Source organism: Anabrus simplex, chromosome 7 (genome assembly GCF_040414725.1).
Source record: "Anabrus simplex isolate iqAnaSimp1 chromosome 7, ASM4041472v1, whole genome shotgun sequence".
In the NCBI taxonomy this organism is placed as follows: domain Eukaryota; kingdom Metazoa; phylum Arthropoda; class Insecta; order Orthoptera; family Tettigoniidae; genus Anabrus; species Anabrus simplex.
In genome coordinates this window covers 248,542,572-248,601,450 of record NC_090271.1, presented here as the reverse complement: position 1 = coordinate 248,601,450, position 58,879 = coordinate 248,542,572, and the positions used below count along the sequence as shown (strand labels likewise).

At 42.8% G+C, this 58,879-nt stretch overlaps 6 non-coding genes across 6 annotated transcripts; all 6 read right to left on the bottom strand.

Annotated features, from left to right (window-relative positions):
* Positions 1-9,437: 9,437 nt before the first annotated feature.
* TRNAV-CAC (transfer RNA valine (anticodon CAC)) lies at positions 9,438-9,510 on the bottom strand. The gene has a single exon. It is a non-coding gene; the product is annotated as a tRNA-Val (tRNA).
* Positions 9,511-14,613: 5,103 nt separating this feature from the next.
* On the bottom strand, positions 14,614-14,686 carry TRNAV-CAC (transfer RNA valine (anticodon CAC)). Its single transcript has one exon. It is a non-coding gene; the product is annotated as a tRNA-Val (tRNA).
* A 6,808-nt stretch (positions 14,687-21,494) lies between these two features.
* On the bottom strand, positions 21,495-21,567 carry TRNAV-CAC (transfer RNA valine (anticodon CAC)). The gene has a single exon. It is a non-coding gene; the product is annotated as a tRNA-Val (tRNA).
* Positions 21,568-46,870: 25,303 nt separating this feature from the next.
* On the bottom strand, positions 46,871-46,943 carry TRNAV-CAC (transfer RNA valine (anticodon CAC)). The gene has a single exon. It is a non-coding gene; the product is annotated as a tRNA-Val (tRNA).
* Positions 46,944-48,861: 1,918 nt separating this feature from the next.
* Positions 48,862-48,934, bottom strand: TRNAV-UAC (transfer RNA valine (anticodon UAC)). Its single transcript has one exon. It is a non-coding gene; the product is annotated as a tRNA-Val (tRNA).
* A 3,235-nt stretch (positions 48,935-52,169) lies between these two features.
* On the bottom strand, positions 52,170-52,242 carry TRNAV-CAC (transfer RNA valine (anticodon CAC)). Its single transcript has one exon. It is a non-coding gene; the product is annotated as a tRNA-Val (tRNA).
* Positions 52,243-58,879: the final 6,637 nt, after the last annotated feature.

Here is a 58,879-nt window from a genome sequence, read left to right as displayed (position 1 = left end):
GTTTCACCTGGGACAGGTGAACCCTAAATATCCTCTCGGTGGCTGGATTACTTAGCAATAAGGTAACCGGCGTAAGAAAATCGAGAATGATACAAGGCCCATGAAATCTGGGGGCAAGCTTGCCCGCGGGAACAAAATTTTTGACCATAACCTGGTCACCTACCTTCAAGGTGGTGGGTCTCCGTCCACGATCATACCTTTCCCTAACCTTTTCATGAGATACTTTAAGATTAGCTTTAGCCTTCTTCCAAAGATCTTTAATGTTGTCCGGATCTATTGTCTCGGGCAGAATGTCATTCAGAGACCAGAGGTTAGAGAGCGGCGTGTTGGGAACGAACTTAAACATCAAAGAAGCTGGAGTAAATTTGTGAGATTCATGAACCGCCGAATTCAAAGCAAAAGCTAACCAATGCAGGGACGTGTCCCACCTAGAATGATCTTCATGATGATAGGCAATAAGTGCGGACCTGAGATTACGGTTAACCCGTTCAGCCAGAGATGGTTGAGGGTAATAAGCAGATGTAGTTACATGAGAGATGGACAAGTCAAAACAGAATTTACGAAACAGATTTGATGTAAAAGCTTTAGCATTATCAGATACAATGTATTGACACGGACCAAAAGAAGCAAAAATAGAATTTAAGCAAGTAATGGTTGACTGAGCGGTAGCCAGCTTAGTCGGAAATAACCAGGAAAATCTTGTAAAACCATCTACACACACAAAGATGAATTTGTTGGCATTGCCCTTTGACTGGGGGAAGGGTCCCACATAATCAATATACAGGCGTTCCATGGGGCGCGACGCTTGATGAGAAGACAAAAGGCCTACTTTAGTGGACATGGTGGGTTTACTGATCAAACAAGATTTACAAGCTTTTACAAGTTCCCGAATTTCACCGTCCATACCTTTCCAAATGAACATTTCACGAATTTTTTCACGAGTTTTAAAGATTCCAAGATGCCCCCCCAATGGGGTCTCATGATAGTATTTGAAGATCATAGGTACAAGAACCGCTGGAACAACAACTTTCATCAACTTATCATGCCTCGAAGGGCAACATAGAACACCATTCCTTAGAACATAAGGGACAGCATGTTCCCCAGAAGAAAGGGTTTCCATTATCGGAGCCAGCGTCGGATCTTCACGTTGGTATTTCTCAATATCCCTAAAAAGCATGGGAGCATCTGTTAAGATGGCATTAACACCAGATAGTATGGACTCGGAAGGTGATGAACTGTCGACCGGTTCGTGGGTCTCTACGTCGTTATGAAACATACGGCTGAGTCCATCGGCAACAACATTTTCAGTACCTCTGATATGCCGTACATCGAATTGGAAGGCAGAAATACGGATGGCCCAACGGGCTATACGACCTGTACGACGCGGCCTACCTAAGACCCAGCTTAAGGCTTGATTATCTGTCTCCAGATCGAATTTGACGTGTTCCAGATAGAGACGGAACTTTTCTAAGGCGAATAAGACTGCCAAACCTTCAAGCTCATATATGGAGTACTTTGCTTCTTGAGCTGACAATGTCCTAGACGCATAGGCGATGAGTCGCCTCCCTAGTTCAGTCTCTTGAAGAAGAACTGCAGCTACTGCTGACGACGATGCGTCGGTTTGGACGATGAATTTCTTCGAGAAATCAGGCATAGCAAGTACAGGGGCATTACAGAGAGCTAATTTCAGATCTTCAAAAGCGGCTTGTTGAGAAGGTCCCCACTCAAATTTGATGCCTTTCCTACGAAGAAGGTTTAAGGACGCCGCTCTATTAGCAAAATTAGGAATGAACTTCCTGAAGAAATTCACCATACCAATGAACCTGGCGATACCTTTGATGTCCTTGGGAGGTTTAAAATCACGGATGGCCTGTGTTCTAGAATGATCGACTGCTACTCCATCGGGTGACACAATATGCCCTAGGAATGACATAGAGGGCTTAGCAAAGGCAACCTTGGACAACTTAACAGTTAACCCAGCCTTACGAAGGCGATCGAGAACTTCTCGCAGATGATCCAGATGTTCTTCAAAGGTCTCTGAAAATACGACGACATCATCTAAGTAGTGATATAAGTACTCAAATTTGATGTCGGAAAAGACCCTATCTAGTAGCCTAGTGAGCACAGCTGCCCCCGTGGGGAGCCCGAAAGGCACGCGGTTGTATTCGTATAAATTCCAGTCCGTGGCAAACGCTGTAAGATGTTTAGACTCTTCGGCAAGGGGAATTTGATTATAGGCCTGATTTAAGTCCAAGATGGTGAAGAACTTGGCCTTACGAAACCATGAAAAACAAGAATGAAGGTCGGGAAGGGGCACAGATTGTAACACCACCTTCCGATTGAGAGCCCTGTAATCAATGACAGGCCTGAAACCTCCTTGAGGTTTCGGTACTAGAAAAATAGGCGAAGAATACGCAGACTTAGAGGGCCTAATAATACCGTCCTTCAACATCTGATCGATGATTTCTTTCAGAGCCTTCATTTTAGGTGGAGATAGCCTATACGGTGGAAAGCGAACAGGAATCGAATCCGTGACCTCAATTTTGTATTCAATAAGGTCAGTAACACCAAGAGTATCAGAGAACACCTCGGGAAACGACTGACACAATTTCCGAATACTATCAGCCTGCTCCTCAGGTAGATGTCTAAGGTCTAACAACATCTCATCCTGGGTAGGCGAAATAGATGAACATGATACAGAATTACACTTTAACAAGGGAATGCTACAATTGGACGCAAATTTGAATGTGCACGACCTACTCTGGAGATCGAGCACAAGACCAGTGTGAGAAATGAAGTCCGCTCCCAATATGATGGGGCAAGACAAACGCTTGGCCACAAACAATTTGATCTTCCATGTAAATTTAAAAACACGAATTTTGACATGTAAGGAACCTAGAATTTCTAATGGAGATGAATTAGCCGAAACATATTTAACAGGAGATGAGTCATAGTCAGGGAGTTTACAAACAGATTTCAATTTAGAATACCAATCAGCCGAAATAATGGAACAAACACTGCCTGAATCTAAGAGAGCTGTTATAGGCTCATTATTTAACTCAATCTTAAGAAAAGGAACAGGTGCGGGGGTATCCGCCGCAATCCTAAGACACTCTTTAGGGCATTCAAAAGATGAATTTGAAGGCTGGTCGTTCTCTGCATTTACAACCTGTTTACTAGGGGCTAAGTCTCGGGAAGATGGATTAGTCGGCTCAGCCGACGCCACTAGTCACTTTTTATTATTGGAATAGCTGGAATTTGCACCAGAAGTTGGGCAGGAGGGGGTGCTATTTGAGTTTGGGCAATTCTTGGCGATATGTGAGAAGGCCCCACACTTAAAACAGCCTTGTGATGACCCTGCTCCATTCCTTGTCCCACTTGACTTGATCAGAGGACACTTATTCCGCAGATGTTCAGGCGACCCGCAAGCATAACATTTACGGGGATTGACTGGTCGGCGAGGTGGAGGCCGAGTGTTACTAAAGGAAGGCGGGGGTTCTTTCGCGACACGCAAAGAATCGGCGTATCTAACTCCTTCCGCTGAGACGGCCAATGCTTCAAGTTCAGAGAAGGTTTGCGGACACGCCGCGAAACACAAATATGACCTGTAGGATGGCGAAATACCTTCTACAATAGCCTGCACAATCTGATCTTCAGGAAAGTGCAGGGCAAACACCCTAGTGTAGAATTTGATATCTTGAATGAAATCAGCCAAGTTTTCATCCAAGCGCTGTACACGGTAATAGTACTTCTGAATCAGGGAGGACCTGGCCCTAGCCGGGATGAAGTTAGCTAGCAAATGGGCATGGAAATCCTCAATAGATGATTGCTCGGCAATGGCTCTTACGATTTTATCAGAGAGAATACCAATAGCATACGGATAGATAATTTGCAAAATTTGACATGGCGAAAGAGAAAAAACCAGAGCATGATCCTGAAATTCCACTAGAAATCTTAAAAATGAAATTACATCACTGGTGGTGTTGACGGAAAACTTAGAGATACCTCTAAGCAACATTGCCAATGGATGAGGCAAGCTACTGAACCCAGGTGACATAGTCGTTAAAGGTTTCAATGGCAAAGAAGTTAATTCAGAGCGGATGTTACCCAATGACGCACGGCGTTCAGATTCGTTGTTCGATGGGGCAGAGATAGTTTGAGCAGCAACGGTTATCCTATTGACTTCTCCCTGAGGAGGCTCTTCATCACTACCTACGTTCACTGTGGCGGGTTGATCAGTTTTGGGAGGAACTTCGCCGGTTAGCATTTGAGTGACCTTATTAGACAATTCAGAAATAGTTTCAAGGAGCGTATTAGCTTCCTTCCTCTGAACGTCATTCACCTTTAGAGACAACAGATCATTAACTCTATTTGCAAAGTGATACAGCCTGCCTTGCACACGCTTAATTTGATTAGGAGACGGATCGTTTTCATCAAAAAAGCTGACTACAGATGCTAGCCCAGTAATATTCTCGACGATCGTGGAAAGAGAGTCATCAATTTCTTTCTCTCCCAAATTGGGGATGGAAATGGGCAAATCAAGGGACTCTCTAAGCTTGTTGGTGTCGATTGCAACCGTGCCTCCAGATTGCACATTTCTGATAGTTAACTCGTATATCAACTCCTCTTTGCGCAAATAGTTAAGGAGGAGAACATCGCGAGGGCCGGGCATGATGACAGAACAATTTTGAAAAACTCAAAAAATTCCAGCAACTGAGACAATTGTTAGAGTTCGAATCAAAGCAATGTTTAGCCGTCAAAAGGGGCTAAATTGAGACCCATTCAACCACGCTCTGCTACCACTTGTTACGGATATATCCGTGGTAGGTAGAGGTGAAAGAAGGTGCGGGTGTGAATGGGTTTCAAGCTACGAAATTATAGTGCATGTAAAATTAATTTAAAATTTAACAAGGTTATATTTTCTTTTCAAAAACAAAGCAATAACAGACATGGCAGGTACAATGTAGCAAAACAAGGGGAGTTACAATATTTACAGGTTTTGGGCTTCACGCCCTGACTTCAGCGATCAGCTCAGTTTTACCACAAACACAAGTTTTAACAGAGGGGCAGAAAACCCCATTCATCCCTAGGAGCCCCTGGCTCCGAATTACACAGAAAAGCCTCCACGAGGCATATGACACTCCATTTTCAAAAGAGCGATCCGCTCTTAAAATTTAAGCCTCTCAAAGGCCACACCAAACTCTACCTTCAAGCTGTCCTTTAAGGACGTATTCACAGGGGTAAAATACCCAACCTACAGAGGTCTATTACATGAAAAGAAGGTTGATTACATGACCTCTAAAATAACAATTTGAGAGGAGGCGATCTTGCACTCCTAATACACTTTGTTTTTTTTTTTAAAACCTAATCTGGCTCTGGGCCGCTAACGCAAGGGCTAATCCCATACTACAGAGGTGACTTAGAGAAGAACACTTTACATTACATAAACGAAGAATAGTTTGAGAAAATAAGTTCACCTCAAAACAAATATGAGTGGGAGCTCGAGAGGGTTAGCACTCTCTATCCCAATATGTAGCCTTACAAGAAAAAGATGAAAAGAGTAATTACATTTTAGGAAAAGGTTACATGATGGAAATGCTTCGAACCCGCCGCGAGTGTTAAACTGCCGACCTAGCGAGAAAAGAAGTTATTAATAGGCCATTACCTGATGTAGAACGGCTGAAGAAGAAAGAGGCGCTTCCCGCCTCCTGCTATGTACTTAATACACTGAAAGATGGAACAGAAGTGGCCCGGAGACCCCAAAATCAGCAGTTTATAACCTCTCGCGGAAGATTCTAGGCGTTAGGGGAAATAAAACACCCTCCCTCAAAGTTTTTATTGGCTAGGGAAAAGAAACCCCTACATAGAGGAAAAAGAAACACATTATTGGTGGAAAATTAATTAAAGAAATTCGGGATTGGCTAGATCCAAAATAAGGGGAAAAAGAGGGGTATACAGCCAACTTAAACCATGACAGAAAGAAATTTAACAAAGAACAAACTCTTGAAATAAAAATTTCTCCAACAAAATAGTTCTTTGATTTCGCACTAGGTCGCACTATTGTTGATCTTCAGTAGTGTCCTCTAGAAGAGAAAGTTCACACTTCTTACTTCAAGCGAAACAAAAACACATCAAAAGTGACACAGTTCAAAAACTCAAAATTTTCCACGTGGTGACATCTTCTGAGAAAGTAGAGAATTAATAGAATAGATAAAGTTCAACCTTCCTCCAGAAGAGGAGTTTCAACTGGCGCAACTTTTAAATAAACAGAGTAGAGGTGTACCGCCCGGTACAGTAACTATCGTCTTAGTTATATTCAATCCCGTGCCACAACCGCACTATGGCATACTGCATCATCATACGTGATCTTATATATATAGCAAAGGTAATTGCTTTGTTACTGTACAATACACTTTCGTAATTCCATTATATCACTTGCATTTAGGTAACTTAATATATTCTCAAAAAATAACTTTCCAGCTTTCACAAAAATACGTATACTTGTTTGATTAAAAATCGTCACTGTAAAGGTTACTTGCATATAACACTGGCTTAATATAATAAACACCGACCCGCGCGGTTAGCAACTTCAAGGCAGAATGAGCTTCCCATATCCAAAAAACTGCTGCGTTCACCAAACTTCCGGTATTAGTAATATCATCGGGGATTTCACTGATGTGATGACGCCATGGCTCAGCCGCTTGCTCGGCAAAGCGCTGAATCAATAGAAATATTTTAATTACATAATTAGTTCAGAATGAAGTACTGTAACTGTCTACAGGTAGATTTTTAACGTCTAACTTGCTTCTATTTCATACAAAAAAACATGGAGTATGGCTTTATAACAGATTGCCTAATAAAATCAAGAGTAGTACAGCACTGTAAATCTCGAAGTTGGTAGGACTGGCTTCATTTGTTCTGTATATTCCTATCATTCCGCAACTTCGCTTCCAGGGCTGTGATTGGTCTCTTTTGAATCGGCCGCTCACAAACACTCTCGTAAATTCCCCGACTGAATCATACGGAGTACCCCAGACGTTCGCTCTTGCTATGAAAGATACGAAGTTATTTCTCAAGCCACGCGCTGCCGAGATACTGCATTACGCAACTTCTATATTGCACCATGACTCCTTCTTGTATTAAATGCACAATATTACACCATATTATCTAATTACTATTTGGGGCATATATGATATGGCACAGTACCATCCCGGCATTTGCCTGGAGGAGAAGTGGGAAACAACGGAAAACCACTTGCAGGATGGATGAGGTGGGAATCCAACCCACCTCTACTCAGTTGACTTCCCGAGGCTGAGTAGACACCGTTCCAGCCTTCGTACCACTTTTCAAATTTCGAGCTGAGCCGGGAATCGAACCCGGGCCTCGGAGGTTAGCAGCTAATCACACTAACCGCTACACCACAGAGGCGGACCAGATCCATCTCTAAGGATTGCGTTTAAGGTTTGTTGTAGAGGAAGACATCTTCTCCTTCTTTATATGTGTAGCCTCCAGGGTCAGTTTTTCCCTCGATTTCGGCGAGGGATTCCACCTCTACCGCCTCAAGTGCAGTGTCCTGGAGCTTCAGACCCTGGGACGGTGATACAACTGTGGAGGATGACCAGTACGTCACCCAGGCAGCCTCACCTGCATTGCTAAACAGGGGCCTCACGGGGGATGGGAAGATTGGAAGGGATAGGAAAAGAAAAAGCAGTGGCCTTGATTAGGTACCATCCCGGCATTCCCCTAGAGGAGAAGTGAGAAAGCACAGAAAACCACTTCGAGGATGGCTGAGGTGGTATTCGAACTCCCTCTACTCAGTTGACCTTCCGAGGCTGAGTGGATTCCATTCCAATACTTGTCCACATTTCAAATGTCGTAGCAGAGCGGGGAATCAACCCCGGGCCTCGAGGGGTGGCAGGTAATCACACTAAGCACTTCACCACAGAGGCATACAATGAAAAACCTTTATTTATTTATTTATTTATTTATTTATTTATTTATTTATTTATTTATTTATTTATTTATTTATTATCCTTTTACCCTGCAGGGTTGCTCTTTTCTTTTCCTCGGACTCTGCCATGAACCTCACCTCTACCAACTCGTAGGCAGTATCCTGGAGCGTGAGACTTTGGATCGAAGATTCATCTGGAGGGGAGGGCCAGTACGACGTCTAGGCGGCCGCATGTGCAATGCTAAACAGGTGCCTTGTGCGGGGATAGGAAATTTCAAGGGAGAGGGAAGGAAGTAGCAGTGGCCTTAAGTGAAGTACCATCCCGGCATTCGCCTGGAGGAGAAGTGAGAATTCATAGAGAACCACTTCGAGGACGCTGTGGTGGGAATCGAACTCCCTCTACTCAGTTAACATAATGGGGCTTAGTGGACCCTTTTCCACTCTCTATAACACTTTTCAAATTTCGTGTCAGAGCCGTTTGTTTTTTGCTGGTGTGATTATTGTTTTAAGACGAAGTACATCAGCCTCGTAATGTTAGATTTAGTGGAGCGTAAAATAACTCCTGCGGGACTTAATCACGAACATCAGCGTCTCCGAAAATCATAAAAGTAGTTAGTGGGGCGCAAAGCCAATAACACTATTTTTAAACCATGAACAGCATGTATCATTATTTGTTCATGGTAACGTCAGGAATGCTGTAATGACATGATTACATTCTGTGGTTTATGAGCATTTGTTTACCAAAAACCAGGAAAAAATATACCCCAAACCCTAACATATGGAAGTAACGTAATACATAGTGACTACACAAATGTCCGCCTCTGTGGTGTAGTGGTTAGCGTGATTAGCTGCCACCCCCGGAGGTCCGGGTTCGATTCCCGGCTCTGCCACGAAAAAGTGGTACGAGGGCTGGAACGGGGTCCACTCAGCCTCGGGAGGTCAACTGAGTAGAGGTGGGTTCGATTCCCACCTCAGCCATCCTGGAAGTGGTTTTCCGTGGTTTCCCACTTCTCCTCCAGGCGAATGCCGGGATGGTACCTAACTTAAGGCCACGGCCGCTTCCTTCCCTCTTCCTTGCCTATCCCTTCCAATCTTCCCATCCCTCCACAAGGCCCCTGTTCAGCATAGCAGGTGAGGCCGCCTGGGCGAGGTACTGGTCATACTCCTCAGTTGTATCCCCGACCAAGAGTCTGAAGCTCCAGGACACTGCCCTTGAGGCGGTAGAGGTGGGATCCCTCGCTAAGTCCGAGTGAAAAACCGAACCTGGAGGGTAAACAGATGATGATGATGATGATGACTACACAAATAACTAAAAAACATAATTTTACCGTCTATTAGTTAGCAAGGTTGTCTGTAAATACGCTTCCACCGAGATGAACCAGAGAAGAAACGTATTGGGAATAGGAGCGCTCTCCTATTACAAATTCATCATTCATATCGAGAATTGAAACAAGCATTTCTTCATGAGGAAGTTGAAAACATTTTGTGTTTCCGCCCGGGATCGAACCGGGGACCTGGCGCGTGTGAGGCGCACGTGATAACCACTACACTACGGAAACGTACGGGATGTGCTTCCTAGTAAAAGAAACTTGTCTCTCGCAAGCCCGGCTGGCTGCCTCCCAAGTTCTTCATCTTGCTTGTGTGAAACCGGGTTCTCATCCATCACCGCCTCACACTCGACTTATACTAAAATGAATGAAACTGTTTAAGATTACGCTTCTGACTACAGCACAGGAAAACAGGCCCGACCTCTAAGGATTGCATTTAAGAATTTCCTTAGGGAAATACACTGTATTATAATAAATACTAATAAGATGAATGTTCGCATCTGTGGTGTAGCGGTTGGCATGATTAGCTGCCACCCCCACAGGCCAGGGTCCGATTCCCGGCTCTACCACGAAATTTGGAAAGTGGTACGAGGGCTGGAACGGAGTTCACGCAGCCTCGGGAGGTCAGTTGATCAGAGAGGGTTCAAATCCCGTGGTTTCCCACTTCTCCTGCAGGAAAATGCAGTGATAGTACCAAATTTAAGGCCAGGGCCGCTTCCTCCCCTTCTCCTTATCTCTCCCTTCCAATCTTCATATCCTCCCCACAAGAACCTTGTTTAGCATAGCAGGTGAGGCTACCTGGGTGAGGCACTGTTCCTCCTTCCCACTTGTATCCCTTCCCAATATATCATGCTCCTGTATACTACCGTAAAGGCGGCAGAGGTGGGATCCCTCGCTTAGTTCGAGGGAAAACATAACCCTTAGCGTAAACGGATTGAGAAGAAAAAAGAAACCCTACAAACAACTAAAGAAACTATAACTTATACTGTATATGAATGATGATTTTCTATACGCCGCATCGACACAGATACGTCTTATGGCGGCGATAGGATAGGAAAGAGCTAGGAGATGGAATGAAGAGTGAGTAGAATTAATTAAAGTACTGCCTAATCATTTGCTTAATTTGAAAATTGGGAAACCAGAAGAAGCCATCTTCAGGACTGCCGGCTGTGGCATTCCAACCCACTATCTCCCGAATGCAAGCTCACAGTTGTGCGACCCTAACAGCACGGTCAACGTGCTCGGTAGTGTTGATGTTGAACAATGTCACGTTAAATTTGTAATACCGTACAATGATTAATGATGGCTAGGGTTTTTCTAATGTTACATTTCATCATTATTAAAGAATTACACTTTCACTTACTGAATAAAAAGTGCTCAAAAATTTTCTTTAAATGATATAATACCATAAGCAGCATATTGAATTAATTATTTATGCTAATATCCGGAATGCCCTAATGACATAAATGCATTCAGTGCATTTGATGAATTGTTTAAGTTATATACTAAAAAAAGGAAAAATATATTCCAAGACCCTAAAACATGGAAGTATGTAACACATAGTGCTTTTACAAGTAATAATAATTGTTAACGTGTTTTGGTGGATCAGCAGAGGTGAAAGAAGGCGCGGGCTGGAATGGGTCTAACTACAAGTCCGAAAGATGAATTAGAAATTTAAATAAAGGTTATATTTTCAATAGACTACAAGATTTAACATATGTTTACATAGAATTTGAAAACTTAACATGTCAATCAGGTACAAGACCAGAAAAGCAAGGATTTAGGGACAAATTAATGATCTGGGGTTCAAGCCCCACCTTTTACAATCTCTGAGCTCTCAGCTCACAACCACAAAATACCGAAGGGCAGAAACCCCCTAATTACATGGAGCACTTGCTCCGGCCTAGTAATATCAAGCCTCCTAGAGGCACCTTTCAAAATACCAGAAAGAGCTGACCGCTCTCAATCTTTCAAGCCTATCAAAGGCAACAACCATCATTACTATCAACTGCCCTCAAGGCACACCTATCCAGAAACAGGGGTATCTAGTACCCAATCTACTGGGCCTTCGTGAAAAAGGAACATATTAATTAAATGGCCCCCAAAAAATCAATATGAAGGGAGGCGTGTACTTGCACTCCTACATGAAAGCTTGTTAAAACCTAAGTGGCGTTAAGCCGACACACAGGGGCTATTCCCATACTATAGAGGTGACTCGTATAAGAAAAATTTTAACACATTAATGAAGAGAAGAAAATCGGTTATGAAAACGTAGTCACCTCAAATTCAAATTGAAGGGGAGCTCGAGAGGATAAAGCACACTCTATCCACGATTTACAGTTAAAGTAATAGGAAAATGTTTATATAAGCCGGCACTAAGTTACATTTTTAAACAGAGAGGATACTTTGAAAAGCTTTCGAACCTTCCCCGGGGGTTAAACTGCTGAGAAAAAAGGAATAAGGATGTTAAAAGTCCATTACCTTCGCTGAAGAGCTGCTGCTCGAAGGAAGAGGCGCAACCCGCCCCCTGCTATACTTCCATACACTACGCTAGATGTTGTTGAAGTGGCGGAGAGCCCGAAAAATCAGCAGTTTTTATACCCTAGTGGAAGATTCGAGACCTTTCATTAATAATTAAGACACACCCACAGACGTTTATTGGTTGTCTAAAAGTTACAGATCCAAAATTGAGGAAGGAGGACACGATTGGTCCAAAATTAATTAAAGAAATTCGGGATTGGCTAAGTTCAAAACTGGCGGAAAGAAAGATTTATATTGCCAACCTACAAATGAAAGAAGGAAATTTAGTTACCGGTATAGGAAAACTTATGAGTATAAAATATCTTCAAGAAAAGTTCCATCACTTCGTACCAGGGTGCATGATAATAGTTTTTGGTAGAGTCATCTGTGAGAGAATGTCCACACTTCTTGATAATTAGTAAACAAAAACAATTCGAAATTAACACAGTGACATCTTCAGATTCAGTTTTAAAATTCAGAGTTTCAGCTGTAGAGGCGTACTTTAAGGCGGAATATTCAAATGTGCGGCGTATAGGTGTACCAACCGGTACAATAATAATAATAAACACTCCTTAACTTCCTCCCTTTATTAGTTAGCAAGCTTGTCTGTAACTATACTTCCACCCAGATGCACCAGAGACGAAACATGTTGCGAATATGAGGGCTCACCTCTTTCAAATTCACCATTTATCTCGAGAATTGAAACAAGCAGGTTTCCACAAGAAAGCCAAAAATTACTTTGTTTCCGCCCAGGATCGAACCTGGGACCTTTCGCGTCTAAGGCGTACATGATAACTACTACACTACGGAAACCTATGTTAGCACTTTTACAGTAAATGGCGGAACTTGGTGTCTCTCAAGCCTGAATGCCTTCCTAGTTCTTCATCTAGGTTGCGTGATACCACGTGCTCAGCGATAACCTGAGAGCTGCGTTCCACTTACACTTAAATGAAAGCGATTCTTAAAGCTTACATAGCGAGTAGAGAACAGGAAAGACAGTTCCGTCTCTTCTTCTCGTTCTTCTTCTAAATCTGTTTACACTCCAGGGTTGGTTTTTCCCTCGGACTCAGAGAGGGATCCCACCTCTTTCGCCTCAAGGACAATGTCCTGGAGCGTGATACTTTGGGTCGAAGGTTCAACCGGAGGGGAGGGCCAGTACGTCGTCCAGGCGGCCTCATGTGCTGTGCTGAACAGGCGCCTTGTGCGGGAATAGGAAGATTTCAAGGGAGAGGGAAGGAACTAGCAGTGGCCTTAAATGAAGTACAATCCCGGCAAAAGCCTGGAGGAGAAGTGAGAAATCATAGAGTACCACTTCGAGGACGGCTGTGGTGGGAATCGAACTCCCTCTACTCAGTTAACATAACGAGGCTGAGTGGGCCGCTTTCCACTCTTTATAACACTTTTCAAATTTCGTGTCAGAGCCGTTTGTTCTTTGGTGGTGTGATTATTGTTTTGAGACGAAGTAAGACCGGACGACAATCCTCTATTAACACTTATCAAAGGGGGAAAACGGAAGTGATCTGGCACTTCGGAAAAGGAAGACATCGGCCAAAGAAAGACAAGGATCACGAAGAGGGTGAAAGTGAAAGACACCCTAGGCTTCGCAAACTAACCTAACACCGTTGGGTTTGGAAAATAATAAAAGAGTTGAGCAGGGATGTCGGATAGTCTAAAGGAAAGTGACATAAATGGCATAAGCAAGTGGAAGAAATGGCAGGACTCAACCAAGTGTCCCATGACCGCCAATGCACTCTCCCTAGTTTCGAACGCCACTTATGACAATAAAGTGATACCATCTGTTTTATTCTACCGCCCCCACCCACTTGGGAGGTAGAACCGGGAATCGAACGCTAAACTCCGGGTGTGCCAGCTACTGATAGATTTTTTTATGTTGCTCAATTACGTCAGCCTCTTCCTGGTAGACAGTCGGGAAGGAATTATTTTGCGTGCCTATCGACACTTAAAGAAAATAATTATATATTTGAGATACTCTGTATGGAACGAATGCGCCACAAACAAAATTCTTTATGATAGAAGCTTCCAAATACCTTTTAGGGAGAGTAGTCCAGTTTCTCCTTCTGAAGCCACAGGGAACATCCAATAATAGTGATGACATTGAAAAATTTCACGTTATTGTGTTAATACCATATAATGATAAATTATGATTATGATGTTTAAATATGTTATATTACACAACTATTAAGGAATTTTACTTTCATTTCCTGAATAAATGAGTTGTCAGAAATTTCTTTTAAATATTGGAAAGCCGCGCTGAGTGGCTCAGAATGTTGAGGTGCTCGCCTTCAGACCCCATCTTGGCATGTTCGATCCTGGCTCAAAAACATCAGCCTCGCAATGTTAGATTTAGTGGAGCGTAAAAGAACTCCTGCGGGACTTAATCACGCACATCAGCGTCTCCAAAAGTCACAAAAGTAGTTAGTGGGACGCAAAGCCAATAACACTATTTTCTTAATGTTGGAAAACCATGAACACCATGTATAATTATTTGTTCATGGTAACGTCGGGAATGCTGCAATGACATGATTACATTCTGTGTTTTATGAGCATTTGTTTACCAAAAACCAGGAAAAAATATACCCCAGACCCTAACATATGGAAGTAACGAAACACATAGTGAATACACAAATAACTAAAATACATAATTTTTCCGTCCATTAGTTATGTAAATAAGCCTACACCGAGATGTACCAGAGAAAACTTATTGGGAATAGGAGCGGTCTCCTATTTCAAATTCATCATTCATATTGAGAATTGAAACAAACATTTTTTCATAAGGAAGTTAAAAACATATTGTGTTTCCGCCCGGGATCGAACCGGGGACCTTGCGCGTGTGAGGCGCACGTGATAACCACTACACTACGGAAACGAAAGGGTTATGCTTGCCAGTAAAATAAACTTGTCTCTCGCAAGCCCGACTGGCTGCCTCCCAAGTTCTTCATCTTTCTTGCGTGAAACCGGGTTCTCATCCATCACCGCCTCACATTCGACTTATACTAAAATGAATGAAACTGTTTAAGATTACGCTTCTGACTACAGCACAGGAAAACAGGCCCGACCTCTAAGGATTGTACTTAAGAATTTCCTTAGAGAAATACGCTGTGTTATAATAAAGATACTAAAAAGATGAATGTTCGCATCTGTGGTGTAGTGGTTGGCATGATTAGCTGCCACCCCCAGACGCCCGGGTCCCATTCCCGGCTCTGCCACGAAATTTGAAAAGTGGTACGAGGGCTGGAACGGAGTTCACGCAGCCTCGGGACGTCAGTTGATCAGAGAGGGTTCAATTCCCGTGGTTTCCGACTTCTCCTCCAGGAAAATGCCGTGATAGTACCAAATTTAAGGCCAGGGGCGCTTCCTTCCCTCCTCCTTATCTATCCCTTCCAATCTTCACATCCCCCGTCCGACTCGTTGGCTGAACGGTCAGCGTAATGGCCTTCGATGCAGAGGGTCCCGGGTACGATTCCCGGCCGGGTCGGGGATTTTAACCTTAATTGGTTAATTCCAATGGCACGTGGGCTGGGTGTATGTGTTGTCTTCATCATCATTTCATCCTCATCACGACGCGCAGGTCACCTACGGGTGTCAAATAGAAAGACCTACACCTGGCAAGCTGAACACGTCCTGGGATATCCCGGCACTAAAAGCCATACGATATTTCATTTTTTCACATCCGCTCACAAGGACCTTATTCAGCATAGCAGGTGAGACTGCCTGGGTGAGGCACTGCTCCTCCTTCCCACTTGTATCCCTTTCCAATATCTGTATACTGCCGTAAACCAGTAGAGGTGGGATCCCTCGCTTAGTCCGAGGGAAAACCTAACTCTTAGCGTAAACGGATTGAGAAGAAAAAGAAACCCTACAGACAACTAAAGGAACTATAACTTATATATGTTCATTTTGAAATATAAGAAATGAATCGCCACAAAAAGATTACTTTTAGTAGAAACTTCCAAATACATTTTAGAGAGAGAATTCTGTTGCTGTTTCTGAAACAACTGGGAAAACGTAATAATAGTGATGATGTATTTCTATACTTCGCATCGCCACTTATACGTCTCATGGCAGCGATAGGATAGGAAAGAGCTAGGAGATTGAATGAAGAGTGCGTGAATTTAATTAAAGTACTGCCCCATCATTTGCCTAATTTGAAAATGGGAAACAACAGGAAGCCATCTTCAAGACTGCCGGCAGTGAGATTCGAAACCAGTATCTCCCGAATGCAAGCTCACAGCGGCTCGACCCTAACAGCATGGTCAACGTGCTCGGTAGTGTTCATGTTAAACAATGTCACGTTAAATTTATAATACCGTGCAATGATTAATCATGGCTAGGGTTTTCCTAATGTTACATTTCATCATTATTAAAGAATTACACTTTCACTTATTGAATAAAGAGTGCTCAAAATTTTTCTTTAAATGATATAATACCATGAGCAGCATATTGAATATCATTATTTATGCTAATATCCGGAATGCTGTAATGGTATAAGTGCATTCAATGCATTTGATAAATTGCTTAAGCTATCTACTAAAAAAAGGAAAAATATATTCCAGACCCTAAAACATGGAAGTATGTAACACATAGTGCTTTTACAAATAATAATAATAAAAACTCCTTAATTTCCTCCCTTTATTAGTTAGCAAGCTTGTCTCTAACTATACTTCAACCCAGATGCACCAGAGACGAAATATGTTGCGAATAGGAGTGCTCACCTCATTCAAATTCACCATTTATCTCGAGAATTGAAACAAGCAGGTTTCCACAAAAAGCCAAAAATTGCTTTGTTTCCACTCGGGATTGAACCGGGGACCTTGGGCTTGTAAGGCGCACGTGATAACCACTACACTACGGAATCAAAAGTTGGCCCTCTTACAGTAAATGGCGGAACTTGGTGTCTCTCAAGCCGGAATGCCTTCCTAGTTGCTTCAAATATGTTGCGTGATACCGAGTGCTCAGCGATAACCTGACAGCTGCGTTCCACCTACACCTAAATGAAAGCGATTCTTAAAGGTTACATAGTGAGTAGAGCACAGGAAAGACAGATCCATCCCTTCTCCTTGTTCTTCTTCTCCTTAATCTGTTTACGCTCCAGGGTTAGTTTTTCCCTCGGACTCAGTGAGGGATCCCACCTCTTTCGCCTCAAGGCAATGTCCTGGAGCGCGAGGCTTTGGGTCGAAGGTTCAACCGGAGGGGAGGGCCAGTACGTCGTCCAGGCGGCCTCATGTGCTGTGCTGAACAGGCGCCTTGTGCGGGGATAGGAAGATTTCAACTTGTTTTACAGGACACGAGAGCGGAAAAGCGGCCCGCACTCTACAGAAGAAAAGTATTAATGTATATATGATAGGATAAGTGTATATATGTGTATATAGTTAGAGAGACAAGTGTGTGCCACCAACACCGCAAAGAAGGGCCGTCATCAAGGGAGAAAGAAGATGCCCCTTACAATAAGTAAGGCTTGGCACTACTCCCCTTCTCCTTAAAAGGAGACTTGGCACCAGGGACTGCTGGCTGCTGGACCAAGGGACTAACCTGTGGCCCAAAGTCTAGAGGCCAGCGGACCCGAGCCGCACCAGGCAGTGACAAGAAGGACTGACTCCCCATAATAATTGACAAAAGCTAGGTAAATGGTTATGATTGCATGTCACATACTCCTAACTAACAAAACCTCTGGATTTTTCCAGCCCACATCCTTGCATGTGCTATCAAAAGATGTCAGGTTTTACATGTAGGCTCCTTCTATTTTCTGCCTATGTGGTTTTTCCCTGACCCTTCAATACCATACCTTAACACCATCCTACAAATACAAAATCGCCTGGTAACGTGTTTAACGTGGAAACAGGCAGATAGTCCTTGTATCACTTCCCACTCTCCCTGCTATCTCTTTCTACTTAGAACTAATAGCATGTCGGAGGCAATTTAGATTGTGTCGATTGCCACGCCGGGGGAGCGGCCTACGGAGGCCCCCCCGTAAAAAAAAAATCAAGGGTTTGGCAAGGGAGAAGGAAGGAAGTAGCAGTGGCCTTAAGTGAAGTACCATCCCGGCATTCGCCTGGAGGAGAAGTGAGAAATCATAGAGAACCACTTCGAGGACGGCTGTGGTGGGAATCGAACTCCCTTTACTCAGTTAACATAACGAGGCTGAGTGGGCCGCTTTCCACTCCTTATAACACTTTTCAAATTTCGTGGCAGAGCCGTTTGTTTTTGGTAGCGTGATTATTGTTTTAAGACGAAGTACGACCGGACGACAATCCTCTATTAACACTTATCAAAGGGGGAAAACGGAAGTGATCTGGCACTTCGGAAAAGGAATACATCGGCCAAAGAAAGACAAGGATCACGAAGGGGGTGAAAGTGAAAGACACCCTAGGCTTCGCAACCTAACCTAACACCGTTGCGTTTGGAAAATAATAAAGGAGTTTGCGAAGGGATGTCGGATAGTCTAAAGGAAAGTGGAAGAAATGGCAGGACTCAGCTAAGTGTCCCATGACCGCCAATGCACTCTCCCTAGTTACGAACCCCTCTTATGACAATAAAGTGATACCCTGGGTTTTATTCTACCGCCCCACCCACTTCGGAGGCAGAACTGGGAATTGAACACAATAATCCGGGTGTGCCAGCTACTGACAGATTTTTATGGTGCTCAACTTCGTCAGCCTCTTCCTGGTAGACAGTCGGGAAGGAATTATTTTGCGTGCCAGTAAATCCTATCGACACTTAAAGAAAATAATTGTATATTTGTAGATACTGTATATGGAACGAATGCGCCACGAACAAAATTCTTTATGATAGAAGCTTCCAAATACCTTTTAAAGAGAGTAGTCCAGTTTCTGCTTATGAAGCAACAGGGAACACGCAATAATAGTGACGATATTGAAAATGTCACGTTATTGTGTTAATACAATATAATAATAAATTATGACTACGATGTTTAAATATGTTATATTGCACCAATATTAAGGATTTTTACTTTCATTTACTAAATAAATGAGTGATCAAAAATTTACTTTAAATATTTGAAAGCCGCGCTGAGTGGTTCAGAATGTTGAGGTACTGGCCTTCTGACCCCAGCTTGGCATGTTGGATCCTGGCTGAAATACGTCAGCTTCGTAATGTTAGATTTAGTGGAGCGTAAAAGAACTCTTGCGGGACTTAATCACCCAGATTGGCATGTTGGATCCTGGCTCAAATACGTCAGCTTCGTAATGTTAGATTTAGTGGAGCGTAAAAGAACTCTTGCGGGACTTAATCACGCACATCAGCGTCTCCAATAATCATAAAAGTAGTTAGTGGGACGCAAAGCCAATAACACTATTTTTAAAAATGTTGGAAAGCCATGAACAGCATGTGTAACGCTAGCCTGCAAAATAAAACATTTTTGTGCGGTAAAAACGAAACAAGGTGAGTTTTGTGAATTTCTTAACGCATAATTCGAGAAAAATATTAGTTTTGGCGAATCACGTCTGGTTTGGTGGCAATTTTACAAAATGATATTTTGTTCTTACGTAAAATTGTTGATACTTAGTATTGATTAAATTTGATGTATTAATGTAAATTTCAGCTTGCAAAACGTAATCATATTTTTCATGCATTGAATACACATAAATGCTGCTTTGTAAGCAAGTAGATAGTATGTATTATATTTTTAATGTATATTGACATTCGTGAAACTGAAGCATAAAGCGCCTCTTTAGTTTCGACTGTACAGTTACTTTTAAATTAATATAACCGTACCCTGAATAAAAATTACATGATTAAACATAAATAATTTTGTTACTTACATTATGTGCAGGTTAGATTTACACCTCTGTCTTTTCCCGTTTTCCGTGGAATTTCCGGGTTTTTGAAGTTCTTGAATGATCTCTAGAAGGGTCGTCCCGTGTAATCAACCAACAGTAATCGGCCATCATATTCACATCCCAACGTCCTTGATAGCGTCGTTTTGCATCTTTGAGATCCTGGTGAAACCTTTCACCTTGTTCTTCACTGATAGCTCCTAAATTTAGAGGGAAATAATCGAGATGTGAAGCTAAGAAATGAAGCTTAAGGCTCATATTACAACCGAGTTCTTTAACTTTACTAACATTTTCCTTACAATTTCTTTGTATTGAGGGTCCTTAATGTTGCCAAGGAATTTAGTCATTACATCTTTGAATGCGTTCCATGCCTCTTTCTCAATTCTAGTCATCGTGTCTGTGAAAATTTTATCCATCTGTTTATGAATCTGTGGTCCATCAAATACGCCTTCTTTGATTTTTGCATCTAATAATGAGGGAAATTTAGTGGATAAATATTGGAAGCATAGGCTACTTTTATGTAATGCCTCGACATACAGTTTCGTCAATCCAAATTTGATGTGCAAGGGTGGAAGTAGAATTTTTTCAAGGTCAATAAGACTTACATTCAAGATACTTTTGGATTCTGGTTGTAGTTGTTTCCTTTCTGTCCAATTCACTGTATCCCAATGTTTACCCCGTGCCCTGCTATCCCATTCGCATAGAAAACAGATAAATTTCGTATAACCTTTTTGTTGTCCCAGCAACAATCCAATGATCTTCAAATCACCGCAAATTTTACACCCATGCTCATGATATTTAATTTTTTCAAGCACCAAATTTAAGGTCTCGTATGTTTCAGACATTTTTGTGGAGTGTGCAAGTGGACGGATGCCAGACCATTTGTATTATGAAGCAAAACAGCCTTAAAACTTATTTTGGAAGAGTCAATAAAAACACGCCAGTTACTCGGATCATACTATTTCTCTCCCAATCGACGTAGAAGATTTGAAACATCCGTACAAAATACAAGTTCATCTTCTTGAATATAATACTTTCGGACTGTTATCTTTGAAAGGAAACTGCTTTATCATTCCATCATAAACATTGCATAAGGCCTGGGGCTTTTAACACGTCGGATTATTCAAGTCGTCTAAGATGAAAGACAAACTCTCAACTGTCTTATCTTCAATCCTACATACATTTAGAGAGCAAAAACCTATAATAAAATGCAAACAATCATCATCATCAACTGTTTACCCTCCAGGTTCGGTTTTTCCCTCGGACTCAGTGAGAGATCCCACCTCTACCGCCGCAAGGGCAGTGTCCCGGAGCTTCAGACACTTGGGCCAGGGAGACAACTGGGGAGAATGACCAGTACCTCGCCCAGGCGGTCTCACCTGCTATGCGGAACAGGGGCCTTGTGGAGGGATGGGAAGATTGGAAGGGATAGGCAAGGAAGAGGGAAGGAAGCGGCCGTGGCCTTAAGTTAGGTACCATCCCGGCATTCGCCTGGAGGAGAAGTGGGAAACCACGGAAAACCACTTCGAGGATGGCTGAGGTTGACTCAGTTGACCTCCCGAGGGTGAGTGGATCCCGTTCCAGCCCTCGTACCACTTTTCAAATTTCGTGGCAGAGCCGGGAATCGAACCCGGGCCTCCGGGGGTGGCAGCTAATCACGCTAACCACTACACCACAGAGGCGGATTGTGACTACACAAATAACTAAAAAAACATATTTTTTCAGTCTATTAGTTAGCAAGTTTGTCTGTAAATACCCTTCCACCGAGGTGTACCAAAGAAGAAACGTATTGGGAACAGGAGCGCTTTCCTATTTCAAATTCATCATTCACATCAAGAATATAATCAACAATTTTCTCATAAGGAAGAAAAGGACATATTGTGTTTCCGCCCGGGATCGAACCGGGGACCTTGCGCGTGTGAGGCGCACGTGATAACCACTACACTACGGAAACGGACGGGGTATGCTTGCCAGTAACATAAACTTCTCTCGCAAGCTCGGCTGGCTGCCTCCCAAGATCTTCATCCAGCTTGTGTGAAAACGGGTGCTCATCCATCACCGCCTCACACTCGATTTATACTAAAATGAATGAAACTGTTTAAGATTACGCTTCTGACTACAGCACAGGAAAACAGGCCCGACCTCTAAAGGTTGCATTTCATCATCATCATCATCATCATCATCATCATCTGTTTACCCTCCAGGTTCGGTTTTTCCCTCGGACTTAGCGAGGGATCCCACCTACCCCGCCTCAAGGGCAATGTCCTGGAGCTTCAGACTCTTGGTCGTGGGATACAACAGGGGAGTATGACCAGTACCTCGCCCAGGTCACCGACCTGCTATGCTGAACAGAGAAAGATTGCATTTAAGAATTGTTTTAGCGAAATACACTGTATTATAGTGAAGAAACTAATAAGATGAATGTTCGCATCTGTGATGTAGTGGTTGGCATGATTAGCTGCCACCCCCCAGAAGCCCGGGTCCGATTCCCGGCTCTGCCACGAAATTTGAAAAGTGGTACGAGGGCTGGAACGGAGTTCACGCAGCCTCGGGAGGTCAGTTAATCAGAGAGGGTTCAATTCCCGTGGTTTCCGCTGTCTCCTCCAGGAAATTGCCGTGATAGTACCAAATTTAAGGCTAGGGCCGCTTCCTTCCCTCCTCCTTATCTATCCCTTCCAATCTTCACATCCCCCCACAAGAACCTTGTTCAGCATAGCAGGTGAGGCTACCTGGGTGAGGCACTGTTATTCCTTCCCACTTGTATCCCTTCCCAATATCTCATGCTCCTGTATACTGCCGTACAGGCGGTAGAGGTGGGATCCCTGGCTTAGTTCGAGGGAAAACCTAACTCTTAGCGTAAACGGATTGAGAAGAAAAAGAAACGCTACAGACAACTAAAGAAACTATAGGCCCAAACTTATATATGTTTATTTTGAGATATAAGAAATGAATTGCCACAAAAAGATTTTTTTAGTAGAAACATCCAAAAACATTTTAGAGAGAGAATTCTGTTGCTGTTTCTGAAACAACTAGGAACACGTAATAATAGTGATGATGTTTTTCTATAATTCGCATAGCCACAGATACGTCTTATGGCGGCGATAGGATAGGAAAGAGCTAGGAGATGGAAGGAAGAGTGCGTGAAATTAATTAAAGTAGTGCCCCATTATTTGCCTAATTTGCAAATTGGGAAACCAGAGGAAGCCATCTTCAGGACTGCCGGCAGTGAGATTCCAAACCACTATCTCCCGAATGCAAGCTCACAGCGGCTCGACCCTAACAGCATGGTCAACGTGCTCGGTAGTGTTGATGTTGAACAATGTCACGTTAAATTTATAATACCGTACAATGATTAATGATGGCTAGGGATTTCTAATGTTACATTTCATCATTATTTAAGAATTACACTTTCACTTATTGAATAAAGAGTGCTCAAAATTTTTCTTTAAATGATATAATACCATGAGCAGCATATTGAATTCATTATTTATGCTAATATCCGGAATGCCGTAATGACATAAATGCATTCAATGCATTTGATGAATTGTTTAAGTTATATACTAAAAAAAAGGAAACATATATTCCAGACCCTAAAACATGGAAGTATGTAACACATAGTGCTTTTACAAATAATAATAATAAAAACTCCTTAATTTCCTCCCTTTATTAGTTAGCAAGCTCGTCTGTAACTATACTTCCACCCAGATGCACCAGAGACGAAATATGTTGCGAATAGGAGTGCTCACCTCTTTCAAATTCGCCATTTATCTCGAGAATTGAAACAAGCAGGTTTTCACAAAAAGCCAAAAGTTGCTTTGTTTCCACGTGGGATCGAAACGGGGACCTTGCGCGTGTAAGGCGCACGTGATAACCACTACACTACGGAATCCAAAGTTGGCCCTCTTACAGTAAATGGCGGAACTTGGTGTCTCTCAAGCCGGAATGCCTTGCTAGTTGCTTCAAATATGTTGCGTGATACCGAGTGCTCAGCGATAACCTGACAGCTGCGTTCCACTTACACCTAAATGAAAGCGATTCTTAAAGATTACATAGTGAGTAGAGCACAGGAAAGACAGATCCATCCCTTCTCCTTGTTCTTCTTCTCCTTAATCTGTTTACGCTCCAGGGTTAGTTTTTCCCTCGGACTCAGTGAGGGACCCCACCTCTTTCGCCTCAAGGCAATGTCCTGGAGCGTGAGACTTTGGGTCGAAGGTTCAACCGGAGGGGAGGGCCAGTACGTCGTCCAGGCGGCCTCATGTGCTGTGCTGAACAGGCGCCTTGTGCGGGAATAGGATGATTTCAACTTGTTTTACAGGACACGAGAGCGGAAAAGCGGCCCGCACTCTACAGAAGAAAAGTATTAATGTATATATGATAGGATAAGTGTATATATGTGTATATAGTTAGAGAGACAAGTGTGTGCCACCAACACCGCAAAGAAGGGCCGTCATCAAGAGAGAAAGAAGATGCCCCTTACAATAAGTAAGTCTTGGCACTACTCCCCTTCTCCTTAAAAGGAGACTTGGCACCAGGGACTGCTGGCTGCAGGACCAAGGGACTAACCTGTGGCCCAAAGTCTAGACGCCAGCGGACCCGAGCCGCACCAGGCAGTGACAAGAAGGACTGACTCCCCATAATAATTGACAAAAGCTAGGTAAATGGTTATGATTGCATGACACATACTCCTAACTAACAAAACCTCTGGATTTTTCCAGCACACATCCTTGCATGTGCTATCAAAAGATGTCAGGTTTTACATGTAGGCTCCTTCTATTTTCTGCCTATGTGGTTTTTCCCTGACCCTTCAATACCATACCTTAACACCATCCTACCAATACAAAATCGCCTGGTAACGTGTTTAACATGGAAACAGGCAGATAGTCCTCGTATCACTTCCCACTCTCCCCGCTATCTCTTTCTACTTAGAACTAATAGCATGTCGGAGGCAATTTAGATTGTGTCGATTGCCACGCCGGGGGAGCGGCCTACGGAGGCCCCCCGTAAAAAAAAATCAAGGGTTAGGCAAGGGAGAAGGAAGGAAGTAGCAGTGGCCTTAAGTGAAGTACCATCCCGGCATTCGCCTGGAGGAGAAGTGAGAAATCATAGAGAACCACTTCGAGGACGGCTGTGGTGGGAATCGTACTCCCTTTACTCAGTTAACATAACGAGGATGAGTGGCCCGCTTTCCACTCCTTATAACACTTTTCAAATTTCGTGGCAGAGCCGTTTGCTTTTGGTAGCGTGATTATTGTTTTAAGTCCGCCTTCGTGGTGTAGTGGTTAGCGTGCTTAGCTGCCACCCCCGGAGGTCCGGGTTCGATTCCCGGCTCTGCCACGAAATTTGAAAAGTGGTACGAGGGCTGGAACGGGGTCCACTCAGCCTCGGGAGGTCAACTGAGTAGAGGTGGGTTCGATTCCCACCTCAGCCATCCTGGAAGTGGTTTTCCGTGGTTTCCCACTTCTCCTCCAGGCGAATGCCGGGATGGTACCTAACATAAGGCCACGGCCGCTTCCTTCCCTCTTCCTTGCCTATCCCTTCCAATCTTCCCATCCCTCCACAAGGCCCCTGTTCAGCATAGCAGGTGAGGCCGCCTGGGCGAGGTACTGGTCATACTCCCCAGTTGTATCCCCGACCAAGAGTCTGAAGCTCCAGGACACTGCCCTTGAGGCGGTAGAGGTGGGATCCCTCGCTGTGTCCGAGGGAAAAGCCGACCCTGGAGGGTAAACAGATGATGATGATGATGAGTTAACGGGACAAGAAATTCCTAACGGAATTAAATATAAGACAATATACTCACTATTAACTGCGTTCCTGGAGACTGTTATGAAGTCACGTTCAGCCAATTTTCACATTACTACAGAGATTTGAATAAAAACACAAACCAAATCTGCCAATGCAAAAAACGGCTTTTTTTTTTTGCTATTTGCTTTACGTCGCACCGACACAGATATGTCTTATGGTGACTATGGGACAGGAAAGGCCTAGGAATGGGAAGGAAGCGGGCGTGGCCTTAATTAAGGTACAGCCCCAGCATTTGCCTGGTGTGAAAATGGGAAACCACGGAAAACCATCTTCAGGGCTGCCGACATGGGGTTCGAACCCACTATCTCCCGATTACTGGATACTGGCCGCACTTAAGCGACTGCAGCTATCGAGTTCGGTAAAGCGGCCTTTCAGCCCTGTCAAGTTTTGTGTCTATTTACAAATATATACAGTGAGTACAATGTATGCAGCAGCTAATGCGTTGTCCGATGATGCAAATCAGTAACTTTTTTGTCCCTCTTAATCCATTTTAATTATCTTGAAGACGTTCCTCAAAAACTTTTCAATGTCTCGTGACTTCTCCAATTTTTTCAATGGCTCTTTCTATTGTGTTGTTCATTACAATGTACTTGTTTCTCCACTTTAGACATTCTAAATTTAGGTCAATCCTCATAATTATCGTGGCAGAATATTCTGCTTCTTTCTTTAGTGTCATAATTAGGTGTTTTATTCGAGGGTGTGGTTTGCCTACGATTGCATTCAAGCGAAGGTTCCATCCTTCCACAGCGTTGTTGGTACGATGCCGCCTTCCGGTACAATTCCATGCATCAATTGGGAAATGAGGGTTTTCTAACCACTGGTCAATGAAATAGTCAGAAACCTTATTGAGTTTCTCATGTGCTACAGCAACACTGTGGATGTGTAGCCAGCCTTCCTCCACATCTGTCGTCTTTAAAAAGGCCAGAGCAGCGCACATTCTCACGGAGTCTCGTATTTCCTGGCGTGTGTTGTAATCTTTGGCAAGCCCAAGGTTTTGTACATTCCTCCATAGACTTTGTGAAAAATGAAAAAAGCACCCATGAAATTCTGCAGCAGGAAATACAATGTCGATTGCCTCGATCACTCCAGCTTCGAAATCTGCGGTTACTGTCTCAGGGGACCAGTCTGGAATCACCCGAAGAATGGCGTTAAACAGGTGAATGTAAATTGACTTTCTCTTGTCAGGAAGTAATGAGAAAACTACGGGGGTTACGTTTGTTTCTTCCACAGTGCTTCCTAAATCTACATGGATGGTGTATAACTGAGAAAATTGTTTGCTAACACTCTTAAAGGTGCCATCCATGGAAAAAATCTTATTTTCTCTTAATGCAGTTTTTTCTGTGGAACTGGCAAAAATAAGTATCCGCTCACCATCACAGTCGTCAGCTAGTAAGAAATTATTTCCATCTGCCATATTCAAACGTTCTGAATCCAACTCAACTTCATCTCGATGATTGGGTTCAGCCTCAATTCCCTGAGCATCCCTTCACTGTCTATGCAGAGAAGACTTGCAGTTATATAACTGAGGAATTCTGGTAACTAGTTCAAATCCGGATTGTAGAAGAGGTTTGAATTCGTCGTAAAAAATCTGAAACCAAAAGGAACTAACTATACTATCTATATAAATAAAATAAGAGTTATGTCTGTACATTACTTGGAATAGTGAAATTTTGGCATAATTTCATGTATTACGCATCGTAGAGGCCGAATCGAAATTTATCTCAATTTCTGTCTGTTTGTCGAGCAAGATCACTCGCAGAATGTAAACTCGCTTCGCTAGTTTACTTCCTTCGGCCTTCAGCCTCAGGATTTGCAAGGAGATCAAACCCAATTTAAATTAATATATGCCTATTTAGAAGCCAGTGGGGCGCAGTCCTAGAGTCTGGGGCATAAATATTGTCACAAATAAAAAATATAAACCTACCTGTGAAATGGATTTATCAGTTTCTTCGTGGGCTCTTTCTTTCCCTGTGCACCCCTTGTGGGTGGGGGACGCAGACAAAGAATTCACCCATGGTATCCCCTGCCTGTCGTAAGAGGCGACTAAAAGAGGAAACCAAGGGATGATCAAATTAGAACCATGAAACTACTTGCGATTAGTACCAACACGTGGGGAACACCATGGGTCGCTTTTACTTGCGCGTAGTATTACTATGTTGGGTATCAAATAGGTTTGTGATTAGTAGCAAACGAGAGCGTGACGGCTTTTACAGTACTTGTGATTAGTAGCACTATATGAGGAACACCACGGGATAGTACGAGTCCCTGTGGTTAGTACACTTATGTGATGAACACCATAGGTTTGCGTTGCCTGTTAATGGCGCCGCAATGTGCGAAATAACGTAGGTCTGTAATACATGTGGGAATTTCATTACCTGTGAGTAGTACCATACTGTGTGGAATACCGCGAGTCTACGCTAGTCTTGATTAGTACCGCAACATGACAAATACCATGGTTCTACTTTCCTAGCGATAAGTACCATTGTGAGGGGCCGCTGGCTTGGATTTTGGACCCCTTTCGACTACAAGTATCATCGATTCAGTATTGTGCTATAGAAGAAGTCCCTTGGTCAGTAATACTATTGTTATACGCCAGCTTCCGTGCATGTGAGGCACTGAGGGTCGGTTCCACTGATCGTTTTAAATTCACATCCGTCCATCCATCCATCCATCCATCCATCCATCCATCCATCCATCCATCCATCCATCCATCCATCCATCCATCCATCCATCCATCCATCCATCCATCCATCCATCCAATCTTCGTCCTCACGTTTTGAATTGTGATCAGTGGATATTTTTGGGCTTTTAATTTGTCATTTCATTTCGTACCATTAGGGGCCGGTGACCTAGATGTTAGGCCCCTTTAAACAAAAAGCATCATCATCATCATCATCATCATCATCATCATCTTTCCTGTGCCATACCCTTGTGGACTTCTTGTGCAGCCACATCAGGAACATACGTATTATGGATCTCTTCTTTAATAATTTCACGGTTTATAGTCAACACTTTTCCAGAACGGTTAACACAACGCCACAAAACTTCACCGCACTTCTCATTCTTAACCGTATACCGATACCCGTTAAGTAATAAACTAGGTTGGTCCCTTGTGGTGGTTGAAAACTCCATAATTAACAAAGATATTAATTCATAGAGATCATTCGAACGAATGAAGTATCTGTTCATAAACAAAGGTGGGGAGGGGAGGAATGGTTTTTCACAGCAGGGGTGGATGTGAAATCCCACAACCAGTTGTGGATATCCCACAACCTGTGATTGTACAAGTAAGCACAGGGGTCATTGACCTCTGACTACCTGCACTGCCTCAACCCTTGTCAACATTTCGTCTGGACGAGATGGCACTCATAAACTTGTATGATAATTTGTAAAACCGAACTGGACGAAATGGCACGTTTTTCAAGTAAATTTGTTGCTGGACGAAATGGCACTTGGACGAAATGGCACTGAACGCTTGGTGTCTCTCAAGCCTGAATGCCTTCCTAGTTCTTCAACTATGTTGCGTGATACCGAGTGCTCAGCGATAACCTGACAGCTGCGTTCCACTTACACCTAAATGAAAGCGATTCTTAAAGGTTACATAGTTAGTAGAGCACAGGAAAGACAGATCCACCTCTTCTCCTTGTTCTTCTTCTTCTTCTTAATCTGTTTACACTCCAGGGTTGATTTTTCCCTCGGACTCAGTGAGGGATCCCACCTCTTTCGCCTCAAGGACAGTGTCCTGGAGCGTGAGACTTTGGGTCGAAGGTTCAACCGGAGGGGAGGGCCAGTAGGTCGTCCAGGCGGCCTCATGTGCTGTGCTGAACAGGTGCCTTGTGCGGGGATTGGAAGATTTCAACTTGTTTTACAGGACACAAGAGCGGAAAAACGCCCGCACTCTCCAGAGGAAAAGTACTAATGTATATATAATAGGATAAGTGTATATATATTGGGACCTTTCCCACCATCCCCCATAGCTCATGGTACCATGTGCCAACAAAGAGGTGACCCTGTCGGGTCACGAACACATGGGACCATGCTCCACGGAAGTCGATAGTCAAGGGATCTTTTGGTCTGTGCCGATTTCCCCTCATTGGGATTGTATACTTAATCCACTCACATGAAAGGTCATCGACCATACGACTCAGCCAGATCTAAGCTACTCTCCCGTTCCTGAGGTCTGAACACGGACTCCTCAGGGCCGAAGACCGTTCGCGGCAAATAGAGAAAAAAAAATACCTTACAACTAACTTAAAGGCATAACATGAACGGAAGAGGTTCTGGATGCTAATTATCGGCAAGAAAATAGGCACGAATAAATTTTCTGATTATTTAATTCACTCCCGTTGAACATATTTACAATCTATAACCTTGAACTTCAACGTTAAATTACATCCATAGAATTTTAATACCAACCACGGACAACCATGTCCGGGCTGCCACCCAAGTGAAGTTTTTATCCCCATCATTATAAGATTCAATATGTGGTCTATTGACATACACTGTTGAAATTTATAACACAAAACAATCACCTATTCGGATTAAGCACATGGGTGTTCACATTTAACTTCAAACAACTCGGAGAAATTTGAGTTGCGTTTACTACACTCTTGGTTGATCAACTTGGTTTCGAGTTTACGGACACGATTATTTTACCTGCTGAGTACGGTAAACACTATTATAATGAACCAATCTTTTTACAAAAAAATTATAAGGGAACTATGACCTTACGGATATAAATATTCCCGGGATTAATTCCCAAATTACATATTTAAAACACAGCAAGTTATACTAATTTACTCTAAGATTAGAGTGGCCACCTACATCGAACATAACACGAGAAATATAATATTTAAAGACATTAAAAAAAATCATAAAATGATAAACAACTTCACGGCGTTACAACCTCTCGCAAAAACATGAAATGCACACAATTCTAGTTACTGCTAATCACCTCATTTGAGGACTAACTATACACATTCTAGGGCCTGACCCCTCCACTCAAACGAACTACCAAAGGATTTTTCACGAAGCCTCAATTAAACAAATCAATTAGCATCAAAACAACATCCTATTTACACTATTATCACACCTGGAAGAGAAAACACATATTATAACATTTTCCATACATGGTAACTGCATCTGGATTACCATTAGCCGTCGTTTGTGTGACTGACTCCCTTTTGTCATGTCCGAGGTACGAACGGGAGACCAACAGGTCTCTCGAGTCGGGGAACCTGAAAAATCAAGACCCTATCTATCGCTTCTCCATGTGTATGAACTAAGTGTTACTGCATTCACCCAACCTAGCCTGATTAGAATGTGGTAATCGATTAACAAAAAAAAACATTTACTAGCAGAGCACAAGGCGGTTCGAGGAAGAACCCATCCTTGAGAAAGACGGCCATACATTTTGCCTTTTCAGCAGTTCTGGTTTGACCCGTCAAGCGAGCTCGACCCTCCCGGGGAAGTATGCCATAAATTTCCTTGTCAACCGCCGGCACACCGGCCACATGCTTTTCTCTTTCAACCCAACATTAGCGCGTTTACAAAAGCCTATTCAGTGGGCCAAATTATTCACGCGAACAAAATATAACAAATACAAACAGGTGCATAGAATTATGCTCAAACCCGCTCAGGTATTCTTCATCAGACCAATCTCTCAACTTTTGGGCCGTTACATGATTTTACTCTCTCTCTCTCTCTCTCTCTCTTATAGGAGTCCGGAGTTCCATCCTCGTGCCTCTCATAATAAAACTACCACAATCCACGGGCTAGCAAACTAGAGTTTAATAACCTCACAGAATTTACTAATAACAATAGTCGTAATAATCACAATAATGATACTAATAATAATAATACTAATAATAATAATACTAATAATAATAATAATAATAATAATAATAATAATAATAATAATAATAATACGGACTATGTACCTGACATGAAGTTATAATTCTTTAATAGATCGGCATAAGATTATCCGACCAAACTGATTAATTTAAATGAAATAAAATGGACTACCAAAAAGGTATTTAAGCAATCACACACAAAAAAAAACATTTCCTTTAACGGGGCACTAGCTAGAGTTGGTAGGGTGGACATTTGTACCTCGGTGCCATGACTCTTCACACACATATTGGACAGCAACGCCTTAAGTTATCATGCATAAAATACAACTACTTTACATTAAAACGAGTACTTCATCTATCCAACTTTATCTGGTTCACAGGATATATGGCAATGATTCTTGCGTCATCTTAACCTGTCTTCTTTCATATATCTCTCCAAGAACGAAGGCTCCTTTATTACCTCAACGAAATTAATTAGCCTTTTCCCCCCGTCTCCTCTGACAGTACTCATAAAACAAGGATATAATCATGCTCGTGCAATAAAGACAACTAGATGGGACATTCATACTCTATTCCTAATTTGTTTCCTTCCCAAACAACTTTAAAAGGTTAAACTAAAATAAAATACCGACCACTCTAATCACTACTTTAATTATTCAATATAAACTCATCCCATGCTATTCCTATATTCTGACATGATTTATCTACAGGGAATATCCATATCATAAGATCATAATTTTGTACTCAACATGTTGGTCCGTTGTCCATCGTCCGTCGCTCGAGCCCCGAAGAGGGCTGCCTTGTAGGTCTTAACCCATCCTGCTGAAGTGGGAGATCGCTGGTTCAAGACGTTCCATGATGCTCCTGGAATAATCCATAGCGTTGGGGTTTGAACACTGAAATGACACTGTTTACACCCTTTTTTCACAAAACTTCCTCCACTCGCGTTACAGGCAAATTTTCCCTTTTATTGGTATGATTGCGATCTTTTGCGGAATGAAAGTTGCATATTTATTAATTTGATGCCGGACGCAGCTATACTACCTCAGTCCGACAAAGAGATTACAGAAATCACGGTTCCGTCACTGCAATAGTTTATTAAACTGAATTAACGTGACATTGGGTTCCTATATTTATTTCAAAACCCTGTCTCGTACGTCTGTTTCTCTGTACTTCTACAATTACGCCGTCATTCAGCACGATAACTTGGTACTTGAATTCTGTTTATATCATATTACACGGAATTTCGTGCTACCTTTTTACATGTCTACCTTCGCAAAATTCAAATTATTCCTCACACACCACGGACTCTCTTTACCACGGGAGATGAATTGAAGAATCGTTTTCTCCGTCCGAGATTCGGCACATCACTGCGTCACAGTTTCGCGATGCGAACATACGACGTAGTTCACGTAATTTTGTGGCGCGTTGCGAACAATCTGTAATTCATACAGCACTATCGCTCAGTTAAGTTCTCTACCGACAATTCGTATGAGAAATTATACATATTTGCACTCCCGTTTATATCAACATTTCTATACAAAGAAAAGGAAAGCCCGACCACAAATCGGCCGTGTGGTCACCTCGTAGACTCCTCGAAGACTGGCGTCCACCCTCATATGTGCAGGCAAATATAAAGGCTCTCTCGGGTGGGGAATGCTTGGGGAGACATCTTCCTCCAACACATTTTAGTTTTCCAGATCCACAAGGCTTACGAATCCCAGCGGTGCGGCAATTTGTGTGGCCAACTACTCCGAAATACACGCTATGATGCGGAACTCAGGATGATCGGTGGATTTGTCGTAATTAATTCCAATACAATCGGGGTGGGGGTAGTATTCGCTAATAGTATTTGGCGACACTGTAGGCGTGGGCAAGCCGTGGTGGTTACGTAACCTTATGAAGGTGCATTTTCGTAGGCGAGATTATTCTACCTTGATTTTCAATTTTTCCATTCATCCAATAATCCTCTTATTACTCTGCCGTATGTTTTCTGGTTAGTTTAGCCTTTATTGAGCTGAAAACACCCCTGAAATCGCCCCATAGCTTTGGCATCGCTGTGCGTTGGCATATGTTTTCAATATGGAGTCAGCAAAATTGTATTCTTCTTCCCCTTTTTCCATGATACGCGCGCAGTTCGGGAGTTTTTTTAAGCCACCCACTGGGAGATCTAGGCGCCTCTACGTCGCGAAGTGTTATGCAATATGACGCTACTGCCAGCATCCACACAAAGGAAGCTACAAGCCTACTAATTTCTTCAATATATACTTCGAAATAATTATTCCTGTGACTATACGGTCACATCTGCCCCTCCATTGGTTTCAAGAAATTTGGAACGGAGTTACGAATTTCTTGGTTTAAAATCTTGCTTTAAGGAACGTCTCCTCTGTGTGTACTTAATCTTTGAGTCTCTAAATTCAGCCAGGCATTTTCTCTTTTGAGAAGGAAACATATCCGTCCCAAGGCTTCACGCTTCTGATACAATCCTAGGCATTCTTCACAACACTGGCCATCTTGGTTCTCCTGCTCGACCGTTCACATCACGTGGACCATTGCATCCTCTTGAACGTCCTCTTCCTCGTCCAATGGATCCTCATCTTCGTCTCTCTCCAGGTCATCTCCCTCTTCTTCGACGTTCTCATCTACCTGATTGGCGTCGATTCTGCTGCTTCCTGGAGGATGGTATACTTTCAAATTTGCGGCGTTGTACACTGTCTCAGTTGTGCCGTCCATACTCTGGACCTTGTACGAGTTATTAGCCAGATTTTCGATGACCCTATACGGCCCAATGTATAGCTCCGCAAACTTGTGATATATTTTATTTGCGGGATCGGAGATCGCTGGTCGTTTAACAAGGACGAGTTCACCAACTCGTAGCGGACGATGGTACCTTTTCCCACGCAGACGTCGTAATCTCTTTTCCGCCTGTTCCTTCAAGTATTCCGCCGTCGTTTGGATGCAGAGTTCCGCGGATAAGCGGGGGTCTTGGGGACATTGGATCACGTTCACCCAGGGTCTCTTGGGCACTTCATCGAAATGAACGACGCTTGGGATCATCCCAGTTGATTCGTGGACTGTCCCATTAACACACTCCTCAATGATAGGGAGGACGTCCACCCATCGCCAATGTTGACGGGAACAGTAGATTCGGCAGAATTTGCCTATTTCCCGCATGATCCGCTCAGCTGGATTGGATTCGGGATGGCGAATCGAACTCAAATGATGCTTCACCCCTAGCCGTTCAATATCCCTTTTAAAAGCTCCGGAGGTAAATTGGGAACCGTGGTCTGTTAAAATACACTCCGGTTTACCCATCCTCGGAATGATTTTATTCTTTATCTGATTTATGACGGCTCGGGTATTTGCTTTTTGTACAGGGCAAAGTTGGATGAACTTTGAAAAAACATCGACGCACACCAAAATATGCTGCATTCCGCGTCGTGCCTTGGGCAAAGGACCGTAAAAATCTAGCGCGAAGAGCTCTTTGGGCTCCTTCGGCAACAAAGGTCGTGGCAGTTGTCTGAGCAAAAAGGTGTTGTGTTTCACCCGCTGGCATATATCGCACGTCATCAATACACGGCGGACAATCTTCCTCAAATTTGGCCAAATGAAGGTTTCCTTTAACGTAGATACCACCTTGTCGATCCCGGCGTGACCAATGGCTCGGTGGGCCAACCAGATTAAGTCTTCATGTAATACGGGCGGCACTACAATCCTGTATCGAGTGTGGTTATCATCGACAAATTTGTGTAGAATCCCATTGAAGTAATTGTATCGTTCTGCCTTCTTCTCTATTTCTGAGTACTCGGCGGTACCTGGTTGTATCTTCCGCTTGAAGAACTTGATCAACTTCCCTGTTTCCGGATCTCTTTCTTGCTCCTCCCCTATAGTCCTCAACTTCTCTAGCGTGGCCTGGTCTTCATCTTCTAGTTGGATGTGGAAAATGGAAGTTTCGCTGGGGTCCGGGTTTCGACTCAATGCATCCGCGATAATGTTGTTTTTCTCAGCACAATGCTCTACTGTTAAGTCATACTGCTGGACGAAAAGACACCAACGATTGACCCTTTCGCTCGTCATTGTCGACTTGAGCATGAACGTTAACGCCTTATGGTCCGTCCGTAGGACAATGGGGAAGCCGTAGATATACTTCCGCCAATGACCTAGGGCTGTGACGATGGCCAACATCTCGAGTTCAGTCACTGTGTATTTGAGCTCGTGAGTTCTCAATTTTCGGCTCATAAATGCCAGATACGTGATCTTTGGTCGTGCCTCTGGGTCTTCTTGGTACAACACGGCACCGACCCCAATTTTCGATGCGTCCGTTTGCACGATGAATCTCTTTGAATAATCTGGGTAACCTAATTTGACGCTGTTGGCGAGGAGTTCCTTCGTCTTATCGAAAGCAGCTTCGCATTCCTCGTTCCACTTCCAACGGTTATTTTTCTTTAGCAAATTTTGGAGGGGTGCTACGACTTCGGTATACCCAGGACAATGATCAGAAAAGAAGTTACAGATCCCTAGAAATTGCCGAACATGCTTGACCCTAGTTGGTCTTGGAAAGTTTTGGATTGCTTGAATTTTTACGGGGTTTGGGATCACGCCATCGGCATCAATCACGTGTCCCAAAAATAAAATACTCCTTTGACAAAACTGTGACTTTGAAAGGTTGACTTTAAAGTTGTTTCGATCCAGATCGAGCAAGAGCTTCTTGATCTTCTCGAGATGATCCTCGACTGTCTCAGACGCCACCAGAATATCATCAATATATCTTACAGTGAATGCTTTTACCTCGTCGCTAAGATTTCGATCGAGGGCTCGGATAAGAGCGGATCCCGCGTTCATAATGCCGAACGGAAGCCGTTTGAAGACGTACGTCGTTTGGTCAAACATAAACCCAGTCAAAATTTTGGTCTTCGGGTCTAACTCTACGTGATGAAAAGAGGAAGTTAAGTCGACCCCAGAAAACAATTTCATATGCCGAAATTTCTTCAGGATGTCCTTGATACAGGGGACTTGATCATACTCGGGGACTAAGCGCTTATTAATGGCCCTCGCGTCAAGGCAAACGCGAAGGGACCCATTCGCTTTCTCCACGATTACGAGTGGGTTCAAAAAAGGTGTTGGGGACTTCATAATCAAACCACTAGCCTCCATCTCGCTAATTATTTGACTGACTTTGTCATGATACCTTTCTGGTACCGGATACGGGCGTTGCTTAAAAGGTTCCCAACTATTTACTACCAAGGTATACTGGAAATTTGGGATCTTCCCCGGTCGTGAACCGGAAACTTCTTTGCATTGCTCTAAAATTTTGAGTAATTGATCCTTCTCATTTTCCCCAATTTTGGCTTCATGAATTTTTCCTTGAATGGTTGAATCCAACGATGGTTCCTCTTCTGTTTCTAATGCGGCGATTGTCATTCCAGATTCCTCAAAAACTTTGTGGCACATTCCGTCCAATCCTATCCAGTTTTCCTCTCCCTCCGTGTTTCCTGAACAGAGCTGCGTCATCCAAATCCTTTCCTCGGTTTCTAAGTCTTCAAAATCATTTAACCTTATCTCAGTTTGGGCCGACTCCACCTTTAAACAAATTTCGTTTGTTTCCATATTGATATGGGCTTTATATTCCCTTAGGAAATCTGAACCGATGATAACATTATATTCCATTTTGGATAAAACGATAAACGGGTGGGAAATAATATCCTTCCCAATCTCCAGATCCAAATACGCTTGACTATTGCAGATCGTGGTCCTGTCAGGAATTACCCCACGAACTTTGACATTTGATATTGGGATAACCGGGATTTCATTCTTGGATTGAAGTTCTTGTAATAGTATTCTAGAAACGACGCTCACGCTGGCTCCCGTATCCACAAGACAACGAACTCGGACCCCATGGACTCTGATATAAATCACAGGCAATTCCCTCACGACCTTGATGTCGGTTTGAAACTTATCTTCCAATAACTCATCAGATTGTACCACCCACGTGTCGATCGTGATCACTGTCCATGACAATGTTTGAGGGTCGATAGCCTTCGAAAATTCGGCTATCTCCTCATCTAGTACTTCGGCTTTTTTTTTAGACGATCTCCCTCAGTTGCCTCATATTCTGGCGCACGGGGATCTAATCTACTTTGACTTGCATTGTGTTGTTGCAATGCAAGGCTTTCAGCCCCTTTACATTCGGTCGTCTGAGTTAATCGCCTAATGGGCTGCTCCCATATGTCCTTAACATTTTGTGATGCACTTAGCTCCCGGACGTACTGTTGTGACTCCCTTTTTCTGTCCTGAAGGTCGCCCTGGTAGTATTCCCTACGCTGTTGGGAATTTCCGTCATTGCGCGGTTGCCATTTTGGATATGGTCGACGCTCTCTATTATTACCATTTTGCTTATAAGCCGGTCTATCATATTTACGTCTGGACTCTTCCCATGGTCGAGACCTCCACCTCGCCTCTCTTGGGTTTCGGTTCCCAGCGTACAGCTCCCGTGTACTTGTTCCCTGATCTTTCTGGCTGGTTGAATTAGCACTCCCTTGGCAATCCAAAACGTTGACCATCTCTGTCTGCCTAGTTCGTATATGCTGCCCACTGGACGTTTGGTCAAGGTGCCGCAACACCTGTTCCATTTCCACCGCCGTCTTTACGTTCGCGGCTATTAACATGCGTTGAACGTCGGCGGGAAATTGCTTACTAATGGCTGCCATTAGCTCAATTTCTGCCGGGGGATTGTCTAGTTCTCTCATCTTAACTAGCTGCCCAGTGAAGTACTCACAGAAGCGCGTTGATCCAGTCATGGAGTACCGACGAGAGTACAACTCCAATCGCAACCCCTGTTGAGTCTGCATTCCCCAATACTTATCCAGGAATGCCCTTTTAAAACTCTCATATCCATCAAAGCAGTACCGAAACGCTTGGAACCAAACGAGGGCCTGGTCTTCCAAAAACCTTTCCACAACCCTCAATTTTCGCTCTGGCGTTATCCGATTATCGGCCATATATCCGTCCATTTCGAGCAAAAATTTCTTTGGAGTCATGTTTCCCCCAGGTTTAAACCGTTTCGGCTTATCTTCCGCTATCTTCATCATATTGTAAATGGGTATTGGTTCAATGGGAATTGACGTCGAATTGTGCATTTGCGTTCCAGATAGTTGTTCCTGACTGGTATTGATCCTAGCAAAAAGACCTGTTCCTTCCGGTTCCATATTCATTTCGAAAGGGTTAACGGGGCTCGATTTTATCGGACTGAACTCCTTTCCCTTTCCGTGAAAATCCTCCCGTACTTTCAATTTTCCTACCTCTTCTCTCAACTCTTGGATGAGGTTTTCATGGGTATCTACCCTAATTTTCGCCTTCTGGATTTTATGGGACCAATCCTCGATCCTATCCGATATTTGGTCGTCCCTCTTATGAACCTCTTCTCGGATCGAAATTATTTCTTCGGTCGCTATTTCTTTGACTTTGGATATCTGCTTCTCTATTGACTCAGCAAATTCCCTACGCACCGCCACGGCTTGATGTTGCACATCACACAGTTTACTCTGAGCCTGACATATCTCCCCCTTAGTTGCTTCAATCTCCCTACTGGTAGTTTCCTGATATGCCACTGTCGCTCTAATGTGTTCCTCGAGTTGCTCCGCCATACTGATAGTTTGGGCCTCAATGCGATCTACACGCTCAACCGCTGTGTTGATCATCTTGCCGAAATTTTCCTGTTTTTCCTCTACACCGTCTACTCGCGCTCCTAATTGCTCGGTAACCTTTTCACAACGTTCTCGATCGACTTTAAGTTGGTCGACTAGTTCGTTCTGACGTTCAGTCATTCGCTCGAACCGCTCCTCAAAGTCACCTAGCCGTTTATTGATCTCCTCTCTCCCTTCCTTGCATTCCTCCTGTACCTTATCTATCATTTCTTTTATGTTTCCCTGAATATCCTCACTCTTTTGATTCAGTTTTTCCGTAATACTTTCTCGAATGTCCTCACTAGTCTCATTTAGTTTCGCCTGCATGTCTTCGTTATTTTCACGCATCAGTTCCTTCATACCCTGCATGTCTTTCTGAATGTCCTCACTATTCTGATTAATTTTCGCCAAAATGTTTTCGCTATTAACGCGAATCATCTCCTGCATCCATTCTTTCATCTGTTCTAATTCCATTACGAACACAATTTTCATTAAATGAGCCCCCCTTTAGACTCGAACTTAGGACCTGGGTCAATTAACTCGAAACCAAGTTTTCTTCAAGGTTGTTTCCCCCCTCAACTTCGAAGATTTCTACAATTTAATAGAATTAAGTCCAAAACGTAGCCACAAAAAGGAAACGCTAACTCGAAGTTGCCTAACTTTTACACCCCTGTTGCACCGGGAGCATAATCAAAATTAAAGAATGTAGCCATAATACTTAACGATAGAATTTTGAATACATTAGCTATCCGAAAATAAAATACCAACACAGGTGGTATATGCCAATAAATTAGGTCATCCTTCCAGCATTGAGGCAGATACACCTGATACAATGGGTAATACCGTCCCAAGACTTTCCGTCTGAAGCCTAATCTACTGCATCTTCAGAATCAGCTCAAAGGCCTGAGGTCACCTTGGCTACTCCACAGAGAATCTAACTCGTCACATGAATAAACACTCACTATTAGCACTGAGGCCTACTGCAAGTAGTACCTCCTGACTAATACCCATGAATATGGTTACCTGAAGGGTATCAATATTCGTTTTCCCTCAGATTCGGGAAAATCACTACTTTGTTTCCCAGATTCAATAGAATCCTTGTATTACTTTCTGGGTACGTCAATTGCTATGAATGACCGTCATGGCTATTGCCGTAGCAATAATAATAATAATAATAATAATAATACTAATAATAATAATAATAATAATGATAATAATAACAATGATAATAATAATAATAATAATAATAACCATGACATACGACAATCCTCGCCGTAAAAATACGTATTAAAATTTATTGTCACTCGTCATTCATTTTCACCTATTGGTCCAATCATGTGCATCCAGTAATATGAACTAAATCAGTCCTTTATCATAATTGGCCATTCCTACAAATTTTTAATTCTGGCATTACCATGCCATGCGCCCATTTTTCAAAAAATAAAAAAAACCGAAAAAACCTACTGGAAATGCCGAAAATGCCAACACGAAGGGCGCCATATGGGACCTTTCCCACCATCCCCCATAGCTCATGGTACCATGTGCCAACAAAGAGGTGACCCTGTCGGGTCACGAACACATGGGACCATGCTCCACGGAAGTCGATAGTCAAGGGATCTTTTGGTCTGTGCCGATTTCCCCTCATTGGGATTGTATACTTAATCCACTCACATGAAAGGTCATCGACCATACGACTCAGCCAGATCTAAGCTACTCTCCCGTTCCTGAGGTCTGAACACGGACTCCTCAGGGCCGAAGACCGTTCGCGGCAAATAGAGAAAAAAAAATACCTTACAACTAACTTAAAGGCATAACATGAACGGAAGAGGTTCTGGATGCTAATTATCGGCAAGAAAATAGGCACGAATAAATTTTCTGATTATTTAATTCACTCCCGTTGAACATATTTACAATCTATAACCTTGAACTTCAACGTTAAATTACATCCATAGAATTTTAATACCAACCACGGACAACCATGTCCGGGCTGCCACCCAAGTGAAGTTTTTATCCCCATCATTATAAGATTCAATATGTGGTCTATTGACATACACTGTTGAAATTTATAACACAAAACAATCACCTATTCGGATTAAGCACATGGGTGTTCACATTTAACTTCAAACAACTCGGAGAAATTTGAGTTGCGTTTACTACACTCTTGGTTGATCAACTTGGTTTCGAGTTTACGGACACGATTATTTTACCTGCTGAGTACGGTAAACACTATTATAATGAACCAATCTTTTTACAAAAAAATTATAAGGGAACTATGACCTTACGGATATAAATATTCCCGGGATTAATTCCCAAATTACATATTTAAAACACAGCAAGTTATACTAATTTACTCTAAGATTAGAGTGGCCACCTACATCGAACATAACACGAGAAATATAATATTTAAAGACATTAAAAAAAATCATAAAATGATAAACAACTTCACGGCGTTACAACCTCTCGCAAAAACATGAAATGCACACAATTCTAGTTACTGCTAATCACCTCATTTGAGGACTAACTATACACATTCTAGGGCCTGACCCCTCCACTCAAACGAACTACCAAAGGATTTTTCACGAAGCCTCAATTAAACAAATCAATTAGCACCAAAACAACATCCTATTTACACTATTATCACACCTGGAAGAGAAAACACATATTATAACATTTTCCATACATGGTAACTGCATCTGGATTACCATTAGCCGTCGTTTGTGTGACTGACTCCCTTTTGTCATGTCCGAGGTACGAACGGGAGACCAACAGGTCTCTCGAGTCGGGGAACCTGAAAAATCAAGACCCTATCTATCGCTTCTCCATGTGTATGAACTAAGTGTTACTGCATTCACCCAACCTAGCCTGATTAGAATGTGGTAATCGATTAACAAAAAAAAAACATTTACTAGCAGAGCACAAGGCGGTTCGAGGAAGAACCCATCCTTGAGAAAGACGGCCATACATTTTGCCTTTTCAGCAGTTCTGGTTTGACCCGTCAAGCGAGCTCGACCCTCCCGGGGAAGTATGCCATAAATTTCCTTGTCAACCGCCGGCACACCGGCCACATGCTTTTCTCTTTCAACCCAACATTAGCGCGTTTACAAAAGCCTATTCAGTGGGCCAAATTATTCACGCGAACAAAATATAACAAATACAAACAGGTGCATAGAATTATGCTCAAACCCGCTCAGGTATTCTTCATCAGACCAATCTCTCAACTTTTGGGCCGTTACATGATTTTACTCTCTCTCTCTCTCTCTCTCTCTTATAGGAGTCCGGAGTTCCATCCTCGTGCCTCTCATAATAAAACTACCACAATCCACGGGCTAGCAAACTAGAGTTTAATAACCTCACAGAATTTACTAATAACAATAGTCGTAATAATCACAATAATGATACTAATAATAATAATACTAATAATAATAATAATAATAATAATAATAATAATAATAATAATAATAATAATAATACGGACTATGTACCTGACATGAAGTTATAATTCTTTAATAGATCGGCATAAGATTATCCGACCAAACTGATTAATTTAAATGAAATAAAATGGACTACCAAAAAGGTATTTAAGCAATCACACACAAAAAAAAACATTTCCTTTAACGGGGCACTAGCTAGAGTTGGTAGGGTGGACATTTGTACCTCGGTGCCATGACTCTTCACACACATATTGGACAGCAACGCCTTAAGTTATCATGCATAAAATACAACTACTTTACATTAAAACGAGTACTTCATCTATCCAACTTTATCTGGTTCACAGGATATATGGCAATGATTCTTGCGTCATCTTAACCTGTCTTCTTTCATATATCTCTCCAAGAACGAAGGCTCCTTTATTACCTCAACGAAATTAATTAGCCTTTTCCCCCCGTCTCCTCTGACAGTACTCATAAAACAAGGATATAATCATGCTCGTGCAATAAAGACAACTAGATGGGACATTCATACTCTATTCCTAATTTGTTTCCTTCCCAAACAACTTTAAAAGGTTAAACTAAAATAAAATACCGACCACTCTAATCACTACTTTAATTATTCAATATAAACTCATCCCATGCTATTCCTATATTCTGACATGATTTATCTACAGGGAATATCCATATCATAAGATCATAATTTTGTACTCAACATGTTGGTCCGTTGTCCATCGTCCGTCGCTCGAGCCCCGAAGAGGGCTGCCTTGTAGGTCTTAACCCATCCTGCTGAAGTGGGAGATCGCTGGTTCAAGACGTTCCATGATGCTCCTGGAATAATCCATAGCGTTGGGGTTTGAACACTGAAATGACACTGTTTACACCCTTTTTTCACAAAACTTCCTCCACTCGCGTTACAGGCAAATTTTCCCTTTTATTGGTATGATTGCGATCTTTTGCGGAATGAAAGTTGCATATTTATTAATTTGATGCCGGACGCAGCTATACTACCTCAGTCCGACAAAGAGATTACAGAAATCACGGTTCCGTCACTGCAATAGTTTATTAAACTGAATTAACGTGACATTGGGTTCCTATATTTATTTCAAAACCCTGTCTCGTACGTCTGTTTCTCTGTACTTCTACAATTACGCCGTCATTCAGCACGATAACTTGGTACTTGAATTCTGTTTATATCATATTACACGGAATTTCGTGCTACCTTTTTACATGTCTACCTTCGCAAAATTCAAATTATTCCTCACACACCACGGACTCTCTTTACCACGGGAGATGAATTGAAGAATCGTTTTCTCCGTCCGAGATTCGGCACATCACTGCGTCACAGTTTCGCGATGCGAACATACGACGTAGTTCACGTAATTTTGTGGCGCGTTGCGAACAATCTGTAATTCATACAGCACTATCGCTCAGTTAAGTTCTCTACCGACAATTCGTATGAGAAATTATACATATTTGCACTCCCGTTTATATCAACATTTCTATACAAAGAAAAGGAAAGCCCGACCACAAATCGGCCGTGTGGTCACCTCGTAGACTCCTCGAAGACTGGCGTCCACCCTCATATGTGCAGGCAAATATAAAGGCTCTCTCGGGTGGGGAATGCTTGGGGAGACATCTTCCTCCAACACATTTTAGTTTTCCAGATCCACAAGGCTTACGAATCCCAGCGGTGCGGCAATTTGTGTGGCCAACTACTCCGAAATACACGCTATGATGCGGAACTCAGGATGATCGGTGGATTTGTCGTAATTAATTCCAATACAATCGGGGTGGGGGTAGTATTCGCTAATAGTATTTGGCGACACTGTAGGCGTGGGCAAGCCGTGGTGGTTACGTAACCTTATGAAGGTGCATTTTCGTAGGCGAGATTATTCTACCTTGATTTTCAATTTTTCCATTCATCCAATAATCCTCTTATTACTCTGCCGTATGTTTTCTGGTTAGTTTAGCCTTTATTGAGCTGAAAACACCCCTGAAATCGCCCCATAGCTTTGGCATCACTGTGCGTTGGCATATGTTTTCAATATGGAGTCAGCAAAATTGTATTCTTCTTCCCCTTTTTCCATGATACGCGCGCAGTTCGGGAGTTTTTTTAAGCCACCCACTGGGAGATCTAGGCGCCTCTACGTCGCGAAGTGTTATGCAATATGACGCTACTGCCAGCATCCACACAAAGGAAGCTACAAGCCTACTAATTTCTTCAATATATACTTCGAAATAATTATTCCTGTGACTATACGGTCACAATATGTATATAGTTACAGAGACAAGTGTGTGCCACCAACACCGCAAAGAAGGGACGTCGTCAGGCGAGAAAGAAGATGCCCCTTACAATAAGTAAGGCTTGGCACTACTCCCCTTCTCCTTAAAAGGAGACTTGGCACCAGGGACTGCTGGCTGCTGGACCAAGGGACTAACCTGTGGCCCAAAGTCCAGACGCCAGCTGACCCGAGCCGCACCAGGCAGTGACAAGAAGGACTGATTCCCCATACTAATTGACAAAAGCTAGGTAAATGGTTATGATTGCAAGACACATACTCCTAACTAACAAAACATCTGGACTTTTCCAGCCCACATCCTTGCATGTGCTATCAAAATATGTCAGGTTTTACATGTAGGCTCTTTCTATTTTATGCCTATGTGGTTTTTCCCTGACCCTTCAATACCATACCTTAACACCATCCTACCAATACAAAATCGCCTGGTAACGTGTTTAACATGGAAACAGGCAGATAGTCCTTGTATCACTTCCAACACTCCCTGCTATCTCTTTCTACTTAGAACTAATAGCATGTCGGAGGCAATGTAGATTGTGTCGATTGCCACGCCGGGGGAGCGGGCTACGGGGGCCCAACGTAAAAAAATAGTGTTGGGCAAGGGAGAGGGAAGGAAGTAGCAGTGGCCTTAAGTGAAGTACCATCCCGGCGTTCGCCTGGAGGAGAAGTGAGAAATCATACAGAACCACTTCGAGGATGGCTGTGGTGGAAAATGAACTCCCTCTACTCAGTTAACGAGGCTGAGTGGACCCCTTTCCACTCTTTATAACACTTTTCAAATTTCGTGTCAGAGCCGTTTGTTTTTTGGTGGTGTGATTATTGTTTTAAGACGAAGTACGACCGGACGACAATCCTCTATTAACACTTATGAAAGGGGGAAAACGGAAGTGATCCGGCACTTCGGAAAAGGAAGATCCCGCCAAAGAAAGACAAGGATCACGAAGGGGGTGAAAGTGAAAGACACCCTAGGCTTCGCAAACTAACCTAACACCGTTGGGTTTGGAAAATAATAAAAGAGTTGCGAAGGGACGTCGGATAGTCTAAAGGAAATTAACAAAAATGGCACAAGCAAGTGGAAGAAATGGCAGGACTCAGCTAAGTGTCCCATGACCGCCAATGCACTCTCCCTAGTTACGAACCCCTCTTATGACAATAAAGTGATACCCTGGGTTTCATTCTACCGCCCCCACCCACTTCCTAGGCAGAACTGGGAATGGAACACAATAATCCGGGTGTGCCAGCTACTGATAGATTTTTATGGTGCTCAACTTCGTCAGCCTCTTCCTGGTAGACAGTCGGGAAGGAATTATTTTGCGTGCCAGTAAATCCTACCGACACTTAAAGAAAATAAATGTATATTTGTAGATACTGTATATGGAACGAATGCGCCACGAGCAAAATTCTTTATGATAGAAGCTTCCAAATACCTTTTAGAGAGAGTAGTCCAGTTTCTGTTTATGAAGCAACAGGGAACACGCAATAATAGTGATGATATTGAAAATGTCACGTTATTGTGTTAATACAATATAATAATAAATTATGACTACGATGTTTAAATATGTTATATTGCACCATTATTAAGGAATTTTACTTTCATTTACTAAATAAATGAGTGATCAAATATTTCCTTTAAATAATTGAAAGCTTCGCTGAGTGGCTCAGAATGTTGAGGTGTTGGTCTTCTGACCCCAGCTTGGCATGTTCGATACTGGCTCAAAAACGTCAGCCTCGCCATGTTAGATTTAGTGGAGCGTAAAATAATTCCTGCGGGACTTAATCACGCACATCAGCGTCTCCGAAAGTCATAAAAATAGTTAGTGGGACGCAAAGCCAATACACTATTTTTTTAATGTTGGAAAACCATGAACAGCATGTATAATTATTTGTTCATGGTAACGTCAGGAATGCTGTAATGACATGATTACATTGTGTGTTTTATGTGCATTTGTTTACCAAAAACCAGGAAAAAATATACCCCAGACCCTAACATATGGAAGTAACGAAACACATAGTGACTACACAAATAACTAAAAAGCATAATTTTTCCGTCCATTAGTTATGTAAATAAGACTACACCGAGATGTACCAGAGAAGAAACGTATTGGGAATAGGAGCGCTCTCCTATTTCAAATTCATCATTCATATTGAGAATTGAAAAAAGCATTTTCTCATAAGGAAGTTAAAATCATACTGTGTTTCCGCCCGGGATCGAACCGGGGACCTTTTGCGTGTGTGGCGCACGTGATAACCACTACACTACGGAAACGGACGGGTTATGCTTGCCAGTAAAATAAATTGTCTCTCGCAAGCCCGGCTGGCTGCCTCCCAAGTTCTTCATCTTTCTTGCGTGAAACCGTGTTCTCATCCATCACTGCCTCACATTCGACTTATACTAAAATGAATGAAACTGTTTAAGATTACGCTTCTGACTACAGCACAGGAAAACAGGCCCGACCTCTAAGGATTGTATTTAAGAATTTCCTTAGAGAAATACGCTGTGTTATAATAAAGATACTAAAAAGATGAATGTTCGCATCTGTGGTGTACTGGTTGGCATGATTAGCTGCCACCCCCAGAGGCCCGGGTCCCATTCCAGGCTCTGCCACGAAATTTGAAAAGTGGTACGAGGGCTGGAACGGAGTTCACGCAGCCTCGGGAGGTCAGTTGATCAGAGAGGGTTCAATTCCCGTGGTTTCCGACTTCTCCTCCAGGAAAATGCCGTGATAGTACCAAATTTAAGGCCAGGGGCGCTTCCTTCCCTCCTCCTTATCTATCCCTTCCAATCATCACGTCCCCCGTGCGACTCGTTGGCTGAACGGTCAGCGTAATGGCCTTCGGTGCAGAGGGTCCCGTGTACGATTCCCGGCCGCGTCGGAGATTTTAACCTTAATTGGTTAATTCCAATGGCACGGGGGCTGGGTGTATGTGTTGTCTTCATCATCATTTCATCCTCATCACGACGCGGAGGTCACCTACGGGTGTCAAATAGAAAGACCTACACCTGGCGAGCTGAACACGTCCTGGGATATCCCGGCACTAAAAGCCATACGATATTTCATTTTTTCACATCCGCCCACAAGGACCTTATTCAGCATAGCAGGTGAGACTGCCTGGGTGAGGCACTGCTCCTCCTTCTCACTTGTATCCCTTCCCAATATCTGTATACTGCCGTAAACCAGTAGAGGTGGGATCCCTCGCTTAGTCCGAGGGAAAACCTAACTATTAGCGTAAACGGATTGAGAAGAAAAAGAAACCCTACAGACAACTAAAGGAACTATAACTTATATATGTTCATTTTGAAATATGAATCGCCACAAAAAGATTACATTTAGTAGAAACTTCCAAATACATTTTAGAGAGAGAATTCTGTTGCTGTTTCTGAAACAACTGGGAAAACGTAATAATAGTGATGATGTTTTTCTATACTTCGCATCGCCACTTATACGTCTCATGGCACCGATAGGATAGGAAAGAGCTAGGAGATGGAATGAAGAGTGCGTGGAATTAATTAAAGTACTTCCCCATCATTTGCCTAATTTGAAAATTGGGAAACCATGGAAAGCCATCTTCAGGACTGCCGGCTGTGGCATTCCAACCCACTATCTCCCAAATGCAAGCTCACAGTTGCGCGACCCTAACAGCATGGTCAACGTGCTCGGTAGTGTTGATGTTGAACAATGTCACGTTAAATTTATAATACCGTACAATGATTAATGATGGCTAGGGTTGTTCTAATGTTACATTTCATCATTATTAAAGAATTACACTTTCACTTATTGAATAAAGAGTGCTCAAAATTTTTCTATGAATGGTATAATACCATGAGCAGCATATTGAATTCATTATTTATGCTAATATCCGGAATGCCGTAATGACATAAATGCATTCAATGCATTTGATGAATTGTTTAAGTTATATACTAAAAAAAGGAAAAATGTATTCCAGAACCTAAAACATGCAAGTATGTAACACATTGTGCTTTTACAAATAATAATAATAATAATAATAAAAACTCCTTAATTTCCTCCCTTTATTAGTTAGCAAGCTTGTCTGTAACTATACTTCCACCCAGATGCACCAGAGACGAAATATGTTGCGAATAGGAGTGCTCACCTCTCTCAAATTCACCATTTATCTCGAGAATTGAAACAAGCAGGTTTCCACAAAAAAGCCAAAAAATGCTTTGTTTCCTCCCGGGATCGAACCGGGGACCTTGCGCGTGTAAGGCGCACGTGATAACCACTACACTACGGAATCCAAAGTTGGCCCTCTTACAGTAAATGGCGGAACTTGGTGTCTCTCAAGCCGGAATGCCTTCCTAGTTGCTTCAAATATGTTGCGTGATACCGAGTGCTCAGCGATAACCTGACAGCTGCGTTCCACTTACACCTAAATGAAAGCGATTCTTAAAGGTTACATAGTGAGTAGAGCACAGGAAAGACAGATCCATCTCTTCTCCTTGTTCTTCTTCTCCTTAATCTGTTTACACTCCAGGGTTAGTTTTTCCCTCGGACTCAGTGAGAGATCCCACCTCTTTCGCCTCAAGGCAATGTCCTGGATCGTGAGACTTTGGGTCGAAGGTTCAAACGGAGGGGAGGGCCAGTACGTCGTCCAGGCGGCCTCATGTGCTGTGCTGAACAGGCGCCTTGTGCGGGAATAGGATGATTTCAACTTGTTTTACAGGACACGAGAGCGGAAAAGCGGCCCGCACTCTACGGAAGAAAAGTATTAATGTATATATGATAGGATAAGTGTATATATGTGTATATAGTTAGAGAGACAAGTGTGTGCCACCAACACCGCAAAGAAGGGTCGTCATCAAGAGAGAAAGAAGATGCCCCTTACAATAAGTAAGGCTTGGCACTACTCCCCTTCTCCTTAAAAGGAGACTTGGCACCAGGGACTGCTGGCTGCAGGACCAAGGGACTAACCTGTGGCCCAAAGTCTAGACGCCAGCGGACCCGAGCAGCACCAGGCAGTGACAAGAAGGACTGATTCCCCATAATAATTGACAAAAGCTAGGTAAATGGTTATGATTGCATGACACATACTCCTAACTAACAAAACCTCTGGATTTTTCCAGCCCACATCATTGCATGTGCTATCAAAAGATGTCAGGTTTTACATGTAGGCTCCTTCTATTTTCTGCCCATGTGGTTTTCCCTGACCCTTCAATACCATACCTTAACACCATCCTACCAATACAAAATCGCCTGGTAACGTGTTTAACATGGAAACAGGCAGATAGTCCTTGTATCACTTCCCACTCTCCCTGCTATCTCTTTCTACTTAGAACTAATAGCATGTCGGAGGCAATTTAGATAGTGTCGATTGCCACGCCGGGGGAGCGGCCTACGGAGGCCCCCCGTAAAAAAAATCAAGGGTTAGGCAAGGGAGAAGGAAGGAAGTAGCAGTGGCCTTAAGTGAAGTACCATCCCGGCATTCGCCTGGAGGAGAAGTGAGAAATCATAGAGAACCACTTCGAGGACGGCTGCGGTGGGCATCGTACTCCCTTTACTCAGTTAACATAACGAAGCTGAGTGGCCCGCTTTCCACTCCTTATAACACTTTTCAAATTTCGTGGCAGAGCCGTTTGCTTTTGGTAGCGTGATTGTTGTTTTAAGATGAAGTACGACCGGACGACAATCCTCTATTAACACTTATCAACGGGGGAAAACGGAAGAGATCCTGCACTTCGGAAAAGGAATACATCGGCCAAAGAAAAACAAGGATCACAAAGGGGGTGAAAGTGAAAGACACCCTAGGCTTCGCAACCTAACCTAACACCGTTGCGTTTGGAAAATAATAAAGGAGTTTGCGAAGGGATATCGGATAGTCTAAAGGAAAGTGGAAGAAATGGCAGGACTCAGCTAAGTGTCCCATGACCGCCAACGCACTCTCCCTAGTTACGAACCCCTCTTATGACAATAAAGTGATACCGTGGGTTTTATTCTACCGCCCCCACCCACTTGGGAGGTAGAACCGGGAATCGAACGCTAAAATTCCGGTAGGCCAGCTACTGATAGATTTTTTATGGTGCTCAAATACGTCAGCCGCTTCCTGGTAGACAGTCGGGATGGAATTATTTTGCGTGCCAGTAAATCCTACCGACACTTAAAGAAATTAACTGTATATTTGTAGATACTGTACATGGAACGAATGCGCCACAAACAAAACTCTTTATGATAGAAGCTTCCAAATACCTTTTAGAGAGAGTAGTCCAGTTTCTCCTTCTGAAGCAACAGGGGACACGCAATAATTGTGATGACATTTGAAAAAGTCACGTTATTGTGTTAATACCATATAATGTTAAATTATGACTACAATATTTAAATATATTATATTACACCATTATTAAGGAATTCTACTTTCATTTACTAAATAAATGAGTGATCAAAAATTTCCTTTAAATATTGGAAAGCCGCGCTGAGTGGCTCAGAATATTGAGGTACTGGCCTTCTGACCCCAGCTTGGCATGTTCGATCCTGGTACAAATAAGTCCGCTTCGTAATGTTAGATTTAGTGGAGCGTAAAAGAACTCTTGCGGGACTTCATCACGCACATCAGCGTCTCCAAAAGTCATAAAAATAGTTAGTGGGACGCAAAGCCAATACACTATTTTTAAAAATGTTGGAAAACCATGAACAGCATTTATAATTATTTTTTCATGGTAACGTCAGGAATGCTGTAATGACATGATTACATTCTGTGTTTTATGAGCATTTGTTTACCAAAAACCAGGAAAAAATATACCCCAAACCCTAACATATGGAAGTAACGTAACACATAGTGACTACACAAATAACTAAAAAAACATAATTATTCCGTCTATTAGTTAGCAAGGTTTTCTGTAAATACGCTTCAACCGAGATGTACCAGAGAAGAAACGTATCGGGAATAGGAGCGCTCTCATCATCATCATCATCATCATCATATGTTTACCCTCCAGGGTCGGCTTTTCCCTCGGACACAGCGAGGGATCCCACCTCTACCGCCTCAAGGGCAGTGTCCTGGAGCTTCAGACACTTGGTCGGGGATACAACTGGGGAGAATGACCAGTACCTCGCCCAGGGGGCCTCACCTGCTATGCTGAACAGGGGCCTTGTGGAGGGATGGGAAGAGTGGAAGGGATAGGCAAGGTAGAGGGAAGGAAGCGGCCGTGGCCTTATGTTAGGTACCATCCCGGCATTCGCCTGGAGGAGAAGAGGGAAACCACGGAAAACCACTTCCAGGATGGCTGAGGTGGGAATCGAACTCACCTCTACTCAGTTGGCCTCCCGAGGCTGAGTGAACCCCGTTCCAGCCCTCATACGAATTTTCAAATTTTCGTGGCGGAGCCGGGAATCGAACCCGGGCCTCCGGGGGTGGCAGCTAATCACGCTAACCACTACACCACAGAGGCGGACATAGGAGCGCTCTCCTATTTTAAATTCATCATTCATATCGAGAATTGAATCAAGCATTTTCTCATTAGGAAGTTAAAAACACATTGTGTTTCCGCCCGGGATCGAACCGGGGACCTCGCGCGTGTGAGGGGCACGTGATAACCACTACACTACGGAAACGGACGGGGTACGCTTGCCAGTAAAATAATCTTGTCTCTCGCAAGCCCCATTGGCTGCCTCCCAAGTTCTTCATCTTCCTTGTGTGAAACCGGGTGCTCATCCATCACCGCCTCACACTCGATTGATACTAAAATGAATCAAACTGTTTACGATTACGCTTCTAACTACAGCACAGGAAAACAGGCCCGATCTATAAGGATTGCATTTAAGAATTGTTTTAGCGAAATACACTGTATTATAATAAAGATACTAATAAGATGAATGTTCGCATCTGTGGTGTAGTGGTTGGCATGATTAGCTGCCACCCCCTCCCCCCCCCCCCCAGAGGCCCGGGTCCGATTCCCGGCTCTGCCACGAAATTTGAACAGTGGTACGAGGGCTGGAACGGAGTTCACGCAGCCTCGGGAGGTCAGTTGATCAGAGAGAGTTCAATTCCCATGGTTTCCCACGTCTCCTCCAGGAAATTGACGTGATAGTACCAAATTTATGGCCAGGGCCGCTTCCTTCCCTCCTCCTTACCTATCCCTTCCAATCTTCACATTTCCCCCACAAGAACCTTGTTTAGCATAGCGGGTGAGGCTACCTGGGTGAGGCACTGTTCCTCCTTCCCACTTGTATCCCTTCCCAACATATCATGCTCCTGTATACTGCCGTAAAGGCGGTAGAGGTGGGATCCCTGGCTTAGTTCGAGGGAAAACATAACCCTTAGCGTAAACGGATTGAAAAGAAAAAAGAAACCCTACAGACAACTACAGAAACTATAACTTATATATGAATCGCCACAAAAAGATTATTTTTAGTAGGAACTTCCAAATACATTTTAGAGAGAGAATTCTGTTGCTGTTTCTGGAACAACTGGGAACACGTAATAATAGTGATGATGTTTTTCTATACTTCGCATCGCCACAGATACGTCTTATGGCGGCGATAGGATAGGAAAGAGCTAGGAGATGGAAGGGAGAGTGCGTGAAATTCATTAAAGTACTGCCCCATCATTTGCCTAATTTGAAAATTGGGAAACCACAGGAAGCCATCTTCAAGACTGCCGGCAGTGAGATTCGAAACCACTATCTCCCGAATGCAAGCTCACAGCGGCTCGACCCTAACAGCATGGTCAACGTGCTCGGTAGTGTTGATGTTGAACAATGTCACGTTAAATTTATAATACTGTGCAATGATTAATGATGGCTAGGGTTCTCCTTATGTTACATTTCATCATTATTAAAGAATTACACTTTCACTTATTGAATAAAGAGTGCTCAAAATTTTTCTATAAATGGTATAATACCATGAGCAGCATATTGAATTCATTATTTATGCTAATATCCGGAATGCCGTAATGACATAAATGCATTCAATGCATTTGATGAATTGTTTAAGTTATATACTAAAAAAAGGAAAAATGTATTCCAGACCCTAAAACATGCAAGTATGTAACACATTGTGCTTTTACAAATAATAATAATAAAAACTCCTTAATTTCCTCCCTTTATTAGTTAGCAAGCTTGTCTCTAACTATACTTCAACCCAGATGCACCAGAGACGAAATATGTTGCGAATAGGAGTGCTCACCTCATTCAAATTCACCATTTATCTCGAGAATTGAAACAAGCAGGTTTCCACAAAAAGCCAAAAATTGCTTTGTTTCCACTCGGGATTGAACCGGGGACCTTGGGCTTGTAAGGCGCACGTGATAACCACTACACTACGGAATCAAAAGTTGGCCCTCTTACAGTAAATGGCGGAACTTGGTGTCTCTCAAGCCGGAATGCCTTCCTAGTTGCTTCAAATATGTTGCGTGATACCGAGTGCTCAGCGATAACCTGACAGCTGCGTTCCACCTACACCTAAATGAAAGCGATTCTTAAAGGTTACATAGTGAGTAGAGCACAGGAAAGACAGATCCATCCCTTCTCCTTGTTCTTCTTCTCCTTAATCTGTTTACGCTCCAGGGTTAGTTTTTCCCTCGGACTCAGTGAGGGATCCCACCTCTTTCGCCTCAAGGCAATGTCCTGGAGCGCGAGGCTTTGGGTCGAAGGTTCAACCGGAGGGGAGGGCCAGTACGTCGTCCAGGCGGCCTCATGTGCTGTGCTGAACAGGCGCCTTGTGCGGGGATAGGAAGATTTCAACTTGTTTTACAGGACACGAGAGCAGAAAAGCGGCCCGCACTCTACAGAAGAAAAGTATTAATGTATATATGATAGGATAAGTGTATATATGTGTATATAGTTAGAGAGACAAGTGTGTGCCACCAACACCGCAAAGAAGGGCCGTCATCAAGGGAGAAAGAAGATGCCCCTTACAATAAGTAAGGCTTGGCACTACTCCCCTTCTCCTTAAAAGGAGACTTGGCACCAGGGACTGCTGGCTGCTGGACCAAGGGACTAACCTGTGGCCCAAAGTCTAGAGGCCAGCGGACCCGAGCCGCACCAGGCAGTGACAAGAAGGACTGACTCCCCATAATAATTGACAAAAGCTAGGTAAATGGTTATGATTGCATGTCACATACTCCTAACTAACAAAACCTCTGGATTTTTCCAGCCCACATCCTTGCATGTGCTATCAAAAGATGTCAGGTTTTACATGTAGGCTCCTTCTATTTTCTGCCTATGTGGTTTTTCCCTGACCCTTCAATACCATACCTTAACACCATCCTACAAATACAAAATCGCCTGGTAACGTGTTTAACGTGGAAACAGGCAGATAGTCCTTGTATCACTTCCCACTCTCCCTGCTATCTCTTTCTACTTAGAACTAATAGCATGTCGGAGGCAATTTAGATTGTGTCGATTGCCACGCCGGGGGAGCGGCCTACGGAGGCCCCCCCGTAAAAAAAAAATCAAGGGTTTGGCAAGGGAGAAGGAAGGAAGTAGCAGTGGCCTTAAGTGAAGTACCATCCCGGCATTCGCCTGGAGGAGAAGTGAGAAATCATAGAGAACCACTTCGAGGACGGCTGTGGTGGGAATCGAACTCCCTTTACTCAGTTAACATAACGAGGCTGAGTGGGCCGCTTTCCACTCCTTATAACACTTTTCAAATTTCGTGGCAGAGCCGTTTGTTTTTGGTAGCGTGATTATTGTTTTAAGACGAAGTACGACCGGACGACAATCCTCTATTAACACTTATCAAAGGGGGAAAACGGAAGTGATCTGGCACTTCGGAAAAGGAATACATCGGCCAAAGAAAGACAAGGATCACGAAGGGGGTGAAAGTGAAAGACACCCTAGGCTTCGCAACCTAACCTAACACCGTTGCGTTTGGAAAATAATAAAGGAGTTTGCGAAGGGATGTCGGATAGTCTAAAGGAAAGTGGAAGAAATGGCAGGACTCAGCTAAGTGTCCCATGACCGCCAATGCACTCTCCCTAGTTACGAACCCCTCTTATGACAATAAAGTGATACCCTGGGTTTTATTCTACCGCCCCACCCACTTCGGAGGCAGAACTGGGAATGGAACACAATAATCCGGGTGTGCCAGCTACTGACAGATTTTTATGGTGCTCAACTTCGTCAGCCTCTTCCTGGTAGACAGTCGGGAAGGAATTATTTTGCGTGCCAGTAAATCCTATCGACACTTAAAGAAAATAATTGTATATTTGTAGATACTGTATATGGAACGAATGCGCCACGAACAAAATTCTTTATGATAGAAGCTTCCAAATACCTTTTAAAGAGAGTAGTCCAGTTTCTGCTTATGAAGCAACAGGGAACACGCAATAATAGTGACGATATTGAAAATGTCACGTTATTGTGTTAATACAATATAATAATAAATTATGACTACGATGTTTAAATATGTTATATTGCACCAATATTAAGGATTTTTACTTTCATTTACTAAATAAATGAGTGATCAAAAATTTCCTTTAAATATTTGAAAGCCGCGCTGAGTGGTTCAGAATGTTGAGGTACTGGCCTTCTGACCCCAGCTTGGCATGTTGGATCCTGGCTGAAATACGTCAGCTTCGTAATGTTAGATTTAGTGGAGCGTAAAAGAACTCTTGCGGGACTTAATCACCCAGATTGGCATGTTGGATCCTGGCTCAAATACGTCAGCTTCGTAATGTTAGATTTAGTGGAGCGTAAAAGAACTCTTGCGGGACTTAATCACGCACATCAGCGTCTCCAATAATCATAAAAGTAGTTAGTGGGACGCAAAGCCAATAACACTATTTTTTAAAATGTTGGAAAGCCATGAACAGCATGTGTAACGCTAGCCTGCAAAATAAAACATTTTTGTGCGGTAAAAACGAAACAAGGTGAGTTTTGTGAATTTCTTAACGCAGAATTCGAGAAAAATATTAGTTTTGGCGAATCACGTCTGGTTTGGTGGCAATTTTACAAAATGATATTTTGTTCTTACGTAAAATTGTTGATACTTAGTATTGATTAAATTTGATGTATTAATGTAAATTTCAGCTTGCAAAACGTAATCATATTTTTCATGCATTGAATACACATAAATGCTGCTTTGTAAGCAAGTAGATAGTATGTATTATATTTTTAATGTATATTGACATTCGTGAAACTGAAGCATAAAGCGCCTCTTTAGTTTCGACTGTACAGTTACTTTTAAATTAATATAACCGTACCCTGAATAAAAATTACATGATTAAACATAAATAATTTTGTTACTTACATTATGTGCAGGTTAGATTTACACCTCTGTCTTTTCCCGTTTTCCGTGGAATTTCCGGGTTTTTGAAGTTCTTGAATGATCTCTAGAAGGGTCGTCCCGTGTAATCAACCAACAGTAATCGGCCATCATATTCACATCCCAACGTCCTTGATAGCGTCGTTTTGCATCTTTGAGATCCTGGTGAAACCTTTCACCTTGTTCTTCACTGATAGCTCCTAAATTTAGAGGGAAATAATCGAGATGTGAAGCTAAGAAATGAAGCTTAAGGCTCATATTACAACCGAGTTCTTTAACTTTACTAACATTTTCCTTACAATTTCTTTGTATTGAGGGTCCTTAATGTTGCCAAGGAATTTAGTCATTACATCTTTGAATGCGTTCCATGCCTCTTTCTCAATTCTAGTCATCGTGTCTGTGAAAATTTTATCCATCTGTTTATGAATCTGTGGTCCATCAAATACGCCTTCTTTGATTTTTGCATCTAATAATGAGGGAAATTTAGTGGATAAATATTGGAAGCATAGGCTACTTTTATGTAATGCCTCGACATACAGTTTCGTCAATCCAAATTTGATGTGCAAGGGTGGAAATAGAATTTTTTCAAGGTCAATAAGACTTACATTCAAGATACTTTTGGATTCTGGTTGTAGTTGTTTCCTTTCTGTCCAATTCACTGTATCCCAATGTTTACCCCGTGCCCTGCTATCCCATTCGCATAGAAAACAGGGAAATTTCGTATAACCTTTTTGTTGTCCCAGCAACAATCCAATGATCTTCAAATCACCGCAAATTTTACACCCATGCTCATGATATTTAATTTTTTCAAGCACCAAATTTAAGGTCTCGTATGTTTCAGACATTTTTGTGGAGTGTGCAAGTGGACGGATGCCAGACCATTTGTATTATGAAGCAAAACAGCCTTAAAACTTATTTTGGAAGAGTAATAAAAACACGCCAGTTACTCGGATCATACTATTTCTCTCCCAATCGACGTAGAAGATTTGAAACATCCGTACAAAATACAAGTTCATCTTCTTGAATATAATACTTTCGGACTGTTATCTTTGAAAGGAAACTGCTTTATCATTCCATCATAAACATTGCATAAGGCCTGGGGCTTTTAACACGTCGGATTATTCAAGTCGTCTAAGATGAAAGACAAACTCTCAACTGTCTTATCTTCAATCCTACATACATTTAGAGAGCAAAAACCTATAATAAAATGCAAACAATCATCATCATCAACTGTTTACCCTCCAGGTTCGGTTTTTCCCTCGGACTCAGTGAGGGATCCCACCTCTACCGCCGCAAGGGCAGTGTCCCGGAGCTTCAGACACTTGGGCCAGGGAGACAACTGGGGAGAATGACCAGTACCTCGCCCAGGCGGTCTCACCTGCTATGCGGAACAGGGGCCTTGTGGAGGGATGGGAAGATTGGAAGGGATAGGCAAGGAAGAGGGAAGGAAACGGCTGTGGCCTTAAGTGAAGTACCATCCCGGCATTCGCCTGGAGGAGAAGTGGGAAACCACGGAAAACAACTTCCAGAATGGCTGAGGTGGAAATCGAACCCACTTCTACTCAGTTGACATCCCGAGGCTGAGTGGACCCCGTTCCAGCCCTCGTACCAATATTCAAATTTCGTGGCAGAGCCGGGAATCGAACCCGGACCTCCGGGGGTGGCAGCTAATCACGCTAAACACTACACCACAGAGGCGGACAAATGCAAACAATAACAAATCAAATCACACAATTGTATTCTAAAAAAAGTTGCGCGAGAACATCTCTCAAAATTACATCTTACGAATTCATGCAGATACTAAAACACCTAATTGCTTCAAAACTAGACGTGATAGGAAAAAAATAGCATCATTTTCGGAATCAGGACAGCGATTTCCATAAGAATTACATATTTTCTACTTTACCGCAAAATCATGTTGGCTAGTGTAATTATTTGTTCATGGTAACGTCAGGAATGCTGTAATGACATGATTACATTGTGT